Source organism: Pipra filicauda, unplaced genomic scaffold, assembly GCF_003945595.2.
Source record: "Pipra filicauda isolate LSUMZ 115617 unplaced genomic scaffold, ASM394559v2 scaffold412_size1447426_pilon, whole genome shotgun sequence".
NCBI classification, from domain to species: Eukaryota; Metazoa; Chordata; class Aves; order Passeriformes; family Pipridae; genus Pipra; species Pipra filicauda.
The window spans coordinates 167,282-239,370 of record NW_024104546.1 but is presented as its reverse complement, the minus strand read 5'-3'; the positions used below and the strand labels follow the sequence as shown (position 1 = coordinate 239,370).

Here is a 72,089-nt window from a genome sequence, read left to right as displayed (position 1 = left end):
GCTGTTTAAATATTGGTCTGTTGTCAACTCTCCTATATTGCTTCCATGAAGATTTTTAAGTGTCTTCATTTTCTTACAAAAAATAGATATTGTTTCCTTTAATGACAGAAATATATTGATTCAGTAGTAATTTGGATACTCACTAAATATTCTAGAATTTCTAGGTTGCTTTCAGATTCAGTATTTGTAATGACAGTCTCACACAGATGGCTTTATTTTAACAGAAGGATTTCAGCTTCTTACTCCAGTTAGTCATGGAGCTCTGACTATTTTAATACTTTTATTTCTGCTCTATCCTAGTTTTGTTTCTCACCTCACTAATATAATGTGACCTCTAAGACACTGAGAAAGTAAACAACATTGGTTTTACTAGGCACTCAGAAGAGCTACTGCGGTTCTCCTGGCTTTCGTGTCTCCCAACTAAAGACTTTCTGAAGGTGCTAACTGAGTAGACTGCAGATAAGATCCCAAATATAGGCTACCCCAATCATTTTCACATTCCACGTGTTCCTACCCAAAGATGAGGTGCTAGCTTGACTGGACTTACATAAACTTTGTGGCTATATTTGTCGCACAATGATGTTTCTGAGTGTACAAGCAAGATATTTTCCATGTTCTCCCCACTGAAAATACAGATGTTGAACTCTGTAAAGGAGTAATTCACTGGGCTTAGATAAGGTCTTGTGATCACTATACATTACACAGGTCTTGGGACCTAGGCAGCTAGTCATATTTTGCAACCTTGTTCCCAGCATAGAAAAATAACAATGACAACATCAAGGCAAGAGCTTGTCACATTCTTATACAGCTGAAACAGGCAGGAAGAAAAGTGAAGGAAGCAGAGTTATAATTGCTTTGAAGTGCATGCAGGATAAAGAAAGTTTAAAAACATTCTGAGGAATCATAATTCAGCTTTTAGGAAGGCCTTTGAATTAATTCCTTTTTAGCAGAAACCTCCTAAAATCTCAGCAAAGTCTGAACTTCCTGAGTATATGAAAAATAATAAAAAAAGGGACAAACAAACAAAACCCAAGAACCGTTTTCAAAAGCTCCCTAAATTGATTTCAAAAGCTGTTTTGTGAATAAAGACATACCTTATCAAAAAATAAAAACCTTGAAAGACAAAACACAAGTGTATGACTGACTATCATCTGAAGTCAGGGGAAAAAACTGGAGAGATAAAGAAGAAATTATCATTCTGTTTTGTTTTACTGCCTACCAGCCACTGCTAGAGCTCATTTCTTTTGGCTCCTACAAGTGTTTTTTAGACTTCTGTTTACCAGAGTTTTGAAAAAAAGAAAAAAGAGTTTTAGAAGAAAATAATTCGGAATTATTTGAAATCTACTAGATCAAGTGAACTAAAAATGCAAATACTCTTCCATAAAACTGGAAAATTTAATTAGTCGATTAATATTTTCATTAAAAGAATGTTGATGTTGTGTGTCTACCAATGACAGTCTCCATAAGGATGTCAAAGAAAAACATAAACAGTCCCTTGTTTATACTGACACAGATTTCTTGCTTTTCTTTTTATTTATTGAAGAGAAGATGGGAAAAGAACATTCAGGACATGGTTTAAATACTTGATTTCATTAAGCTAAGCAACCAGTAAAAGTAACATTAGTATAGTGCTGAATAAATGTATTAAATGTTCCTTATGTGCACATAAATGCACTACTTGTAAGCTGTGATAACTGTAATTTGACATATTATAGAATCACAGAATGGTTTGGGTTAGAATGGACATTAAAGGTCATCCAGTTCCAGCCCTTCTGCAATGGGCAGGGAATTCTTCCAGTAGAACAGTAAGTAGATTTCCTTGTAGAATGACATAGTGTCTTCACAGTTCTTGTCAAATATAAATGAACCTACTTGGGTTTGATTCACACATATTAAACTTCTCTGCATGATTTTCATTATTAATTGCCATGCATAGTCCTTCAGATTTTTATGTCTTCTTCCTACATCATACTTTTTCTGTCAGAAATCTATGTGTGTAATGTGTACATTTATTATAGCTAGAGGCAGAAAATATATCAGGCAGGAATGGAAAAATACTGAATTGTGTGATCTGTTAGTTGGTATGCCTATCCAGCCTTTCATGCTCTATACATCTTCATTCAGGTTTTTACAAAACCATGTAGTCATAAACTGCCCCTCGTATCTTGCTGGCAGGGGTCCTACTATCTCACTGTTGGAGGCCACATATCCTCATTTCTAATGGACCAAAGTGACCTACAACAGTATTCCCTCAGATAGCTGCCTGAAAAGTGGCACACCTGCTCTGCTGGAGAGCTGCCAGTAAACAGATGCAGTGCTATGCATGTCAGTGATGCTGAACAGGGTCATAGGAGAACATATAGTCTGTTCTCCCAAGTCAAACAGGTGTTGTATACAAGTTCAGCCACCATCATTAGCGGAAGCGAACTTGTGTTTTACTGGCATAAATGTCATGACTTTTATTATCATTGTTCAAGACAGGCCCTGTTCTTGATTTGTTATGATGGCTGAGAGTTTACCCAATGCTTGCTGGCAGTCAGCCCATCTCTGCAATTCTGAGAGAGATGTGGGTGTGCAAGAAATACAATATTAGTCCAGAAATAAGTAACTTAATAACAAGCCTGAAATCTACAAGATTGATTTTAAGCACAAGTCCCATTGAATCAGAGGTTGTTTAACTGAAATAAACCATCGTTTTACAACAAAAAAATGACATAAGAGGACAAAACTTAATTTTTGGGCTTTCCACTATAAGAAAGACATTAATGTGCTGAAGCATGCCCAAGGAAGGACAATGAAGCTGGGGAAGGGTCTGGAGCACAAGTCTGATGAGAAGCAGCTGAGGAAACTGAGGGTGTTTAGCCTGGAGAATAAGAGGTTCAGGGGAGACCTTATCTCTCTCTACAACTACCTGAAAGGGGGTTGTAGTCAGGTGGGGGTTGATCTCCCAGGTAGCAAGTAACAGGATGAGAGGAAATGGCCTCAAGTTGTGCCAGAGGAGGTTTAGCTTAGATATTAGGAAAAAATCCCCATTGACAGGGTGGTCAGGCATTAGAACAGGCTACACAGGGAAGTGTTTGAGTCACCACCACTTGAAGTCTTCAAAAGGCATGTGGATGTGTCACTTGGGGATACGGTTTAGTGGTGAACACAGTGGTGTTGGGTTAATGGTTGACTTGATAATCTTAGAGGTCTTTTCCAACCTTAACAATTCAATGATTCTAAAACCTCAGCTCTGAAGCCAAGCTTTCAGAATGTTTCTCACACAGCCCACTGGATACGCTCAGTAGGTACTGTCCTTTGTATAACACGTACATCCAGGACAGCCATGGGTGACTCAAGCTTATTTCTTTCCTGGCCTCCCAGACTCTGCATCTCAAGATTTCTGATATTGGGAAAGAAAAGAGATGAAATGTGCAATTCAGGTGGCTGACCATATGGATGATGTGACATATGCACATCAGAGCATTATATACAGCTGTTTGCACAGGCTCTGTAGCAGATGACTGCTGCACTCCAGGCACAGCACTGAATTGGTGATGGGCTGCATTGGATGACATGAAAAAAAGTGCCAGGAATAACTTTGCTCAATAAATATGTCTTCCATGGTGTGACTCAGTGAAACCCTCTCTGAAAATATCTACATATTCCTCATGGGCAAAGCCTCCTCCATCCATTCCCTTATCCCTCTGTTACTGACAGCTGATCTGTGTCTTGCCTGGAGATCTGAGGAAGACACAGTACATGGGTCTTTAGAGGTCATGCATGGTGCAGACAGGTGGAGCATGGCACCAGGTGCTAAAGGAATAATTACTCGGAAATGGGAATTTGGAAAGGAAAAAATGTGATTTGGAGTTGAATGGAAGTGGGGACCCCTAAAGATGCCTTTGAGATAAGAGTAGTAATGTAAAAAGGGTGCTTCAGTATTGATAGTCCTCCCCCGTAGAGCAGGACAGAGGTGGTCATTAATATCAGAGCAACTTGGGCTATGCAAATAGGACTGAAGAAGGTTTAATTTCAATGTCTTTTTATCTTTTTACAGTGGTACAAACCACAAACCACTTATTTCTCAGACAGAAATACTATGATAGTTGAGAATGGCAGCCTGACCTCAGAATACAAAAGATGCACTATGTTACCCTGATTAATCATGAAAAGAAAAAAGAAATTTGGATTCTGTCTTCCTAAAAAAAAAAAAATCATGTTTAACAAGTCTATAAAATACTCTCATTTACAATTCCTCACTCCTAAGAGCTTCTCTAACAACTTCAAGTGCTCAGAAGTTACCATCTTACCAATGTAAGAGTATGCATTAAAAACATTAAGAGATAACTATAGATTAATTTTGAACATATGATTTTAAAGTTTTGACCCGTGTGATAAGTGATTAGTAAGGCTTTTTAAATTTCCTTATCAAATATAAAAATGGATATGCAACTTAAAGTCATGACATTTCATTCAGTGTATCAGGTTGGAAACTCTCTGAATTAAGGAAATGTGATTTAATACTAATTAGAGCAAATAGAAAAATGAAGAGGAACACAAAGAGCTTCTCAATAGATGGAAGAAAAAATACTCTTTGAGAAGAATAATGTAACAGTCAGAAAGGAATTAATGAATAGGACAGGTACATGCATGCCTAGAAATAGCTGTTAATACCACAGAATTATGCACTACTCAGTCATTAACATCACATTGCACCTGGTAGTTTAACAGGCAGATTTTAGTTCGTGAAAAGAAATTAAGGGCTCAATTATGGATCTGAGCCATGCTGAGAAGGGAGAAAGATAAATATTCTTTCATGGTGTGCTGCAAATCCATATGCCTGTGGAAGGTACAAAATAGAGGTCTCTTGTTACACCTGCAACACATAAAGCACACTAATAGACCAGCCCCTTCATGGAAAAATATCTTCTCCAGAGAAACTCATTAAACCTCATTCTGAGTGCAAGGAAACAACCTTAGATATAAGGGAAGTTGGTTTTACCCTCTTCTGATGACTGTTCAGGGAAAATATTGCTCTACAAGAAGTAATGGTAGTTCCTGAGGAAGTTTCAGTTTAAATTATGTGCGATTAGGAGCTGAAGATTCAGGTGGGCATCCCTGGAGCCCTGTAGGAGGGAGATTTATGTCTGGTTTTAGTCTAATGGTGTCTAAGCTGGACATTTGGAGGAACTGTTTTATCTGAAATGACTGTTTTCAAAACAGGTAGCCTTGGTGATTTTCTGGGACCACATAATTCTGTTATCTTCAAGTGAATCTTCTTAGGCTGGTCACACTGAAAATGTGTCTCTGATTACAGTGACCAGACCACACTGTATGTTCTGTATCTGAGCTTTGCCCTGATTCATCTAGATAAGGTTTTCAGAGCTCCGCCCTGGAAGTTGCAAGCAATTCCTGTCACACCTTTAACTTCCTTCGTTCTTGCATTATAGGATGTATTTGTCTGATCCAATGATGATTCACGCTGCTCTTGTTCTTGGCATAGGCAAGACATTTCCTCTTATGGATCCTGTCCCTTCTCAGTAAATTTTTCATGAGTACTTTTTTACCTCTGTATCACTCATCCACATATCAACTTCTACTGCTAACAAACTTTTTTCTATTTACTTCTTATAAATCTTTGCATTCATACTATCATCTCAATTCAATAATTAGATTTTTTTCATTAAGTAATTACAGATATTATGTAAGCAATGAAGACCTACATAAGAAATTTAATGTTATCTTTGTAATTTTTTTCGTCCTACTATCTATTACTCACATTTACACCTTTGTGAAATTTGCCTTTTTGAAATACTGAGAAAACATATATTGATATTTTTGTAGGTAGTAAAAGCAATTGTATCATGATCTCATACAATCACATAATTATTATTATCACAATGACTTGGTTTTGTATCTTGGAAATGCATCTTTAATAAGTAAAATGCTTTTAAGATATCAAATCTTTCTATTTGTATGTTATTATCTGGTTTGTACTTTCTTTTCAAGCAAGTCAGAGATGTTTTAGTAGTGATGACATAGGACTTCAAAATACATTTTTCATTTAATGCGTTGGAAAGAGTCTATCCTGTTGCTATTTTCTTATGACTGATCTATATTAGTCACCTGTGCTGAAACACATCGGTCAGAAAATCAATCCCTAAATATTTTAAGATCTAGCTTCTGAAATGTCAGTAACTCAGAAAACAAGCGATGACATTTTTTTAGGTGTAGCACAGCCTCCCTGTTTCCAAAATAGGAAATGTTCATAATGTAGCAGTATTATGAGAGAACCTTTTGAATTATGGCTGATACCTAAACCTAATTGTTTCATTTCCTGATGTATAAATGATATGGCAATCCTCGGGCTAATCCAAAACAGTGACATCCATATTTATTCCAGAATTATAAATGTGATAACATTTCTTTGGTTAGAAATCAAATTTTGTGATATATAAACCCTTTTCCGTTATCAAGCCCCCTATAGTCTTAGTTCTAGCTTCACACTGATTTTCAGTCGTACTTCAAAATATAATTTCTGAATGAGTGCCTTTTCCATGGTAGAAAACCTGGCACACAAGCTTTATCCTGACAAATATTCAGGATCGCGCTAAATCTGAAATATCCACATTCATTTTGTTGCCAATAAAGATTTATATCTGGAACTCCTAAATGTATGTTGTGCTATGTGTCAAGAGAGAGATGTTATTCTTGTTTCTTCTGTTTTCTGGGAAAAGCTTATTTGTACATTTTGTTTCAGAGGAAGATTCAGGATGATGAATACAGATTGGAAATAAACTGGTTTCTTTTTATTTTTCAGAGAAAGACACAGAAGTCACAGCAGTGGCCACATTTTAGCTGAAGGTTTGCCTCAGCAGTTTCTATCGGCGAGCTTATATAGTCCTCTGGTTGTTCTGATGACTTATTGCCCATGTACACTGCCTCCAAAATGAAAAGCATGATGATTTTAGAAGTATTCAAGTTCTTCCATATGAGAAGGTGTGTCTGTACAAGATCTAAGACGGTGCTAGCTCAGGCTACCCTTCAGCAGTGTAGCCATTCCATATGGTGTTATATTCAGGCAAAATATAATGAAAATGCCTTTAGTTTTGGAGCTTGAACAGCATTGCACTGCAAGAGAAAACATACCCTACATGACCCCATATATCATTCACAGAATGCAGTCACCTAATGCAGCCTACTGCTTGCATTGGGCAAAAAACTACCTAAAAATCTGCACAGCATATTTGAGAGGTTAAGGTAGCTTTTCTCTTCTATGGGTCTTGCTTCAAGCTGTCTTCAGAGTGACAGGTGAAACTGTCAGAAATATAATTGAGATGGGTGGGAAACTGGAGAAAGTAGGGTGTTTTTCTCTCAAAGACTTCAAGATACAGTCTTAGACATCAGACTACCCTGCAGGGATCAAAATTTACAAGTTCTTACTGAGGAAAGAAAAATCTTTTTGAGAATCTGACTATCAAATATTCAATAGATATATAATTTAAAAGATCCAGTAAAGTTTTCAAATTCTAACAACAAATATCTAAATCTTGCAAAAAGACTTTGGTTACTGAGAAATTCAGTCCTAGCTAGTAATGCTTCTGATAATGGTCCTATTTTCTAGATTATTTTTAATAAATTATTGTAAATATGATGCAAAAGCTTTTGTAGGAATTCATAGTCTACAGAAGATGGAACCTGATTTTAAATCCAAGTATTAGAAAATGTCTAAAAGGGTTAGAGACAGTGACTTCAATGACTGCATGCCATTCATTGACAATGAACAGTGACCATTAATGCAATTAACTTCTTGAGAGGACATCTTATTTCTCAATGCTAAAAGAATAATTTATGTTGAACTCCCGTTCCCAAGCTTTTCTTCTTTGAGCTAAACTTGTTTTCTGGTTTTCTTCTCTAGGAAATGGAAAGAGAAGCTTCATCCCATTTATTTTTTCCTAAAATAATGTTCTATTAGATGCATTTTCCCCTACAGGATATGGATTTTTCTTCTTTTACTGTAACAGGTGCATAAAAGAAAGACTTTTGTCTTCAATGGTTAAAACAGCTGCATACAAAACATCTTTTTGGGCTTTGTGGAGGAAGATGAGGTGCCTACCAGAGACTTCTGCTGCATTGTGGGTTGCATCATTCACCTTTTAGTGTTTAAGTTATTTAGTGATTCTAGGTTTAAAAGGCAAAAATGATTCTCAAAAAACAGTACTGTACTAGAAAAAATTGTGTTTGATCTGCCTGCACATCTTTTTGTGAACATGAAATTATTTACCCTATGTCACCTTTGCCACTTGCTTAAAGGTAACTGAATCTCTGCCATGAAAGCATAAGGCAATTATTCATAGTTACAGCATCCCTAAGCTACTGAAGCATAAAAATAATTACAAACACACATGATTTGGTTGTTCCAGTCCTGGTCCACATGTCTTGAATGGGAAAATCAGTCACAGTATGAATAAATCTTCCACTGACATGAACAGCAAACCTATGACGGAGATGATGAAAGACTTTTGAAGACCTGTTTTGACTAGAGCAATTTTATTTTCTGAACTTCATTTGAGCCAAAATTAAGTCGACGTATATGCTCTATCTTCATTTGACAGATGCACTAATTCATTGTTTGGCAAGGGATCTTATTCCCTGTTTAAAGATGTTGTGCCCATGACAGAATTAAAGGAGCGTAATGTAGTGCATTGAGTAGCATGAAGCACAGAGGAGGCACAGGAAGCAGGCAGTTTTTGTTTCTGGTCTGACCAGCTTCTCCAAACAGGCATAACTCAGCAGGGATGCATACATATGAAGAAATTTTCAATATTTGCGGAGATCTCACTTTTGATGTTGATCTAAGAAAAAAATAGCTATTAATTCAAAATTTCCTTTTTACAGGGATCCGCAACCTTTTTGTCCTATGGCATCATCCATGTCTATTGGATTGGCATTTGCAGACATTATATGCAACTGGTGAAATGATTGATCATTCCTATTCTTTGGTATCTGCCACAGTCTGCCAAATCAGTCATACCTTAAAAAAATCCAAGATCAGATGACCATGTCCCAAGGCTGATATTACTATTTAATTCTAGCTATGACCTTGTGTCAAACCCAGAATACTGAAAAAGATGTTTTCCTATCTAATTAGATCTCTTATCTCTTATCTTAACATCTGTTTGGGAACAAGCTTTTGAACAAGCTACTGGAAGTTACTATTAAGTGTGGGTGAAGCTCAGATCCTTTCTGTTACCCACCTAGAAATGCACTCTAGCCCTCGTTAAGTGCATGGTAATTCAATTCCTTCGTGAATAGAGACAAGTTATTTCAGAGTTGCTGAGAAGTATTTGAACACTGGAATTTACCAGGGGAACCAATGTGATGAAAACTTTTAGCTTAGTTGATAGTAAGTTAACTCAGCTAACTATTTCTGGAACAATAAAAAAAAAAAAAATAGTCTTCTCTTCGGTTCAGCTACTTACTTCTGGGAAGTTACTCTTCATGTTTCTGCTCTGACTCTTGCTGTCTTGTAGGATCAGTACTATCTTGGTCTCTTCACCTTTGTTCTTACTGACACTTCATCAGGGTATACAATTCCAATTGTTCATGCACACAAAAAGGAAATTAGATTCAAACAGATATAAAGATAGTTTTTAGGGGTTATTATTTCTTTTCCCCCTCATAATCTGTTTACACTGGAACATCAAATAGATACTTTTTGTTTTTATCTGTCCACTTTCTCCATGGATGTGCCATTCAGCCAGCAGATGGAAGCCCCTGATTTCAATTCCCTAAACAAAACTTTACCCACAAAGCTAAAGTAAGATTAATTTTTTCCAGATACTCCCCTTTACTGGAAATTTTGTCAACAAAATAATCACTTTTTTCCTTTAGTCCAAGTTACTTTCTCTGCTTTAAACCTGCCTAACTTAACAGTAAGAAAATAAGTAAAGAACAGACCAATTCTTTCTAATTCCTTCCCAATTCCCATTACGTTTCTTCCATTTCTAGAGAAAAGAGACAAGAACAAAATGCTGTGCTACTTCTCCATAAACAATATGTTCTAACAAACCAATGCCTTTTTGCTTAATCCCAGAATATGCTAAGCATTTCCAAGAGTCACACTGTGTGCCTGAGAGTATCGTCCAAAGGCTTCTTGAACTCCATCAGGCTCGGTGCTGTGACCACTTCCCTGAGGAACCTGTTCCAAGGCCCAACCACCCTCGAGGCACAGCTTCAAGCCATTCCCTTGGGTCACCAGAGAGAAGAGATCAGTGCCTGCCCCTCTTCTTCTCCTCACAAACAAGTTGTAACTGCAGTGGGGTCTACCCTCAGTCTCCTCTTCCCAGGATGAACAGACCAAGTGACCTCAGACGCTCCTCATAAGGCTTCCCCTCAAGGCCCTTCACCATCTTTGTTTCCCTCCTTTGGTTACTCTCTAATAACTGAATATCTTTTTTATATTGTTGTGCAAAAAACTGCCACAATAGTTCAAGATGAGGCCATACCTTTGCAGAGCAGAGCAGGACAATCCTCACCCTCCACCAGCTGGTGATGCTTTGCCTGATACCCCCCAGGACACAGTTGGCCCTCCTGGCTGCCAGGGCACTGCTGACTCATATTCAACTTGACATTGACCAGGACCCCCAGGTCCCTTTCCATGGCACTATCTTCCAGCATCTCATTCCTCAGTCTGTACACACAGCCAGGGTTGCCCCAGTGCAGGTGCAGGATCCAGCACTCTCCCTTGTTGAACTTGATATGGTTGGTGATTGCCCATCTCTCTAACTTTTCAAGGTCTCTCTGCAGGGCTTTCCTGCCTTTAAGGGACTCAACAGCTCCTCTCAGTTTTGTGTCATCTACAAACTTGCTTAGTATCCCTTCCAGTCCTGTGTCCAAGTCATTTATGAAGATGTCGAAGAGCACTGGCCTAAGATGGAGCCCTGTGGAACCTCAGTATTGATGGGTTGCCAGTCTGATATTACCGCTTTCACCATTACCCTCCGTGCTCAACCCATGAGCCAATTGCTCACCCACCACATGATGTTTATCCAGCTGTGTGCTGGACATTTTGTCCAGCAGGATCCTGTGAGAGACAGTATCAAAAGCTTTACTGAAATCCCAAAAGATGACATCAACTGGCTTCCCTTGATCGTCTGGGTGGGTTACCTTGTCATAAAGGGAAATCAAGTTTGATAAGCAGGACTTTCCTCTCATGAAGCTGTGCTGGCTGTGACCCATGACTGCGTTGTCTTTCAGGTGTTTTTCAATATCTCCCAGAATAATCTTCTCCATAACTTTAATAGGCACTGAAATGAGACTAATAGGCCTTTAGTTTCGGGGGTCCTTCTTCTTGCCCTTCTTGCAAATCGGGACAACACTCACCAGCTTCCAGCCAGCTGAGACCTCTCTGTATTTTTTTTCCAATGTCTCATTCTTAGTGAGGATAATATCCATTCTAGGATGTTATTCCTTATCCATCCCTTTATAGAATATTTTTTGCATTATTTTACTGTTTCTTGAGTTTTCACATCTCCAAACATTAATAATCCATTATGGAAGAAACTAAAAATTCTCTCTGAAGTCTGTGTCCTTTTTTATGCTTTGTTAGACTTCACTATGCAAATCTTTTTTTTTATTCAAATATATTTCAGCTATGAAAGAAACTTAATAGCATTTCTGCTATGGAATATGTGGTTATTGCCATATCCCAGCTGGTATTCTAATCAAAGTCTTTATCTATGAGAATTTGCTACCGCAAATATACTTCAGTCAACATCTGTATGTAAAAACATTTGACATTCTTGTTTCATAGTCTTGACTCTTTGTACTGCAGTACATTCACTGTAAGGCTGCTGGCTTTTCTGTCCATCTTTGCTTCATCTCTCTTGTTATTATCACTTGCTTTCTACTTCAAGCTTTCATCCTAGGCACCACAGTGAATTGGGAAAAGCACCCTGCAAAACAGCTCCACCACTGTAGCCAGGAATAAATAGTGCTCAGAAGACCAGTTAAGCAGCCAAAGAAGTCTTGACCGTTGCTTTTTATGCTATTTACGAATTGTCCCTCATGTTCTGCTCCTGATCGGATATCTATTTGCTGGTTTTGTATGCTGAATGTCAGGCCTTGGTGTCAAGGACCACTTTTGATTATGTGCAGAAGAGGGTATGAGTGAGATGATGTGCTGCAAGTCAGCACCTTGATGGGAGTGTGGGTAGCAGAGCCTTAGCTCCTCTTGTTAGGAAAGCTGTTGATTTACACAGTCAGATCCCACACTGCTGGCTCTGGAAACAGTCCAGCCTCAAGTGTTTGTTTTGTTTAAAGACGAAATCTAAAGCTGAGCTCAGTGGAGCTAAAAAGTATTTTATTACCCCATTTATTGCCTTTAAAAGACCAGGGCAGAAGCATAAGTACCATTTCTGTGCTCTTTTCACAAGGAAAAAGAAAAGCTCATTTGTTCTGAAAAATGGAACTCTGATGTTTTGTCTTTGTTTCTGGCAAGCTTTCAGCCTACCAGAATAGGATGCTTTCCATCAGGAGCTGCCAGTTCACAGGCTCTGATAGGGGTTCTCTCTTAGGTTTATTGACTGGGAGAGCTATGTGCATTGTTTTCTGTAAAATATAAAAAAATGCTATATCCCTGGATGTGTGTAGGAAGATGAATCCCAATCTAAATTTCACAATTCTCTTGGTCTTAAGAGCTTGTGCAGCTGGTCTGTTAATGTACCCACTTAATAACATATATTACAGTAGTTAAAGTTTTTTTAGCAGAACTTATCGTCTATGAACAAATATAAGACTCATCTACATAGTGTAGATGATACACACATTATAACAGAAAACTTATTCACTGCTAGACTGTTACGTTAAACAATGAGAAGCTAGTAATTTTTTTCCAATAGCTGGTTTGTTGGCATTTTTTTCCAATGTAAGTTGGAGGTTTGGTAAGTTTGAAGGATCAAAGAAATCTAAGTGTGCGATAAAACATTGCCTTTTATCACCTGCTGTTTCAAGGCTCGTAAATATGACAATGAAATCAAGCAAAGTTAATACATTAAAAAAAAGAATTATGGATATAGAGAAGAGAAAAATTAAAAAAATATTATCTTTACTCATTTAATCTAAGTTTTAGATCAAATATTATCTTATTATGTTTATCAGTATTTCCTCCAGCATTTCCTTTCATGAATTCATGGAATTTATCAGAATCTCTCTCTTGATTTTTTTCTTTTCAGAAAAATGAAGAGACCGCATAGCTGAGAGGGATAAAAAACTATTGAAGGAACAACTTGCAAGCATTTAGCATTCGTTGTAAGATGCAGGTAAATGTATTCCACACTGCTGTTTTCATCCTCTGACAGGAGGAATTCTGTGACAGCAAAGACTGGTTCTGGAAGAAGCTTCATGGATGCTCTGTAATTTGCAAACCACCATAACTGACTGGAGTATGTGCTATGGCAGCAGTCATCTTTCAGCATTCATATGTGACTGTCAGGAAGACCTCTAGGATGTGATCTGAGGAAGGTAATGTTTTCATGTCATATTTGGAAGAAATTGTTGTCTTTAAGGCTTCCTCCCCACTGCACTTCTGGGAAAAAGATTGTGGTGGACTCAGCTTGGTTAAAGTAATTTCTTCCCTTGATTCAGACCAGGGGTTTGAACCAGGGTTTCCTGTGCTCCCAGGAACAGCCAAGAGACAAGGAATCACTTTTATTAATATCAATCCCTACTCCCCTAAAAATATATTAATGTTAAAATTGCATTGAACCTTCAAAATTCAAATGCTCTGTGTTCCTAATGCCAATATTTTTTTTAAATTCCACCCTCTTTTTAATTTTTATTTGCTCAGTTTTCCTACTCAGTTTCTTACTGTATTTAATACTGTTTTAAATATCCCCTGTCTTGCCACTACTGCTCTGCAGGATCCTGCTGTGCAAATTGGTGCTTTAAGTGGAGGCACTTCATATAAGCGACTAACAACCACTCCTGGGGAGATACTTAGAGGAACAATTGCACTAAACTGTGCCTCTTGCTTTGAAGAAAAATTAGATAGAAGAGAAAGAACTCAAGCTAACAGGAGATTATAATTCAAGTTTGATGTAAAGTATGAAACTATGTAAAGCCTTCAAGACCTGTAAAACTGCAAGAGGCTTTTCACAGTTAAAGGGAAAGATTAAATCGCTACTTGGGAACCAGGACTCAAAGTCAGTGAAGCCCCGCAGTGTTATTAAAATTTTGCAGCTTCTAAGATGTCTGCCTTGTCATCATTAAAGCTATTCTGTACCAAAGAATTATTATCCTGGTCTATTTTACTTGGAGTGGCCCTTAAAGTCAACTTATTTTTTATATTTTTATGCCTTTATCCCTCAGGATAGACAACAAAACTGTTATATAATTCATGATTATTCACAGTTGCCTCGGATATTTTTGACAAAACTATTTTTCCTTGGCAAAGATCAGTTTGACACACTTCAGATTGAAATTTTTTTCAGAATGATTTTGAATTTAATTTCCATTAAGACCAGATTCCTAGGAACAATTTATTTCTTATGGTCAAAATAAGGAAGTATTATGCAGGTCAGTAAATGGGATCATTACCTGAAATGATAACCAATTGATGATCAAATCCATAATCTGAAATAAATACTGAGTTAATTGTTACTTAGTGATAAGCCAGTGCCTGGATTTGTTTTTTTTGTGGTTTTGTCTTTTTTTTTTTCTCTGAATATTCTTAAATTTTCCTTGCTGTGGAATTAGATAGCATTCCATGCATATAGCTCAAAATAAGAGTACTCTGTTAATCAAATTCCATTCTCTCATTTTATCTAGTGATTTTTAAGTGGAAAATGCACACACTATCCCCACAGCAGAAGCACATGTATGGACAGGCTGCTGGAGGTGATAACTATTGCTGGGCTAAAGGAAGATCTCCTTTATTCTCAGATGCTCTTAAGTACTCCATCCCCTTTTTCCCTTCTAACTTGGCATTTTGGACCCTTAGTAGAAGGAAATGCAGACTTCAGAGCCTCAGATATTTCCTTAAGATAGGCAGAGTGGGGCCATTGTTTTCTTTAGTTTTTATAGATACAAGGATTGCTATTTCTTCTTAACTATTTGAATTCGCGTACATTAAAGTCCAAGTGTAATGCTATTGAACTGTCAAGTTATTATCCTTGAGGTTAATTCGCTTATCTAATTAAACCCATCCACTTAGGATGAAAATGAGTTTTATCTCCTCTGAAGTAAAATCTTGGTTCCATTGAAATCTGTGGAAGAAGCTTTTACAGACTTCAGCAGAGCAATGGTTTCACATATAATTAGAAAGTGCTATTTTAAAGCTATATATTAAGGGTTGGGGGGGGCGGAGGGTGGTGCAGAAATGTAGGAAATTTCTCTGAAAAGAATAACTATCCAGTAGCCAAATCAGCAAACTGGAAAAATATGGGGTTTTTTCCTTGACAATTTTATATTTTAATATTAATATTATAAATTATAAATACTATAATATAACATGAAAATAAATTTGTTTTTTACAGTAGATTTTTCAAAGCAATGGAACAAATATTTTTTCCCTGCAGCTTTGTGTGCCAACTAATCATCAATTGACAATCTGTTTGCAATGTTTTATGCCAATATGAATATTTAGTTCATATCATTTTTCTATTTCATTCCTAGCATAAAAAAATGGAAAAATACAGTAATAAAAAAACATATTAAGGGACAAAAGAGAGCTTCATACTAATTATGAGCAACTTCTTAGCAATATAGCAAAGAGTCTCTGATTTATGTGGCTGAAGGAAAGGAACAATTTCAATATTTCTCATAGTATTATGAGGATGATAAATGACCTGTTTTACTGTTGCAATTTTAGTAATTGCACAGAGCTGGAGTAAAATCTGTTCCTCTGAATCACTCTGGAGATAAAGGCATGAATAGCTGTAGCCATTTTGACATCACAGAAGAAATGCTGTTTTACCCTTTCTTTATAAACAGGAACCCAACCTTATTTTTGTTCAGACACTCATTTTCTATCTAAACTAACCCAAGATTCTACACAGCTTTCAAAATTAATATCTGTGTAGCACAGAGCAGGCAGACCATAATCCATAAGGAAAGTAGCTAGTTTACATATTTTTACTTTATTTTTCTGACAAAGAATAACAGTATTTCATTATATTTTGGAGGTTGCCTTTCAAAGGAGGGGAAGCAGGATTTATTTAAGGCATATTTTTTTTATGCTGAATTGCTGTTTATTTTAAGGATTTGTTATCATGAAGTTGAAAAATAGAATAAAAATATGCTCTCCATTCTTTATAATATAAATGAATTTGTTAGAAGAGAAATTTAGGGAAAAAGTCCAATGGCATTAAAAATAAAGTCATATTAAAATTTACAAGTTATTTTCTAGTTTTTGACTTGCATAAATGAAAATCAGATGAAAAAAAAGTTCAACTGGAGAAAAACAAAGCAAATAATCATGCCACCAATGATTCGTGATACTGACACTAAAAAAAATATTTTCAAGGAAGAAACTTAGACAATATTTCAAGTTTTGTTGCATATTATGTTAAGATTAAAATCTTTGATTTCAGAAGAATGATGAAATAAATCATGTTCTAAAGAAGACAATGCAAGTAAAAATAGTCACTAAAAATAATTCTTCTGAAGTTTCATCTCAAAAATTGATTTGAGAAAAGTGAATAAAACTCCAGTCAAACTTGAATATGACTCCCTTTTAAGTTCTAAAATATTTATCTTAGATTGTTTCAAAGTACTACCAATTAAAAAAAAAAAAGCTCTAAAATGAGAGTATCAGAACACAGGTGACTTTCTGAACATTGAGGACAAAGGCTGTCTTAGCATTATTGATTGCAGGATGGGATGTGCTCCAAGCCAGCTCCATCAGCTGGCTACTGTACTGGTAATGTGTGTGCAATGTATGCAGTTTTTAAATATTTATTGCATTTGGAGGATGCTGGGCAAGTTGCCGATAGTCCATAATCTGTGAAAATATGGACACGTGATTTTCCTTTGAGGTGGGTGTTTGTACAGTGTCATTTCTAATTACAGTTTTCCACCTCCTTAACATGTTCTGTAGCTTATAAACAGCCCATGTGAGCCAGTTAGAATCAGTTCATCTTTAAGAGAGGATTAAAAGAATCATAGGTATCCTTCCCTGGTGTAAAGGTTCATAGACAAATGCCAAGCTTGTTAAAAAGCAAAGGGGAATTATTATGCATTAATCATGTCTAATAATTTCTTTAAAACTCTTGTGAATGTCAGGAGCCCTTGGTATCCTGTTAATTCACAGACCTGTCTGCCATTATGTTGAACTCCTAGAGACCTGAATGACAGAGTAGAGTTGTCCAGAGGGCAGGAGCTCTGTTCCTCAACAGATAGAGGCGACTAACAAAGCTCTGGAGTCACTCTGCCGGCATTCACCAGGGCTGGGCCAAAGATCCAGGCCTATAAACCTCTGACTGCCTCTAAATTCACTGGAACTCCTGAAATGAGGGGTGACGGTGATAGGAGAGGAAGAGTCAAGACCAACATGGAATTTAAGCTGTGTGAGTGCAACTGGTACTGGCAAAGACTCTTTTTTTTTTTTTTTAGTGAAGTTCTGGGAAGCAATACCGACCCAAGAGATGGTACCCGGGTGCAGTACTGTGCTTGCTTGTGGTGTGGGAAACAGGCAGCCAAATCTGGAGTCTGTGATCTGTGCTGCAGGGACTCCTCACTGAGACAAGCTCCTCTTGTCTCTTCTGAAGTCTGCTAAGGAGATTGAAATTGTTTTTATGGGCCTGAGATTAAGCCCTAAACTTGAGGGAATGTGAAAGCACTGACTTGACAAGTTGTTGACATTTAAAACAAAAATTTTTTCATAATAAAAATATGTAGTAAGTCTCTTGGCATTGTTGCTGCAATAAGCTGGGATGACTGACTGTTCCAAACACTTTCAAAATCAAGTAACTCAAAGAAAGTTCAAGCTGTGTACTCTGTTTTCTATTTCTTTTCATCCTAAATTTCAGGTTTTTTTAAAACAGTGTTTCTGAATAATTCCATTAACCCAAATGCTATGAATGCTTACTGGATAAATTGTAGATGAAGGCAGAATGAAAAGCAGTGAATATTAGCAGGAGAAAGAATCAGTAAAGAAATAAAATGATGGAATTTCTCATTCAGATCAGATAGAAAAGGAAGAATGGGTGTCATTTTTTTTCTGTAGCCAGGAAACAAATGTAATTGAGCTAAATTGATCCTGCAGGAGGGTTTATTTTATTTTATTTTATTTTTTTAATCAAAACCGTCTTTTGTTGCAGGCAATGTGTGCCAGTTACTACAACTGCAAATACGGGGACTGCAATTCCTCCATTAGAACTGCCTGGTGAGCTCTATTCTCCTGGTTAGGTGGGGGGGAAGAAAAAAAGAAAGTAAGAATAGTAGATAGATAGATAGATAGATAATGTACCATAGGCATATCTACATATATTTTAATATATATGTAAAGGAATTCAGATAGCTGAGTTAACTGTAGAATGTTTCCTTTTGGCTTTGGATTTTTTTGATATTTGAGCTCTAAAAGCTCCTAAAAATTGAGCTTCCTTGTCAGCTATTTCATTTCAAGAAACTATAATTTCTCTTAAAAAATATGTAATATATTGTTTCTGAGGCAAAATCCCTGAAATAAATATGATTTTTTTTGTAGTTCAATTACAAACAGAGAGGATCAAGTCTCAGTCAAGTTAAGCGCAAATTCGTAAATTATAGCAGAGTATGACTAATATTTTTTCTGTAGATGGAAATAATTTTTGGATAATAATAATTATGAATAGATGTGTGTTTAATAGCTCTATTAAGGCACTATCAATCCACTCAATTCTTCTCCTATGTAGCGTGTAAGAACTGGTGGCAGATTGCAGTTCAGAAAAAAGAGACAGAGAGCAGTTGATAACTAAAGCCATGGCAGCAGCATTCTAGCACAAAGATGAAAACTGAAGATATGTCAGCTTTGGGTTCTTGGCCAATTCTGATTTCTTATTCACTGAGTTTGGAATTTGAAAGCAGCAGTTGCCAGCTATAAAACAACAGGATGTAAACATCTTCAACAGAGGCCTGAATGTGGGTCTAAACTCTCTGGAACATGAGTGGGAGGAGATAATATCTAAAAATGTCATAAATGACAGCCAACAAAAGTGGTTAGGGCTAGCAGTCTTCTAAGAGGCAGAAACAACTGTAAAAGGTCATAAGCCATTTTCATACAGAGTTTTCCCTCTCTTTTAGGTGTTGTGGCCCTGTTTTTCAACCCCCTACATTGCCAGTTAGTGGAAAAGGGCCTAACAATGATTGTCACTTTATCTAGCATGTAAAGACTTAAAAGCTGCACAGGGTTAAGTTACATGTTCATATAAGAATATACAATTAATACTACAATATCTGGTGAGACAGCTCAGGAACTGCACATTTTCTCTTTGCTATTTCTAGCTCTAAAGCCATTGAACATCAACTCTCTGTTCAGCTTAGTTGCCCATGTTTAAATAAATAAGAGATTTTCAAAAGCACCTGCTTTTCACTATAGGTTATATAAGCATTTTAGGCATTTGCTTTAAGGAGATTTGTGCATTAGGAATCTAAAATTTAAGCATATCCTGGATTCACAGAAATTTTACCTTCTCCAGAATAGGCAACAGCTGATCAGATTTTACAAGAGAAAGAGTTTTAGTCCTAAACTCCTGAAGTGCGAGTGGGAAAAAAGGCAGTTTTTCACTGTCTTGTATAGCTGGATGGAGCTGACATTTTTAGCACTTATTTCAAAGATTTCTCTAAATCTCTGCACTTCATGCCAGCTGCAGACATAACTGAGCAAAGCTGAACAGAGCTGGAAATTATTTCAGTGATGACAATTGCCTTACAATCAAGGCAGTTTTCTTTCAGTTACTTAAATGGCTGCTCCAATTTTACATTTCTGTGAGGATTAGAGCAAATCTTAGGTTTACAATGTGATTCTTACCTAGAACCATCCATTTTGGTTTTCTCTTCCATAGTAAGTACTAGCCCTTTTTCTTTTTGCCTTTGTGCTGTGTCTTTCTCCCAGTCTGTCAGAAGTCTGTAATCATTTTCTCAGATACTGACCTTGAATTACAGATGACCAGAACTGACTGTATCAGTGGGCTTTGTGTGAGTTCATTCCTGCACAAAGCCCACTCATAAGCCATAGGCAAAATGTTCCCCAACCCACTAATTCTGAAGCATTCAACACCCATGAATATAAGAAAGCAACATAAAATTGACTCAAGGGATAAGGAAAATACTTGTTTTCTCTTTCTTAAACTTTCAAAAGTTAAAGTTTTCAAAAAGAAGAGGTTTCAAAAATATCTTGGAATTGGATTTCAGAGGAAAGATGTTACTTTTACAGTCTTGAGTTGCACACACTGTATCACTCTGAAATGACTTGCACAGCATCTGCTGTCCTGGCAGAGGCTGTGAATCAGATGCTTTCAGTCAGGTATATGCTGATAGAAAAACCCACACCTGGAAGAAGACACTCGTGATTTCACAGGGACATTGAAAAAGGTGTTGAACCCTACATAGGTATTAACAAAGTATAATTATCAACTGGACCTGGACCAATGCTCTTTATTCCTAAAAATGCAGCTTGACAAATATTTATTTTAGCTAATTTCAGGATGTCAGTGGGAGTTTCTTATGGTCAACTAAGAAAATGAAATAATAAAAATTTCCATATTGAAAAGCAACGTACTTTTAGATAATGAAAGCAAATTACCACTTCTGCCTGAAGACTTAATCTAGCTGCATTCAGAGTGTAAAAAAATGATAGATATTAAAGACCTCTGGAAAAGGTTCTCTGTTTTGGGGACTGTGAAACAAGTTACAGGAAACTGAAACAAAAAGAATCTTCCTGACAAGAAAAAAAATCACAGCAATATCCAAACAGAATTTACATTCATGAATATGAGTAATTTGTAATTTCAAGAATTCTAAGATTTGAATCAACACGTCCTAGAGAGGTTCAGTTTCTATCTCTGATGTATCTTGGGCATGTCACAGTTTCACTGTTACAGACGTTCAATTTTCTGCATGTATAATTTGTACAGTCACTTTTATTTTATAGATATTTTATTGCAAATGTACAGTCAAATTTCACTTTTTGCAGAGAATCATTTATGGTCATAACTTCTGTTCTTCTTACAGTTTTAACTTCTTGCTTATATTCTTGTCTGAATAATGATGCATTTTGTAGGTCCCAATCTTAGCAAGACTGACCCCTTTTGACTACTCTCAGCCGCCTTGAAGTCCTAAAGATTAAGGAATAAGTAAAAATTGCTTCTATTTTCTGTGAAAGATGAGGCATAGTCTAATTTCCACCAGTAATATAACTTTACATTGTATTTTTGTCTTACATTTAGAATAAGAATTCTATTATGTGCTAGGGTTTCAACATTGCACTGAAATTTTTGTCAGATGGACCAAGCAGCTCCCTCCTACATATCAGCATGATATGCCAAATTGTGCTAAGATTCTGTTTTTAGCCCAATGCTTCAAATTAATTTTCCATTCTTTCATGTTACACCTCAAAATCTGGAGTTCACAGTTAAAATCTTTTCTTTTTGCTTGGAATTTCATTTCAGTTTTTAAATACACTTTGCCATCTACCAGTCCCCTCAAAGAACTTCTTATATTTACTTAATGACAACCCAGCCGTGGGCACAGTTGCACTGCAGTTCCGAGCAACACCCCAGGGGTTTGTGCCACTGAGTCACAACAGAGAATGTCCAGAACACATTGACTGAGGTGTTGTTCGCAACCCAAACAAGTAAGCAAAGTGTAGCATACTGTGCTGCAAACACGTGGTTTGTATTCATTCCACTGTTATTTCCTATTGGAAATTAACTTTAATAGTGAACTTGCCATAACTCCTCTGCTCAGTCTCCTTGTAATTGAGAGCAAGAAATTTTAGCCAGAAACTCTTCAGTCTGAGAAAAGTAAGAGCTTCTGACAGGATTCTTTTCACAAAGTTCATCTTGCTTTAGCACTTATTTCAAACTGTTCTCTGCAATAAGTCCACTTTTCATGTTAATTGCAGCTTGCAGCTCATTATTTTCAGGAGTGTTTAAAAGAGGCTTCTGTTATACAAAAGGGTCATTTTGAAGGAGGTGTCATCTTCTACACTCTCTGTCTCACTAGCCCCAATTATTTCGTTGTCATTCTAATTGGTTTCTACTCAGAGATAGAAAATTTGCTGCTGTTTGATCTTTTGCTTATTTGAGGTTATTCTAGTGTTTCAGATTCTCTAAAAATGCTTGAAAGCATCTAGAGATCAGTAGTGACATTCTGTTCCTGTTCTCTCTGTTGCTGCTCACAGCTGTGCAAAGCACAGGCAATCACCTCCCAGGTTTGGAGACCACTTGTGCCTTCTCCACCATGGCAATAGCTGTCATTTCTCTCCAACCCACTAAAGCTGCGCAGGACTGGATTTTGCCTCTCTCCAGCTGCCTAGATGAGGACATAAGGAGAAAAATCTGTTTACTTTGTTCGGTTGCTACCTAAACTCTGTGTGCAGGATTACAGATGCTGTGCACTTCTGTATTCCCAACCTTCCATGGGTGGCACAACAGGGAAAATGGATGGGCATTTAGTGTCAACAAAGGGAATGAGTTGAGCATGGAGTAGTTCTGTGGCAAACCATTAGCCTTTAGGAATAATATAGAGTCAGAGTAATTTTCCAGGAAAGGATTAAGAGCATGAGACAGGCTCTTTTAAGGCAATCTTCTTTCCTGAGGTATAAGGAAAGATGAGTTTCTTCTTTTTGCTCTTTTCCACTCCTTGTTGCATTTGATTTAAACTTTGGTGATTTTGACACTATTAAATGCATTCCCATCCAGCCACTCATTACCAGTGATAACATTGTACTACAACATTATAATGCTGAATTTTCTAACAGAGAAAACTGCTTAAAACAGTACATCAAATTTCAAAGTTGACTTAAGCAAAAAATGGCCTATGCTCATGGTGAGTTTTTCATGTCTTGAAAGTATGCATGGGCAGCAGAGACGTGAACAGTATAAAATAGAAATGAGAGGAACTATAGAGGTTGATAAAGAGGGAGCTGCAAGATAGTGCTTATTGACAAGGCATTACAGGACTAATTCTTGCAGCCCTCCCATGGACATAAGTGGATCTGGTTGGTAACAGCCAATAATAAATGCTCCTATTAAGGTGGAGTGGGAGGGGACCAGCTGCATGTCTTTTGTGGTGGCACAGTGGTGGTTGCAAAGTTTAGGCTTCAAATATAAATTGGTAAATCTATCTTTAAAATTAGCTATATTATTCTCCATTAAGAAAGAAAATGGGGTCGTGGGGGGAAGGTAAGAAGACAGTTTTTTTAAGAGGAAAATATTCTGGATAACTAATAACAGAATCAGAAGAATCCTGGATCAGGCAAAAGGATGGTGAAATCTGTGGTGGATCCTGTTCTCTTCGAGGGGAAGAAATATCGTGGAAGAAAGGAGGGTGTAGAAGTATCCAATGCTTTTTCTGATCAAAACCGTCCAATCATCCCTCCTTTCTGAATGAGGTAAAAAGGAACTAGAAGGTGAATATATAATCTTGGTCTTACTACCATAAAGACACTTGGGGACTTTAGGCCTTTTTACAGAAACAAGGAGAACAAATTTTGCAAACACAGTCAATCACCAAATGTTTAATGGATTCATAATGTCAAGTGATGCAGAATGAAATGGTAAATCAGACGAACTGGGACTATTTCCCACCCTTGCAGGTGTATGTGAAACACTCATTTTCTCTATTTAAATGCCTGACAGCTACCAAATGGCAGCATATGTTTCCAAACACATTTTCCAAATGATTTCTCAGTCATATATTGTAAAAGTATGTTTTAAACTAGAACAGAGAATTTAAAAAAAAAATTAAGAAATTCCTACTTTCAGAATTGCAAGAGAACTAAGTTGTCAGGAAAGGGCCATTTCATTTGGTACAGTGCTTCTTAATGCTGGATCTTTCAGAGGTCTACTCATGTTTTTGTCACAGATGGTGTGCTTTTTCCTTTGGGAAGTGATGTTATAATGGTGCCAAAGATTTTCTTTTGCCTGACCCAAGCAAAATATAATACCCTTAGAAATGACTAGTTACTCTTTAAAAAGCGTGAAACCTGCTGTTCCTAAAGAGCTAATCTGTGCTGCTTATTAGAACACAGAATACACATTACACATATATATGTAAAACTGTAATGTAAATTTATTGAAAAGGAAAAAAAAAGACATCCAATTCTTTAGCAATGAAATAAGAGATGAAAGCTTGAGAGATAACAGTTTACTTAAGAAGCAATGTATAGTCTTCTAAAATGGGGACTACAAAAAAAATATGTAATTAAGGATATGCTTTCACATGTATTGTAGAAGTCATACTGTCTTGACAAAAGATTATACAGCTTTGAAAGAGGGAGTGTAACTTCTGCTATCACTTACATGCAGGAAATAACTACTGAGATTCACCTTCAACCCAGGATCTTGCTGGATCCACTCCCATGCTCATCACTGAAACCTCCCACGCACCCCCACTACTAATCCCCCTCCACACTGGCAGTAACCCATGTCAGTCTCTGCTTCAGGCATTTTTTAATTGCTTTCCCTTTTCTCCCATTTACACCATCTTAGGTCTCTTTGTAAGGTGATTTAAAATGCGTACATATCCCATCATTAAAAAACAGTTCTCAAGGAACAATACTGGATTAATTTAACATAGTGTATCTTTGGCAATGCAATAATACATCTGATTCCATTTACCTGCACTCCTTGATTCCCTTTACAAAAATTATCCCAAAGTTTAGTTTAGATAGGCAAACTACCTGTGTGTCACGTTTTCTCTTTCTTATATAAAGGTATCTGCTCCTCTTTAGTCAGCTTTTTTATTCAAAATATGTGACTATCGTCTTAGAGCTTTTGATATCTAATGAAGGTTTATTTGTGTTATGTCTCTATGTAAGGAAAATAAGTAAATAAGTAAATAAATCCACCAATTAATCTTCCTCAGTTTAATGTGATAAAGGTTATTTGGTTCTTGTAAAAACAAATATCTTCACTTTCATAGTGAATGAAAGAAACATCAATTTCTCTGGGAAAAAAACACCCTATTTTGATTATTAAATTGCCAGGCTCATAGCCATACTGAGAGTCTTTAAATAGATACTCCTGATTCTGTGTCTTCATTTCCTTTGTCCCGAGCAGTTTTGATCAAATGTCTTAAAATCTGATTGACTTAGGCTTGGCTGAAAACCATTGATTTAATAGTCAACCCTCCGAAGCTCATTACGTACTGCTAGAATTGATCAAGATTTTAGAAAGCTCAGTGAGGTTATCTCAAACAATGTGACTGGGCACAAAAAACAGCTGTTTGCAACAAACCCAACATAAAAGATAAAGATTTGGCTGGCATCATGTTAAACTGCAACAATTCCAATAGGCATTTTCTTATTCACCAGTGCTGCTGGTGTGCAAAATTTAATGAAAATGCTGTACCTTTACTCATATCCCTAACAAGTTCTAGGTAGTCAAGAGCGTTATTAATATTTTTCAAGGGTCTAAAAGTTATTTGATTTAGAATAGGGTACTTACCAGAAAAATGTAATGGTAATGGCACAAAAATGTAGTATCAGCTGCCCTGAAATGGATATCAGGTTTATGTCAAGATGGTTTTTGACCGTACTGCTGAAACTGCAGAAGAAAGCAACTCTGCCTTTTGAATACCACTGCTTTTGAACATCTCTGCTGTGTCCTGCTTTGCTCCATCTAAAGAGACATGAATTCACTTCTGACACTTTCTACAGCTATTCTGTATTAACTTAATCATTATTTGAACTTTTTTTATGGGCAAAGATATGAACTGGAGCCTTCTACCCATTAAGAGAATGCTCTAGTCACCGCATCATGAGATATGCTGAGATTTGTGTCCTTGTCTGCAATTCTTCACAGTCGTTGAATATGTTTCTCATTTCATGCGATTCTTCTGTCTGAGCAGTTAAGTTCTTTCAGTCCCTGCTGCAGGCAATGAGGGGTCTTTCAGTAAACCAGAATGACACCAAGCAAAAGGTGCTAGACCTTTTCATTTCGAGATGGTTCATTTTTCTCAGGCAGATATGGAGTTTTAACCAGGACTCCTGATACCACTGTCCCTAAGTTTTGTCAGCTCCATTCTTGGTGAGACTGCCCCCTTCATTCCTGTCTTCTGTTTAACTATGAGTCACTTGACACTTTCTGTTCACAAAATGCTTGTTTGGAATTTAATTGCAGAAACAACTCTATTCTAGCAAAACAAAAGGATTTTTTTCTCTGCATGTTTTGTTTCACTTCTTGGCCAGTTGTGTGCTGGGGAGCATCAGGCGAAACATCACCAGCCAGTCAAGGAAGAGGATTTTCCTGCTCCACTCTGCACTGGAGTGGCCTTGAATAGTGTGGTAGTTTTGGCACCATAACATAAAAAAGACATTAAGCTGTTAGAGAGTATCCAAAGGAGGGCAACAAAGATGGGGAAGGGTCTGGAGGGGAAGCCTTACGAGGAGTGTCAGAGGTCACTTTGTTTGTTCATCCTGGAGAAGAGGAGACTGAGGGGAAACCTCATTGTGGCCTTCAACATCCTCACAAGTGGAAGCAGAGGGGCAGGTACTAATTCCTCCACTCTCGTGACCAGTGATATGATTCAAGGAAACAGTATGAAGCTGAGTCAGGAGAGGTTTAGGTTGGATAGCAGGAAAAGGTTTTTCAGCCGGAGGATGGTTGATCACTGGAACAGTCTTCCCAGGGAAGTGGTCACAGCATCAAGCCTGATTTCAAGAAGCATTTAGGCAACTCTCTCAGGCACATGCTGTGACTCTTGGGGTGTTCTGTGTGGGGCCAGGAATGGGACTTGATGACCCTTGTGTGTCCCTAGCTTAGGATATTCTGTGATTCTGTGACTCTGTGATTGGCTGCCTGATGGCTCCTAACCAACCAACCCCAAAACCAGCTAACATTGTTTCTGCAGTCTTTGCCGTAACCATTTCTCCCACCTCATTTTCTTAAAAGTATACCAGCTACTGTACTGAGTGATTAAGTAACTCGGTAATTTGAGCATCCAATTCAGCTCTGAATTTTATTTTTCTGGATTCAAATTATGCTTGAATTTTGCATATTTTCTATACAAAACTTCTCTTAGGTACAGTTTTTCATCTCCATCTATGCATATGTCTAAGCATACTTTCACATTATATTAGAACAGCCGTTTCTCTGAACCTAGCAGATGCTGTAATGTGGCTACAGGCTTCCTCCTCTTACCCAGCTCATTTGAGCTTGTTATCTCTTTCTTTAAATTACTACTCTATATCTCTCTCACACTTCACAAGCAGTTTCAGAAACTGCCTTTCCAAGCCATCTCTGTCACACCCATCATCTTCTAATCATGATTAGAAAGTGGAATCTTGCCTCTGGTCAGTCTGCGGTGTCAGGCTCCTTTGCCCATGTTTTACATTTGCAGACAGGTGTCATCAGACTTTTTATCACTTTCACAGCTGGGAGGATCAATCTATAAGCATCAACAGAGCCAGTTACCTTCAGATATGTGGTTGAAAAAATATCCAGTACTGTGCTGCCTACAAAAATACACAATGGTAAGAGGCTGCTATGCCTTCTGATATTATCTCATTGTTTCTTTGTGCTCCTCATATGTGCCTCTGCTTGCTGAGAAATGTCACCTCTTTAAAACAGGCACCATCCCCTTGCATTCTGCAACAACTGAAGTGCTGTTTGACAGTAACTCTGTGATTATACAAATAATAATACATGAGTCCGTATTTCTTAAAGACATTCCAAATCTCCCTCTGTCGTTATGTTGAACTGCAGCAGATTGCAGTGTGCTTCCCTACCACCAGGTATTGGTGGTTGTGCTGGCATATGAGTAAAATGCTATTTATTAGTCTCTGTCGCACTCAGGGATCTAACAATGGAATACTATCCAGGCAATTATTTTAATTGGAGATAATCTCTTGGGAAATGGATGGATGAATGAATCAATTCCAGTTAATTGGAATAATGACATTATTTATGCTGGCCACCTTTTTTTACTACCATCTGTAGGAAGATTTCCAACTGCAAGGCCAAATTCTTCCATGACACAGACCCACTGAGGCTACTGCAATCAAAGCAGGAATGAATGTGGTGCATTGTAAGTATGGAATAAATTCCCTCACTTACTTATTTTGGAGAAACCATGTGTGCATCTGACCTGGGAATACTACAAATTACTCTCTTTATTCCACTGCTGCTATCCTGTCATTAGTACTGTTGCAACAGGAGGTGTTCTTGGCACTTGTTCTAGCAGAAATGTATAACTTTTGTTTTGTTTACATACTTATGCAGCTCATTACTATGTGAAAAACAATCTACAGCTTAGCATTTGTTAATGGGATATGGAACAAGGAAACAGCAGATGGAGTATTGGGATACTGGATGCATAATGAGTTTGATCCTGAAAGTCCTTGCATGATTTTTCAACTCAAGATGGTTGCTAAATTCCACTGCAAAGCTGAGCAGAAACGATGCCTGTGTTCAAGCATGAAGACATGTTTTTTGACACTAAACAGACACAGGGGTCAGGTACTCTACACCTGATCACCTCTTAAAGGGAAGCAAAAGGCACAATTTCTCTTGTGATTAATTCTGTCATTTATTTTACTGTTCAGAGAGGAGCGCTGAAAATAGGATGGTGTTGTGGTTTGACCTCAGCTTAAACAAGCCCCACAGAGCCATTCATTCCCTTCCCCTGCATCAGGATGGGGAGAGAATTGGAACAGCAAAATGGAAGGAAACTCGTGGTTTGAGATAAAGACTGTTTAATTAAGGAAAAGCTGCTCATGCAAGCAAAGCAAAACAAGGAATGCATTCACCACTTTCCATGGAGAGGCAGGAGTTCAGCCATTCCAAGGAAAGCAGGGCTCCGTCACACCTAACGGTGACTTATGAAAACAAATGCCATCACTCTGAACATCACACTGGTTTATATACTGAGCATGATGCCATATGGTAAGGAATATTGCTTTGGTCAGTTGGAGTCAGCTGTCCCAGCTGTGTTCCCTTCCAACTTCTTGTGCTCCCCCAGCCTACTCATCAGTGGAGTGAAGCTGAAAAGTCCTTGATTTAGTGTAAGCACTGTTTAGAAACAACTGAAACTTCAGTGTGTTATAATTATTCTCATCTTAAATCCAAAACACAGCACTATACCAGATACTAGGAAGAAAATTATCCCAACAAAAACCAGGACAGATATTTCAATTCCCTGCAAGTGATTGAAGATAAATTTTGCTGCGATCTTGTCCTACCTATTTCTGTCCTCAGCTGAAGAGAAATATAGTTCTGAATGTTATCTTCTGCTCACCTGTACGTCTAATGCAGGCTGGTGCCCAGGAGGTTCACCAATCTGAGAACAAGTAAGCAGGGCTATAAACACTTGACAGTCTTAGTATCTTTATTACTGTATCCTAAATAGCTGCAACAGAGTTTTCTGCAAATACTGCATGAGATAAACATGATGGAGAAGAAATCTTCCATTTTTCAACAACAAGTGAAAGTACTGCTCCTGCAAACTGTGATTTTTTGGGATGGGTGAAAAAAGGTTGGTAAATGTTAGGACAGGCATCAAACCTGGAATTTCTCACAGGCTTTGGCTCCTTCATTTCAGGAGCCCATTGAATTCAAGCATGATGTCTTGTGTGACCACAAAGGGGAAAGAATTGCTTGCAAACAGTCAGTGCCTTGAGGTTCTCTAATATTTGCACTAGACTGAATTCAGTTCTCCTGCCTCCCTCAGAGACATTTCCGCAAGGAAACATCTGTGACCCACAGCATGAGTAGATCTGGATGGAGATAATGTTTTAAGATAAATGGGACCCAACATGCTGCTGTGCATGTGACTTTTGTTTTCAGGTTGACACTGATCCTCCATCCAGCAGGGCACAGTGACAGGGCACTGTCAGAGCCACCCGAGTCACTGCATGCAGGCCCTAACCCCTGTGCTAACAAACAAATAGCAGCTACCTCAGGGGGACCACACAACATCACCCCACGTATCTGCAGATGCTGTGGGCCAGGAAATACTTCCTGACACCTTCCAAAAGACAATGGCATGCCACAGGAAGAAAATAGGAGGAAGTGAAAACATTATCTGCCTACCAGATTCCTGGACCTTTGTCAATAAAATTCCCAGACAAAGATAACGATCCAGGCTACAAAAAAAGTAAATTCTGCCTCTGCTGAAATTCTTCCTAATTAGGAAAGAAAATCCTCTGGACCCTATATCTGATAATTAGTTTAACACATTGAGCTGGGTAAGTAGCTGAACACCTGTAGGTATTTAATGTCACTAAGATTTAAGTAGTATTAAGATTTAAGTAGTATTAAGTCCTACAAATGCTTATAATTTTGAAAGTATTTAAAATTACTGAAGTATTTAATTATAAAGGGTCAGTATATCTCATCTTTAGCTTTGCTTCACCAAACTATACAAACCAAAGTCATTCAGTGTCTCATAGTACATTTCCAAAATCACTTTAGCACTCTGTATCTTTTTTCAGTTTTACTTCATTTCAGTGTTGGTGACTAGAAAAGTCTGAACTATTGAAAATGAATTTTCACCAATATTTTCTATAGCAGTACTAATAATTTCCTGGTTTTGCTAAAAAATTACCTTAAAGAAGTAAAACTACAATTTTACCACTGACTTCAATGAGGTCAGGATTTCACTCCCACATTCATTAAAAACCCCCTTTTTTTCCCTACCTATGATATAAGAAGCACATCCTAAGGCTTTCTCCTAGGAACGTCTTATTCCAACAAGTGTAATGAGTCATGAACCCAGCCAGTAGGGGTTTAGGAAGGGCAGGTCCTGTCTGACCAACCTTTTATGATCAGGTGACCCACCTGGTGGATGAGGAGAAGGCTGTGGATGTGGTCTATCTGGACTTCAGCAAAGCCTTTGACACCATCTCCCACAGCATTCTCCTGGAAGAGCTGGCAGCCCATGGCTTGGACAGGGACACTCTGTGCTGGGTTAGGAACTGGCTGGAGGGCCGGGCCCAGAGAGTGGTGGTGAACAGTGCTGCATCCAGGTGGTGGCTGGTCACTACTGGTGTCCCCCAGGGATCAGTGTTGGGTCCAGTCCTGTTTAATATCTTTATTGATGATTTAGATGGGGGATTGAGTCCACCATCAGAAAATTTGCAGATGACACTAAACTGGGGGGAGTGTTGATCAGCTGGAAGACAGAGGGCTCTGCAGAGGGACCTGGACAGGCTGGAGAGTTGATCTGATTCCAACGGGATGAGGTCCAACAAGGCCAAGTGCCGGGTCCTGCACTTTGGCCACAACAACCCCCTGCAGGCTGGGCACAGAGTGGCTGGAGAGCAACCAGGCAGAAAGGGACCTGGGAGTTTGGATTGACAGGAAGGTGAACATGAGCCAGCAGTGTGCCCAGGTGGCCAAGAAGGCCAATGGCATCCTGGCCTGGATCAGGAACAGTGTGGCCAGCAGGACCAGAGAAGTGATTCTTCCCCTGTACTCAGCACTGGTGAGGCCACACCTGGAGTGCTGTGTCCAGTTTTGGGCCCCTCAGTTCAGGAAGGATATTGAGGTGCTGAAGCGGGTCCAGAGAAGAGCAATGAGGTGGTGAAGGCACTCGAGCACAAGTCCTGTGAGGAGAGGCTGAGGGAGCTGGGATTGTTCAGCCTGGAGAAGAGGAGGCTCAGGGGAGACCTCATCACTCTCTACAACTCCCTGAAAGGAGGTTGTAGCCAAGTGGGGGTTGGTCTCTTCTCCCAGGCAGCTATCAGTAAGATAAGAGGGCATGGTGTTAAGCTGTGCCAGGAGAGGTTTAGTTTAGATATTAGGAAGAAATACTTTGAATAGAAGGTTATCAGGTATTGGAATGGGCTGCCCAGGGAAGTGGTGGATTCTCTGTCTCTGGAGGTTTTTAAGATGAGACTGGATGTGGCACTTAGTGCCATGGTCTGGTAACCACAGCGGTAGTGGATCAAGGGTTGAACTTGATGATCTCAGAGGTCCCTTCCAACCCGGCTGATTCTATGATTCTATGGTTCAGATACAACAACTAAACAGAAAACTGAATACCTGCATCTTGAAATACATTTCCACTAGCTTTTCCTCCTGTCAGCTTATCAGTTTTGATGAAGCAAACATGTACCCTCAAATAAAAAAAATTATTATAGAAAAATTTGATCCAAATAAAACATACAAAAATTTTTAATCATAAATACATATTTCAAGCACTATTCTGGGATTGAGGAACTAAATCATGAGTAAAAGTGTTTATATAAGCCACTCACATTCTGATACTCCACAAAATATAATTTTTCTTCTGAATGCAGAGGAATGAATGAGTTAAAGTCATTTCATGCTAAAGAAGACACTATTTTTTTAGATTTTAGATCTAGAAATAATTCTAAAATATGAATAAAGACCAAACTCACAAAACAGAATCTCAACTATACAGACCTTTCAAGTTTCCTCAGGTATTACTGGAATATTGTGAAATTTGTGTGAAATGTTTGTACGTCTGTTTGTTTGTTTATTTCCCCTTTATGTAGTTTACACAGTTTTAAGTTTTATTTAGGAAATGAGCATTTGACTTCTAGCAAAATGAATTCCTAAAGAAGGGAGATGCTTTTGCTGTGCACTCCATCAGCTGCACAAGTAACCACAGACCCCATGGAAGGGCTGCAAGGTGCAACTCGGCCACTGTGCCCTGTCTCCATGGGAACATTTCAGCAGATGTGGTACCCACTGGCGACCGAACAAAGATTTTCCTATTCTTCTGCAGAAGAGGCAAAATGTAATCTGCAGTGAATACAGTATCTTTCCTTGACCCTGAATCTGTAAGCATTGACAGGCCAGAGACATCACATCTTCCTTTTCTTTTATTTTTTTTTCCCCGCGGAAAAAAAAAACGTAAATGGGGAAGAGGGGAAGAAATGAGATGTGTAGTATTTTAACAATAAAAAATCTATTTAGAGCAAGATGCAAAATTTGGAAGTCAAATTCAAAAACAGTTTTTTACAGAAATGAAGCACTCAAATCAGACACTCATAGTTCAGAGAAAGGTGTTTCAAATCGCAATGGTGTGCTTGCTGGATTTATATTATAAGATAAAGAAATAAGAATAGTGAAGATATCATTGTATGAAAGAACAATAACCTCCATTTCCATTTCAGCTACTTTGAGCTGAGTTTTATAGCCTAGAGAAGGTCTTTTTGCAATCTTAAAGTGACAGGAGTGGTTAGTGCTTTGGAACATAGTGTTCTGTTGGAGACAGCATAGAGTAGGGAAAAACAATCTATATGAGATCTGGAAAAATATAGAGAGAAAGAGACCAACCAAAAGAATCTTGTCTTCTGTTCCAAGTTAGAAAAAGAAGTAAAACTTAAAACATACTTACTTTAACCTTCGGTGAAACTCCTTCAGGGACTAGCAAGTTTAAATGAGATAAAACTGATTAATAGCCAGGATTTTCTGTGCATTCCTCTCAGTGCCCAGTTCTGGTCACATGGGATGGAGCATTAATTCTCCTTTTTCCCTGTATCTTCTAATCATACATGAAAAGCTTATGCAATCACAAGAGGAATTCAAAACTTACACTGATAAGTCAGATGGGGTAAATATCTCTACGTTGTTTTCAGTTTCTGAGTAGCCTTTGAATAGGGAATGGCGAAAAAAATCTTTTCAGCCGTCTCATCCTTTAGTATAGGAAGGATATCAACATCATCTGTATTCTGACAGAGATGCCAGTAGTATGCCTACTTTATGTTTTCACTACACAAAATAAACCTTGCTAAGTAGCAAGGACAAACCATTAGTGTGATTACTACTAATAGTCTGCAACCTCTGCATATAAAAAACCTTCTGTAATTAGATTTGTCAAGCATGACAGAACATGTTTTATTTATTTTTAGAAATAATTATCACACTGATATTGTCAGCTTTGTTTACCACAACATTGGTATTTTAACAATTTATGATGATTATGGTTTCTTCTAATTAGAATGGAGATTTTGTTTAGTTTTCTGCTCGAATAATTTAGAGCAAAAGCTGATGTAATTCCAGCTGATGTTAAACTTAAAATTGTAGTGCTGATATTCTTTCTGAAGAACTCCTGTTTTGTTCTTTTTTCTTAGGAGATCAGAATAATTTCAGACTCCCAGAACTAAATGATTATAATGGATATGTGATAACCAAAGCTGTGTGTTCTTGTGCTGCCTCCTGGGCAGGCAGGAGCCAGCTCAGAGTTACACTGGTGGTGGTGCTGGTGCTACAACTTGAACTGTCAAGTCCTGTTGAAGGCCTCTTAGCTGCAAATTAGTGCCACAGATGCTGTGACTTTGCATCAAACCTGTGTTCTATGTCATTTAGGATTTATGAGCATCTGCTTGCAGATGTGAAAGGAGCTGTGTACAAGAGCAGAGTCAGCTGTTCACACACCTACGCAAGAAAAGGAAACACTTTAAAATTCAAATTCAAAACATGTTTTCTTAGTATGCCCCACCTTAAAATCCTTTAGTGTTTTGGCTAAGGTGACAATGTGGTGAGAATGCTTACATTCATCTGTTAAGAAAAATTTGTGATAATATTCAGCTTTTTAATGTGAAAAGATGCAACTCTTTCATAAAATACTTCCAGGTGTGTTTAGTACTATCTCTGTTAGGAAGGCATTTCCTTCAAGAATTACTTTGTTGTGGTTCCTGACCTCATGGTGGCTTTGTTACTACCTTCATGACCCAGAAAATACATTGCATTAACTCCCTTGACCAAGCAAGATGGTCTGTAGTTTCTACCTTCTAGAGACTATGAAAGACAGAAATTAATTTTAAAAACTGCTGCTTAAAGCAATCTTGCAAGCAATGGCTGTGATATGTAATACTTCTTTCTAAGAGTAGGATAATAATTTTCATTAATATTGCATGAATTTTCCTTTTTGTGCCTACACAACAGTTATGAATAATTTGTTCCTTTGTAATCTCACCCCAAATTTGGTTTAATTCTTAAAAGTGTTATGTCTGTTGCTATCACTATATGAATAATTGTAGATCCTTATATTTTGTTGCAATCTAATTGAGAGAAAGTGAGAAAAAAAAAAAAAGGAGTCTCCTGCTCTCACTTTTGGAGAGAAAACTAAAATATTTTGGTTTATTTTTGAATTGGAAAATTGTCTTCAAGGCATTTAAAATACTGTAAAAAGGAGACATACTTGCAAAATATATATTCAGAGGAAGAAGGGAAAAAAAATTTGAAGTTCTTTAATATTCCATGGTTAGTATTGAAATTTGAAAATTCATTTCTTACTAGTATTCCAGATAGTTTATTACAGACAGAAGAAAACTTTTCTTTCCAAAACTGTGTGTATACCAAAAATTGAGACTTTCTCTTTTAATGAGCAGTAATATTTTGAAAAAAAACCAGACATAATTTTTTTGTTTATTTTTGGAAAACCAAAGTCTTTTTGCATTTACATTTTGATATTTTCTCTTTTTTTTTTCTACAATAGAATGGGAAAAAAAGCAAGACAAAGTGAGGAAAGAGAAAAAAGTTGAAAGCAAAGTGGAATTAAAAATCGAAATTATGGAAAATTTAAGTTCTTTTGAAACTTTTTTATGCTACTGAATTTTATTTTGCAAATTAAATTAGTTTGAAAAAACTGCTTGATGTCTTGTTTCCAAATAAGTTAATTTTGATAGAAATACCTTTTTATAGAAATCTTTTGAAATCTATATTGTTTGGTAATTTTTAATTCTTCTGGAGTTTATCATAACCTGATATAAGGAGAAAATAATTTAAGTAGAATTAAAAATCATTGAGCAACTTCTTTTACATATAAAAAGCTTATTCATATCCATTTATAACTCAACAGTTATTGAACCATTAAAGTAGAAATGTCCTTTCTATAGGCCATAGAATGTGTTCATTAGTTAGAATTTACATGAAACCAGTTAACTCATTACTGTTCACTGACAATATTTTTTTTAAATTGTTATTTTTTTATTTAGCCTAAAAGGTATGCATTTTCTTGAGAGTCAAATAGTCATTTAGAGAACAGGAGACATTTTACATACTATTCTTCTAAACAAAGACAATCATCAAAAGACAGTATGGTACTTAAATATTTAACTTCTGTTTCTTATTAAAAAAACCAAACAACAATAAAACCAAAATCTTTAAAATAATAAGTAAACTTAAGCATATGTAAAAAGCATCTGCTGTGTTACAGGGTGAACAGTAAGAAGTACAGACTTGAACTTCCCTAGGTCACAGTGATTTTTCAAAGTTCATATTTTAACTTTCCAACATACAGAAGAAAATAACTGCCTTCAGGCTCAGGTTGTTTCACAAAATTAACGTGCACTTTCCCAAGTTTACCTAAAACCTTACAGAGGCAAGAGTTGTGGAATATGAATTTTCTAAGATTTTTTAAAAATAAACCACAAAAAATTGTTACCTGTAGGTTTCTCTGTGAGCTTATTTCTTATCTTGTTTTGCCAACAGCTAGAACAAGTAGCATTTCTGTGATTATACACTGTAATTCCCAGTCTTCCTCTATGTGCTTCACCCCATCTCCATCCTTACTGAATTCTTTAGGAGTCTTTCATGAATGCAGGATAAGATTCTTATATTTGAGAGTCTATTCCCAAAGTATTCAAAACCAGAAACCAAAACCCTCTTCTTCACGCTATGAAATCCATTTTTATGTTACTTAGATAATCACTCACATGCCTGTAGCATTCCTACTCTATTTCAGATCAAGACAGAAAAATATTTAAAGGCATTTTTTTTTCTAAAGGATTTCATACTGAAGTGATTCTTCTTCTGGGGGAATGCTCTGATATTTTCCCAGGATATCTATGTGGTATTGATTAGAAAGCTAAAATTCTGTTCAATGCCCAATGTATTAAATACTTACTGGATTCCAATGTTTATCCCTATGTGACAGGTATAAACAGATAATAACTTATATTTATCTGAGATGAACAGACATCAAAGATATGAAGGTCCTTGGAGGGGCAGAGAAAGCTGTTTTCTGGACCCTCAATGTAGATGAAGCTATGAGTTTGTTGTCCTGTGAATAAGTTTAACCATCGACAACGAACGCTGCTATTGTTTTTTGATTTGCCTTGACTCTTTATGACACACTTTTTTCATATACAAGCTTTCTGCATATACAAGTTTAACTGACTGATTATAATGTCACCATTAATTTATAGGGGATTATCACAGAGCTCTGAGAAGGATGATTTGGAAAAGATATACGAGGCATTACTGGCTTGTGGGAAGCTAGAACTACATATGATACTTTGAAAAATGTTGAAGTAGGTTTAAAGCCTTTTTCTAAAAATGTATCAAACAGAAAATATTTAATTTATGCATTATGTTTCAAAGATGCTGTACTTGAGATGTGAGACAAATGCTAGTCTAGATTCAAGTAACCCTGCAGAACTCTATAGACTTCCAGAACACCTTGACTACATATCTTAGGCTTCTACAGGGTTTTCAAGGTTTATCTTCTACAATTATAACATCACAGAAAACCTCAGTGTTCAAATATTATTTTCTCCTTTTTTTTTTTTTAATTGGCAGACAAATATAATCATATTCCCTGGCTTTAAAAGTTTTTCAGTCTATAGTTCTTTTGAAGTACACTGAAATTTAATTTCCTCTTCCATTTCCTATTTTAGAATTTACTTTGAAATGAAGCTTTATACGTTTTATCTTTTCATTTGCATCCTGAGCTGAAGTAATTTTAGGCAGAACTGAGCACTATCCTAAAATAAACAAGTGTTCTTCTGTAGATCTTTTGTTCTCTGCATCTTTATTTCACTGAATCTGGAAACAACTATGTGTGAATGAGACACAGTCCAATGAACTTGTACTTTTCAGTAGTTAGAATTAAAAAGAAAGAAAAATTACTATTAAAGTCTTTAGTTCAGAACTGAGACTGAGACATACACTGCAATAAGCAAAGACTCTTTTCTCAATTTTTTGTAGAGTCTTTGCTCTGTTGATTAACTTTACGAATACGTTGGTTAAATCCCAGAATTATCTTATGGAAATTCTTTCTCGGCATTATTCATACCTGTTATCTGAGCAGTTATTTCTGTTTTTTCCTCTTCTGACCAATTAAGAATTTGCAGTTGATCTGATCCTGGATTGTCTAATTTAACCTTTATCAAATGGAGCCACCTTCAGGAAGGCCTGCAGATCTGAGAATATTTGTCATTCCACATCTCCTGTTGTGAAAAACATTCAGAAACTTGAGACAAAAAAACCAATGAGACATGGTTGCTAATCCATAACCATGTTTCATATATCATAACTCTGTGTTTATCTTCATGAGAGTAATTTTAAATTCAAATTCCAAGCACTTTCTTATTCCTTATGCAGGATTTACTTGTACAAGCATAAATATAAATTCTTAAAGAAAATTGGATGTAATACCAGATTTACCCAATAGAAAATAAAAAATGTAAATTTTAAAATGAGATGCAGGATTATTTTTACAGTAAGAGCTTTTATGCTTTTACAGGCAGAAATAGTAAAATGGCATTCCACCACTGGGTAAATAATAGAAAATATTATATTAATGAAGACACAACTATTAATTATTTAATAGATTAATTTCTTCATACAGTCCAGCTGTTCCTGCCTTTCATAGAAAGATCTCAATATTTAGATAGATGTTGCTTAAAAGAATAATTTTGATTAGCTCTTCCTTAACAGTTTACTGAGAATGTCCTGCTGTGCCATTGAGTATCATCACTGGATAGTGACTAAGGGCTATTTTTCAAGTGAAAACTCCCTGTTCACAGCTGATTTCCTTGGGACAAATTGCTACTTCATGAAAACCTTTCTTATTTGTCTTTCTAAGTAAGCATAACTAAAACTAAGAAAAAGATCGCTCCACCAAGAAGGAATGGAGAGACAGTGATGGGATAATACATGGTATCCTTCCTTAGTTACAGGAATTTCTTTATTTTTTCCCTTGAAGTTAAAGGAAAATAACTTTGTCTTCATTTTTACCCCAAAAAAGGTCTGTGACTGCCTTTCTGGAGCTTTAAATTTAGACAAGAAAACCATGTGTGTCCTGATACCTTTCATCCTGTATTTGATTCCTGTGTGCTGCAAATTGGCACAAGTGGGCATAATGTAAGGAAGAGCTGAAAGAGAGAACAAGAATGGGGAAAGTGGGGATCCAACCATAGATATGGTAAAACAATATCTCAGTCGTTGCAAATGTGGCAACAAAATAGGATGAGAGGAGGACTTGCAGCAACTCTCTAGTTAGAGGACAACAACATACTTTGATTTCTTGTCACTGCAGGGAAATGGAGGCAACAACTTGATCATCATGAAGAATACAGGAATATGGGAAAAAAATGTCCCAGTTCAGCAGAATGCAGACCAAGTACCAGAGAGGAAGTTATGAGTGATTTCCCAGAAAACAGGGCCAAAAATAATATCTGGACGATATTTTCTACTTTTCTTTGTATTTCTGTTGTTTTATAGGGAGGCTACAGTGGATGCACATAGAAAGAAAGCAAAAAGTTTCATATTTCTGAGTGCTGACAAACCAAATGTAGCTGAGAAACAAGAAGTACAACCAGAAAGAAGGATGAATCCAGTGAAATACTGAAACAAATTTAATCAGAAATAAACAACAAAATAGACAATGACCAATGCAGTATGAGGATTGCCTGTTGCTATATGAGTTGGGCACACATTGTCTGCAGAGTTATAGAGTATGACCCCCACGAGGACCTTTGGCAGTCATTTCCCGTGGAGATGGTCAAACTCAAAGGAAAGACCATTAATTTCAAGACTGTCTGCCTTCCACTTCAATTAAAAATAATTGAGAAGGGAGAAAAGAAGTTATCAAAATCTTTCTTAAACTGATCAAAGAACAACAGATAGGTCTAAAAGCAACAGTTCCTTGTAAAGACAAGAGGTATGAGGAAACACAGTGAAACTGAACAAATGGCAACAGAATCATCAGTAGCAGAAACAGAGAATTATAATCAAAACATTTCATGAGTACTTTGCTGTTAGACTGAAATGCTCACACAGTGCCTAAGATATCATATCTGAAGCAACGACAAATATAAATGCAGCTTTAATATCTAAGTAGTTCAGAAAGTTATTATCTGTCTCTACAAGCATTGATCAGAAATTTGATGTCATCAGCTTGTCACGCAGTATGAAAAGTATTCCAGAGGACTATGGAATAAGGACTGATAAAACTGTCTTCATTTTTTAAAAATCATAGTCACAGAATTGTTTGGGTTGGAAGGGACCTTAAAGATCATCTAGTTCAACCCTCCTGCCATGGGGGGCTGTACTGTGTTTCATGGATCTCTTGAAATGGTTATGAGCAGTATTACAGGTTTTAATGATTGATTCCATACGTGTTTCCATAATCTGAGAAAATAAGCAATACAAATGTTCCTCATCAGTTCTATCAAATACTACAAACCTTTCAGCAGAAGTCATGATGATAAGGTGAACACGAACGTAAGCTGATCCAGAAAGTAGAAGAAATAAATTCATGCCACTGTGTCCCAAGAAATGGACAGTGAATTAGTGTACCTTGTGCAAATGCTGTGCCTTGTTAAATGTTTAATTTTGTACTACAATGCTTTTTAACTTTATTCTTGAGATACACTATCAAATTACTTTATTCTGTTCCAGAATATGATTTTCTCCTGTTATTTGCACTTGAATGTTATTAGTACCTTAATTAGCTTCTTGATAAGTAAAGATGCTTTTCCTTCCTGATCAAAATTTCCTTTGTCTTCTACCAACAACAGAAAAAGGAAAATTCTAAATTTGAAAATTTATGATCTGATTACAGTTTAAAAAAATTATTAGTTTTTTTTCAGTTTAGATTATTTTGTATGATTTCTTCTATCTTCCAATGTGGAACTGATTATTTCTCACATCTGATATAAATGGCCAGAAGTAACTTCGTACAACACATTATTTCACAATAGAGATTCCCACTATAATTACTCTGATGTTTCTTTTTGAGCAGGTGTCTTGCCCATGGATAGCGACTCACTGAAAAAAAATGCACAGCCAGATGAAAACAAAGCAGTATGTGATGCATGAATGGCCATTGACTTGAACAGAACTCATTCAAGGAAGACTTTTCAGAGAAACTAGCACATATAAGGCCATAACTTATTTCACATGTTATGGTGCAAGCGAACACATCAGAGTTTACTGGAGTGTGAATTGTTAAATTAAAAGAATAAGTCCCCCTAACTCTTTTCTCCCACGTAGAGTAAATCTGCCCATGCATCACACTGACTAGCTATTTAAGCCTGGTTTATTAGCAGAATTCTGTCCTACTTGGCTACTTGGCTGATAGATTAAGCTCTTCTTCTGCAACATAGTCTCTGGATTTCTTTTCCATCCTACCAGACTCAGATCCCAAGGTTGGGTCCATATATTACAGACAAATAAATTACAGTAAATTAGCTCTGAAACTTCAAAGGTTCTTTAAAATATTACAATTCTTCCCTGTCACCCAAACAGACAACATTGCAGAGGGCTGAGTTCAAAAAGGTCACGAACAAAAGCAAACCAAGCCATTTAGTACTTATACTGTGCCCTAGTGTAAGTATATTTGCAGAAGTTTCCGCTGTCATGGTGAGTGGAAGTATTCCATGTAAAGGCATTTTGTACTTCTTAGCCTTCAGCTTTTTGCAGATGAGATCAAAATATGTTAAGAGGTCTGATCAATGAATTTCTTTCTGTCTCTAACTCTCCACATTCCTTCTTCAAACTCTAGGGCATTCAAGAGCAAGTGAACCTCAGTTGGCTTAAGGTAACTACTTTAGATCTGAATCACAAAAATGTACATAGTGTCTGGAGAAGGATCTCATGGCCTCCTGACTTTGGCTTAGATGTCTACATTCTGGCCAGCATGCAGTTCAGCACAAAAAAGTTTTGTGAATCTGGCCCATGTGTGTTTTTGATAGAGCTGTCATGCTTCAGCTGGAAGGCAACTGGAATTTTGAGATGACTGATAATGTGATAAAATTAATTTTGCAGTTCATCAGCTTATAAATTCATTAATTTCCTGTGAAAACAAACTCATACAATTTTCTGTGTATCACTTCCAGTTAAATAGGAAATGTAGATGTTATAGAAAATTGGCTATCTGAAAATTGTATAAACAATAAATGTAAGCCCTGCTTCTTTCAAAAGTAACTAATTAATTTGACTGGATAGCCTCAAATTATTAAAGAGCTAGTAAGGAGAAGCAGAGCTAGCTCAAGACAAGTAAAGTAGCATCCTCCTTCAGGGACGATGGAAACTGCTTGTCCAGCTGAGAATACACAGTACCTACCTCCTACTTCCACATTTTTTTGCTCTTGTTGCTGTTGAGGGACTCAAGGAAGGTAATGGTATACCAAAAACTAATTTTTACGATGCCTAATTTCAGTAGACTAAATCTTTTCCTTGCTCGTATTTGAAATTTTGAGCTAAATTCTGAGGGTTAATTAAAAAGTAAGTCTAAGTAACTGATTTGTTCCTTAGTTAAAATCATGAGAATTCCAGATACTTAATTTTTTAATTACAAAATCTTAGAAATAATATGGCTTGCAGTTCTCAGAGAACATTTATTTCAAATGAGGCTTCTGCCTTTTTTTCTTCAAGACATTGGTCATATACCCTCAGTTTTTTCATCTCAGTCCTTCATAAAATGTGACATTCTTTCCTGCATTCCTACATTTGTTGTTCTTTAGCCTTAGGCACACTATGTCCTTCATCTCACTCTCTGCATATATATTTACTCCACGACAACCAACTAAAGAATCAATTAACGTCTTTCATAAACCCCCAGAATTTCCGTACAAAAGCCCACCAAAAAAAAATGTCACTAGACAAAGTGAATAGATGTAATTTAACTGGTCTGACCTTTACTAGAAGTAAATGACCCTGACAGCTAGAGGAAGCCTGAAAAATAAGTAATGAAAAAATTGAATAGATTATATAAGAAAATAACAGGTGAACGCATCTCTGCTGAAGTCATCAACACTTCCAAACACTTTTTTTCCTTTTCTGAGCTGAAAATGTACAGAAAAACAGACTATTCAGCAGGTGAAAAAAAAAAAAGATTAAAACAGTCCTAAAAGTTCACCATTTTATAGTTCTGTGTGTTGTACTGTGGTAATAAGAAGGTCCATTCTAAATACTATTGCCAATACTTATCACCCATAACCCTCAGTACAAAAGAAATAATATTTCTTATCATAAACATCACATAGTCCTGGGGTGCAGGAGGATGCTGATAAAGATGCTGACTCAGACTTTACATTAACCTGAATATTTTTTTACAATTTGTTAAAAATTAGACGCGAAATAAGAGTTATGCAGAACACCAAACATTTATCTAGTTGTTTTCTTCCATACAAAAGGGAGTGGCTATCCATAAGTTTCTGATTGGAATAAAGGTAGATTTCATTACATTGCTAGGTTTCACTACTTTAGGTTTATTTCCCTTGCTGCTTCTGTTTGAGATATTTTGAGTGAAATGCTGATAAAAGGAAGCTAAGTCAACTTGCAAATCAAAGTATGACAATGCTTTGTGGTAAGAGGTTGGACAGGAAATCTCCAAAAAGAAAATTCATTAACAATACATAATCTTTGCAGGAGTGGGAGTTTTTCTGAAAAATAGGTAAAGTTAAACCTACAGGTAGCTGCTGAGTTAGGAGCAGATTCATATAATGATGACTAACGAATGAATGACTGGTTTCAAATAACTCATCACATTACACTAGCATTGTTGTCTGTCTCTTCTAGTCCATACAGTACAAATACACATTTTCACTTAGAAAACAGATCAAATCTTTTTATCTTTCTTTCTACGAAGTATTTCTCTGAGTAGTTATTAAGAATAGGTGAAAGGTATGAGAAAATCAAATTACAGACTTAGCAAAGTAGATATCTTATTACAAGGGTTAGAAGTGAGGTCCTTCAAAATAACCCTGGCAGAGATAAATTGCATACTTAAAAAGAAATTCACTTAAGTATTCTGTACATGGAGTCCATCAAAAGCAGATTTTCTCACTTATATTTTCTCCTTTTCCTTTCTTTAGAGAAGGATAGAAGATCCACTAAAACTGATAATTTTTTAATCACCAAAGACTATAATGCTGTTAATTTGAAAAGAGCAATTAGAAATAAGCATATTTTTCTAAAATTATCACTAGTGACTAATTTTAAAATTAATAAAAGAAGTTTTCAAGTTCACAGGATGGCATTTTTTGCAATAGAGTAACAAAAAATTAATTCTAAATTTAACAAAGTTTTATGTGGTTAACTGGGAAAAAAGTTTTTCTGGTTATTGTATAAAAACCAGATCAAACCCTTCACAACCAAGTAGAATCATATACCATGATGTGCAAAATTCCAGGCCAACATGCAGGGGGTGGAAAATGAAATACAACACAAACTGAAGAGAGGAGACTTGCAGATATTTGTCCATGAAAATGTGGAAGGACTCACATTGTCAGGGTAGTATCTCCCAGGCAACTGCTCCTTAGACAGAAATAACAACAAATACACACTGTGACTGCTATCTGTGGCATATTGGTAATATTACATTTCTTTATTCTTTTGCTTGGCTGGAATATGTATTTCTACTTAAAATATGAATGTGCTTTGTAATTGCTCAATATTTAACCATCTGCACAGAAAACACAAATAGACACAACCAACTGTATACAATTTATATCTTTTTATTATAATAACCTTAGAAAACTGCTATCCAGTCCAAAATGTAAATGGGAGAAAAGAGTAAAGTTCATATGTACATGGAACAATGCATCTAACATGCATATGTAAATATATACTTGTGTAAGCTTATATCTATAATAGTATATCTGAGATACAGATTTATATACACATGTATATTTTCACTTATGTATATGCTCATTTATGTTAATCATGTGTGTGCATATATGCATACATGTACACACAAACATGCCCACATATTTATTTATTTACCGCATGTACACAGAAAAGTTGAAGTTGGAAGGTTGGTCATCTCTTACAGCCCCCTTTCTCAAGCAGAGCCTCCCAGAGCCAGTTGATCAGGATCATGTCCTCATGATCATGAATACCTCCAAGGATGGAGATTCCACCACCTCTCTGAGCAGTCTGTGCCAGTACTTGGTTGGCCTCACAATGAAAAAGTCTTTCCTGATGTTCAGACAAAACAGTTTCAGTTTGTGCCCATTGGCTCTGGTCCTGTCTCTGGGTGCCACTGAAGAGAGCCTGGCTCTGTCCTCTCTGCACCTTCCCTTCAGATATCTCTATACATTGATGAGATCCCCCCTGAGCCTTCTCTTCTTCAGGCTGAACAGTCCGAGCTCTCTCAGCCTTTCCTCAAAGGAGAGGTGGTCCATCCCTTAATCCCCTTTGTGGTCCTTCATCAGACTCTCTCCGGTACGTCCATGTCTTCTCTTGTGCTGGAAGCCCAGAACTGGACACAGCACTGCACATGTATCTCACCAGAGATCATTAACAGGGAAGCATCAACTCCTTCAACCTGCTGACTGTGCTTTGCCTAATGCAGTCCAGGCTTCCATTTGCCTTATTAACTGCAAGGACACATTGCTGTAAATATATACAAACCTATATACATATGTTCTGATTTATCCTGTTCTTGATAGAACAGATTAAAAAAAGAATTTTAAAAAGTTTAAATCTTACATGGAATAATGTGTTGTATTTTTCTCTTTATGAAATATAAGATAGTTTAGTATGTGCCTATTTTTTTCAAAGTCTCATCTCTTGTATAGAGACACATACACTGGTTTTATTTCACTAGATTTTTACTCACTGACAGTATGAAGTTAAATAACATCTTTAATATTCAGTTTCCATCAAGCAGGCTAAAACATCCTTTGGGGAATGGAAATCTAAAGGGAATAGTATGTACCTACCAATTTTTCAATCTTGCTGGAGCTTGGAACTCAGCCCAGATTTATAGTGATTAATTCTCTGAATCCAAATGTGCCTAAGCTTCGCTTTAACTAAAATTAAGGATTCAGATTCTCAATGGCACTTAGGAGCTTTCATCCAGTTTAAATTAAACTTAAATAGAAGCTAGGAGATTAAGTGACTTTGTGAACCTGTGTGTAGGTACCTAACATAGAGACTAAGAAGGTGAAATCCCTGCCTATCTGTCCAAATGCCCCAGCATCAAAGGCGCTGCATCTATATCAGGAGATTTTGCAGACTAGAGTTCTATTACCCCTTATATTTTGAGATATGTCAACGCATCAGTTTATTAAAGTTTAAAAACCTGAGAGTTTTTCTGCCAAAGTTCCCCACTTAGACTACCCCTGTGCACACTGTCAGTGCAGTAGCCCTCAGCCTAGTGAGTGAAACATGAATGAAGGAACAAAAGACCTAAATTTCAAGCTCTCAGCAGCAGGAGGGCTTGTGAACCCTGATCTTCTGCTGCTCCCTGGGAAAGTTCACCAGGACTCTGAGTAGAGTGGTTAGTAAGAAAATAATAAACTTGATTCAAAAATGATACCAAAAGAGGTAGTTCTGGTTTTTTTAGATAATGTTTGAGTAGATGAACCTAGATTTTAAACTTTTATGCGCTTGGACTTTTCACCTCCACTGTTTCTAGAAGCCAAAATACTGTCCAACCCTACCTTGTATGAGACCTCTGCAGCCCTGTTGGGACACACATGCAGAAAGGAGCAAGAGTCCTGGGGACAAGGAGACACTAGGCAAGGGTTACCTAGCTGTACAAGCAAAGGGTGACAGTACATCCCATCTTGCAACCTTGGGTTACAATTTTTCTTTAAGGAAGAGAATCTAAGACTTTCTCACCACCAATCCCTTAGTAACTGCAACTAGACTTGACATCAGGCTTCTTCCCTTTCTTAAGAAGCATAATCTCACAATTTGTCATAATTCATAGCCTCTAAAGATCTGACAGAAATTGTCCTAATCCTAGTTTTTTTGAAAGTCTGATAAATTGATGCTATGACAACTATACCAGTGAAGTTATAGATTAACAAATCCCAGACTGAGGTGAATTTTTCTTTTACTTTTTGCATGGGTATTCTAACCAGAGGACTTTTATTCAAAAGTTAAGGTCTGATACTAAAATAACATACATAACTAAGGGGATTTAAACTGATTTATTTTCTTTACTGTATTTCATTGCATGTCAGGTAAACACCCAAATCTAAGTGGTGGATTTCTAGATACAATCTTCCCATCTACTCCTACCTACCTACTTAGTATATAGATCCTATACATCCCCTTCAATAAATGTTTAACTTTTCCCACTGACTACAGAAGAATTGAAAACCTGACAATTTTAATATCAGTTCTAAAGCCAGATGTTTCATTTTCAACTGTGGTAATAGTCAGCAGGTGAAAACCTGAACTGAAAAACTTTTACTGTATGTGTAAACTTTCTCATATAGGACAGGGGATGATGAACTTAGCCCAGCTCCTGAAAAATACATCTGTTCAAAAGTAACATAGCATTTTTTCAAAAGTAACATAGCATTTGTTTCCCCTTTCTTCATAACTCAATGAGAAAGGTCTATTCATTTTGCAAGTCTCACAGAAAGAACAAGTGTGGATTGGATTTGCCAGCTGTTCTTCATTCAAAAATCCCCAGAAGCTAATGTTTTCAGACAGGAACCACTCACAAATAGAAAGCTTCCCTTTTAACTATTTTTGTGGTTCAGGCTTGTGTTTAATTCAGTTGAGTGCAAGATTAATGCTCTTATTTTTTTCTTGTGACCTTTATGTTTTCAATAAATGAAGATCTGTCACGCATTCTTCTAGTCAAGCACAGCTTCTACCCATGGTGTAGAGGTGTGTAAGTTAATTAGCTTTCAAGGTTTAAAGTCAAGTGAACCTGAACCGCTGCTCTATTTCTATTCATCATTCTACAAAGCATTCACAATTCACTAGCTGTGTCTCATGCCAGGTGCTTCTTTCAAGTGGCCTCATGGTGTTTGCCATGTCTGAGTGCGCAAGGAAAGAAAGACACACAATCTGGGTGGTTGCAGCAGAGCTAGAGACTGCAATGGCCATGGTTGTCCGTGGCTGAACTAAACAAATTCACAAATTTTTGTCCTGCTTCTGGTTGAAAACTCTGTATTAAGGAGATTTCCCACAGGATGGATATGCTGATTTTTATCTATTTCAAGGTTCAGCTTCAATGAGGACTCGCAGCAGCAACTCAAGCTGAAGTGAGTAGGTAGTCAGAGAGAAAGTATCAGTATCAGTATAAAATCCCACTATGCTGCACACAGCACATTGCAACACACAAATGTGGAAGATAAATGAATTTCAGCATCACGGATTGTTACTCACATTTAGTTGAAGCCTTGTATTCCCTAGTGACCTTTTCTACAGTATGTATTTCACAGAACAGATAACATGCCAGATCTCTGGCTACCATCATTACTATCTTCTTGCAGCTATGGGCAGGCAGAAGAAAAGCCTTTTGAATAGTGTTACCTTTTTAAGATACAAGGTGGGAGGGAACATCAAAAGCTTGGTAGAACATCCCAGCCTAGTTTAGTGCTCCGTAGTATTTGGGTGTACTAATTCCTCCAGATAGAAATTGGAAACAAATGCGGAGACCTCTAACATAGCCTTTTTAATCAGTTATTGAATAAGGTGTAGGTGTTTCAACATCTGAAATGCCCTCAGTGAGTCACAGGATTAAATCTACTCACAGCCAGTAACCAAAGATGCAACCTTGAAGAGGCAGCAAACTGACAGAGATGCAGAGTAATATATTTCCTAGGATCCCTTGTGCCAGTGCTGGCAGCCTGGAAAGCAGGGTTTCTGCTGCTGTAGAGGGACAATATGTGTCTACCTTGAAACTCAGTCCATAAACACAGTTCAGTCTCCATTCCTCAGTTCTGTAACACCATTAATTCTTGACCATTCATTTAGCAGTGGCCCTTCCCTTCACATAGACAGCTCAGTCCCTTCTAGGCTTTTGCTCTTTAGAACAGCAAAATTCTTGGTCTGAATTGCTGAGAAGCTTAAACTGCTGGTGAGCATTTTTCTTCACCCCAACGGAGTCTGATAATTCTTTTATTCACTGCAGAACATTTCTTTCTTTTTTTTTCTTTGTCTTAAAGCATAGCAGCTTTGACAACTACATAACGTCCCCGTGTTTAAAAAGTGCTCATTATAGGCTTCCTTTGGGAATTTCCAAGTTTTATTCTTACTAGTCATTTACTGCCTTTAAACATGCAATATTTTTTGATGAAAAGGGAGTGTTTGAGATAATAGGGGGAAAATTATTCTCTCCATCTTACTTTGCAGCTCTTTCTGCCATCAGAAATGAAAAACAAGAATTCATATTACTAAACTTTACTAATATGATCAAGAGTTCCAGAACAGGACCTTCATTTTAAGTGAAGCTCAGGAGACTTAGAAAAACCAGCTTCTCATATGTCCAATGCTTCTTCCCCTAATCATTTTTTTGCTTTTTACTGGACTCTACAGTTTCTGAATATCTTTTTGGTACTCAGAGAGGAGAGGCCCAAACATGTCCTGCAGCCATCTGTTAGACTCTACTGCTACCAGGGCACACCATGGACTCCCATCCAGCAGGTCCCCACACCATTTTCTGCTAGTCAGCTCACAGCCTGCATCAAAACACAGGGTGGTCCCAGGTGCAGGACTTTGCCTCTGGTACTGTTGAACTTTAGGTGGTTCTTGCTGGCCACCCCTCCAGCTGCCTGAGGTTCCTCTGGACGGCACCCATGTCCTCCTCCAGCGTATCACTTGATCCCTCAAGAAGGAATGCTGGAAATTTCTTACCCTTTTGAAAAAGACCAGCTTTTTAATATCGAGGGTAGAAGGTATTGTCTATTTGTATAGACAGTTCTTGTCTTATGGGATGATTAACAGGTAACTTCATTAAATAAACCATTTCTTGCTTGTGATTTTTTCATGCATTCTTTTTGTAAAATTCAGAAGTAGGGACTGTTAAGAGCAGCCAAATCAACAGACCCCCATACCCAGGAGTATTCCTCCCCAGTTGGCATGCTGGATGTGAGGCAGATGCTTTTTCCCATTCCCAAGAACATCTGACAGTGATACTGAACACATATTTCAAGGATGTAAATATGCCTTAGAAAACTTTACATGAGGATTGACCAGTCTATGCCTTTCAGTGTGTGTAAAGAATAGAGATTTACAGAACTAGCTGGTGCATTCACGGAACAAGCTCAGCACTGTGCATGAAGTCCTGAGAACATCAGTTTCCCAGAAAAGGTTAATCAGTAGAGGGGCATTACTGAAATACCCATTACTGTTTCTACAGTGATGGATAGACACATCTAGTTAAAAGACCCTTGTGCACTACTTTCCATATGGCGCATATTGTCTTGCATTATCCACTTACATCTACTAGAACTGTCAAGCATTCATTTGTGCAGCATGCTTTTGTGCCAATTATTTAACTTTAAACTCTTACAAACCTACTGTTTAAAATGCTTTAGAACTTACAATATTTAAAACGTCCCATTGAAAATAAATGGATGATAGAATTGTAGAATCATAGAATGGCCTGGTTTGGAAGGAACCTTGGTCGGACCATCTGGTTCCGACCCCCTGCCATGGTGAAGGGCACCTTCCACTATAACAGTGTCACAGGCAGAATGGGAGCTTCAGACAAAGTATAGTAAAGAAGTTCTCCCACTGAGTCATGAGGTGCAGAAAAGATCCCCTTGCTTTCTAAACTCCTTCTCAGAGAGGAGTCTAGATGTGACTGGATCCAATCTTAGCCTCACTTTGTCAGTAGTTTGTGTCTAAAGGATTATATAGTTGTAATTGAACCTTTGTACAACTTTGTCCCACAGGATTAAGAATGGCAAACCAAATATATTTATATATATATATACTAAAAAAATTTTATGCTAATAATTAAACTATCTTAATAATTATTGTTTACTACACAGTATGGATAGCTATAGCTACTAAGATAGTGCACTGTAATTGAAGCAATTCTATTAAAACAATTATATTAAAACAATTATCTTGAAGCAATTATATTGAAACTATTATATTAAAGCTAGCGACAATAATTATTAAGTCGAGATTGATGTTACTCGCCCATACTAACAACCATGGGCAAATCTCTCACTCAGCCTTGAGGACTAACCTTGAGAGACATCCCCAGCCAAGGGAAGAACCTACACACACACTTCAAAAAGGTTTATGTCAGAAGACCCTCCCATTAAAACTATTATAGTATAAAGTGATTGACTGTCAATCATATGTCTCTGGACCTATGTTAGCTCAGTATTTTTGGTTATCAGTAAAATCACTTATTTATTCCTTTATCCATGTACTTTACCAAGTCTATGACATCTTCACCTCACTATTAGGAGGTTTAACTTTGGAATTGATGAGACAGGCTGGTTTCAGTAATATTCAACACCAAAAGAAGCATGACACCTCCATTCTCCATTCACCCTTGACAGCTTAGCAAATAGGGTATTGTTCAAGTTGTTTCATCTCCACTTCAGGTAGAGAGCATCCTGCTACAATCAAGTTGCTCAAAGTCCCACCCAGCCTGGCCTTGAACATTTCCAGGGAAGGGGCATCCATAACTTCTCTGGGAAACCTGTTCAGTGCCTCACCACCCTCACAGTAAAGAATTTCTTCTTAACATCGAATCTAAGTCTCTCCCCTTTTACTTTAAAACCATTCCCCCTGTAGTGTCCTGGTGTCCTATCATGATCTGATTGTGTTATCTTCATGCCTGAAGTAACCTCAGTGAAAGCAGAGACACCAGGATTTCAGTTGCTCTCCAAAGTAAAAAATAGTCTTCTACATGCAGGCATAATTGAAATGACATCATTCCAGTTTAGATGCTATTGAATGTCTTTAAGATAATAAACTCTTTTTAACAGAGTTTATTATCTAGATCATCTATGATATGTGCAATCTACGAATATTAAATGGAATTTTAAAACTTGAATACTAGGAAATTCATAAAGCATTTGGTTTGTAGTTTATAATCTTTTCAATAACACATTTTTTTATTTTAATTCTAATTGTTATTATTAATTCTAATTTCCTAAATAATAATTTTATTTATGATCCAGAGAAGTGAACAATTTTCTAGAACAACAATAGTAATAATTGTTAGTATTGCCACCAAAAAACCAGGAAATAAACTCTCCAACCAGCTTACTAAGTTGGAAAGCCAACATTACTTTATTCAGTGCATTGGATGCATAGGGATAGCTCCATGCATACCCAGCAACAGGTTAGGTTATATTTATTAAACTGATACATTTCTATTTACATATTCATGACATTTCCAGAATACATTCATATATGCTAATTGTGCCCGTGGACTTATTTGGACACAGTAGGGTCTTTTGAGAGTCTTTGGTGGTCATTTGGGAACATCTCATTTCCCAAATTTCCCTTTTATGGTTCTGATCTTCTAATGCATCTTCTCGAGAATATCTCAAATATGTGGTCAGATCATAATGTGCTTCTCTTATAATTCTTTCCTCTGACATACATTCTTTATTCTCAAAACTAAGACATCTACTAGTACATATTAGTCACTGATATAGGTAAATAAGGAAGCAATAGCTGGCACCAACTATTAGTCACAGATGTAGGGAGTTAACACAAAGCCACACTAATCTCTGGCATTTGTACTAAGCACTATATGGTACAAAACCAAGCATTAACCACAGATTTAGAGATCAAACACTACTGTGCTATAGCTAAAAGAATTTTCCAACATCTTCCCCAACTGCTGCATAGACTCCTTTTTAGCAAAATATTGCTTGTTCAGTAATAGTATTATTTGTATGTATTAGAAGCCAGGTTAGATTCATATAAATATTAAAATTGTCTCTATTTTCATTGGAGTACTGTGTCCCAAAAGAACAGCTCAGGTAAAATTGCAAACACTTAATAGAAATAACTGTAATACTGAAGGTTTTGGTTATTGTACTGAAGGCAGTAAAATGCTGTTGGCACAGCTGGGTGGCTGATGCATTTTTTTATAATAGTGGCAGGAGGAATGATGTGCCTTTGACACAAGAAAATTTTTATTAATTAGGCAATGAACTAAAAGGTATGGTGTCCTGTAGTACTCTTGACTTTGTTCAAAGGATGTTTTGACACTCTGGTGTGCATGTCTCAATAGAGTAAATATCAAGGATTTGTGCTTATACCAATTAAGTCGATATGACTCCGAAAGATTCTCATAAAATATTTGAAAAGTCCTTGCGACCTTTTTGATATTTTAAATACGTGAAAATATAAGTTAATTGAAGTTTAAACAGACAGCAAAGAAGACAAATTGTATTGCATGGTATGTAAACATGCACAAACTGCATTAATGCATGCATTAGACATCCTGTAATACCAATAGGAATTTTTGACAAAAGGTTCTGTAATATTTTCAGCAGATATGTTTGGGAATGCTTACATTTACACCTGCCAGTAATTTTATTTTGCTGTCTTAAAGAAGTAATAAGTGTAAACCAGAAAAAAACCCCAGTCAGTAAGGCTTTGCTTTTCAGGAGCAACAAAAATAAACATTTTTGTCACTGATTCAGTGAAATTAATCTTGCAGTTGGATTCATGAATGCTCTTCCCAGTAACTAAAGACATGTGGCACTCATGAACCTTAGTATAACTTAGAAAATGCATTTGTTTCATTGTTTTTTTTTCCATTCATACTGATTAATTATAAAAATTTTGGTAATGGGATTTACTTGGGTTATCCAAGCAAAACTCATAATTCTTTAACAAGACACTTAAAAAAAAATCGAACCAGAGAACTGGTTAATTAAAACCATTAACAACTCAACAGTATTCAGATAAATAGCAAAGGGATTTCCACACGTGAAAATAACTTTAATGTGGCATCTTAATGCGCCTCTTAACAGTAATGCAAACATTGTTGCTTCATTCTAGTTCTTCAGCGACCATGCAGCAGTGATCTAAATTCTCTGGCAGGGAGCAGCCTTCACTGAGTTATGTTTTAGGAATTATGCAAAGTACAATAAACTCTCTTATCTATAGTTGCACTTAATAAAATACAGTTTTATTTCAAGCTCCATTTTCTACAGAGCACTTGTCAGTCATGTTAGATTATGGTACTCTGGAAAATGTCAAACAGAGATTTGAATATGCCTGAGGCATGTCACATACTCAAATGCTTCCATTATGAGCCTTTCATAATAGCTGGATTTTTTTTCTTAGAACAAAATTTAACTATTACTTTAAGACTTCAAAATGCCCTTTTTAATCCTGAAATTATAGACAGTCAACTGTGCCATAGCTGCACATTCCTTCCCCCCATGATAATTAAAATGAATATATATTGTCTAATAATAATTACCTATTTCTATGAAAATACCATGCATTTCTTAATGTGAAATGGAGTGCAAACATCAGTTTGTATTGTCACTTCAGATTATCTGACATTCATTGACTCACTGTGGTATATGATATCTGCCATCTGTGAAGCTATTCATCATCATGGCTAGGCTTCGCGAACGAAGATTTGGGAAGGCTCTATCCACATTTGCTGCAGGCACGCTGGTGGCTTATGAGGCCAATACGTGACAGACAAATCCGATTGCAAAAGGCACAGCAGAAAGACTCCTTAGATGGTGTATTCTGCAATACACGGTTCTTTCTGCGTTGCCTTTTTTCCTCGAGGGTGATCCTGCGTGTGTTCTCAAAGGAGACAGCTGCGTTATAGATGGTGTGTCTCCAGGCCTCCCGATTTGAGGCCAGAGTAGACCAGTTATGGTGATCAATATGGCCAAGGCTGAGATGTTGTTTCAGGGAGTCCTTGTATCTTTTCTTCGGGGCTCCTCTCATGCGGCAGCCAGTGGCAAGTTCACCGTAAAGCAAGATCTTAGGGAGGCGGTGGTCCTTCATCCTGGAGACATGACCTGCCCAACGCAGCTGTGTTCTCATCAGCATGGCCTCGATACTTGTGATAGCTGCTTGCTCTAGAACAGATGTATTGGTCACATAGTCTGACCAGTGGATGTTTAGAATTGTACGGAGGCAGCGTTGATGGAAGCGTTCTAAGAGACGCAGGTGGTGGCGGTAGATGACCCATGATTCAGATCCATATAAGAGAGTAGACAACACTATGGCTTTGTAAACACTGATCTTGGTGCTTTTCTTCAAGTGTTTATTACGCCATACTCTTTTATGGAGTTTTCCAAAAGCACTATATGCCTTTGCTAATCTGTTGTCTATCTCTCCGTCAATCTTACCATCTGAGGAGATGAGGCTACCGAGGTAATTAAACTGTTGGACTGATTTGAGCTCTGATTGACCAATGGTGATGTGGGGATGATGGGGGACATCCTGAGGTGCAGGCTGATGGAGGACCTCTGTCTTCTTTAAGCTGACCTCCAGACCAAAGAGCTCAGCAGCATCTGCAAAGCAGGATGTTAAACGCTGCAGAGCTGCTTCTGTGTGGGCAACAAGGGCGGCATCATCAGCATAAAGCAGCTCCCGGACAAGATGGTTTAAGGTCTTAGTGTGGGCCTTCAGTCACCTTAGATTGAATAGACTTCCATCAGTACGGTATCGAATGTAGATACCGTCCTGATCATTGAGGTCTGCTGTGGCCCTTTGGAGCATCATGCTAAAGAAGACGGTGAATAGGGTAGGAGCGAGAACGCAGCCTTGTTTCACACCATTCTTAATTAAAAAGGGCTCAGAAAGTGCATTGCCATATCTGACTTGGCCATGCTGATCCTCATGGAGTGAGATAATCATTTTGAGGAATTTAGGGGGACAACCTAAACGTTCCAAAATCTGCCACAGACCTTTTCTGCTCACAGTGTCAATAATAGCTGTGAAGCTATTACACTTATTTAAAATACTGCCTGCTCTTCACTTTCATCCAGGAAATATATTCCTGGATTGTCAGTACATCTTGACAATTGTACAAATAAGTTAGATGAGTTTTGGGAACTTTTTGTTCAACCACTTTGCTTTTGCAGAATCTTTGAAACCTCTTGGGTATCCAGATTTTAAGAGCCAAACCTCTTGACTGGATTTAGAATAAGAAAGCTCAACTATTACCACAGCCTGATGGAATTTTCCTTTTCTCACAGGCTCAGGACTAGACTGCAGGTGTTCAGATCCCATTTATTAGAGCTAGGAGAGCTAAAAACATCTCTCAGAGCATCTGGTAAAAAGTACTTAGCAATGTGCACTTCCTGACAGTGTTGCCACTCCTGGGAGTTGTGTCACCAAGACTGGAATGTGCTCCTCCAGGGTCACTGGTGGCTTTTCCATACCCACTCTTTCAGATGGGATTGGTTGTTTTGCAAAGCAGCTCAGTAACTCAACCGACTGTGCCAGGAAGGTCTTTCTTACTGACTAAATACCAAAGTGAGAGACTGAATTTAAATATTATAATTTTATATACAAATTGAGCACACATACAACTACAAGTATGCGGTGATTCCTAAGGGCTTCAGTGTAGCTTCCTAAGTGGGAATTTTATCACTTAATTCCTGAGAGCTCTTCTTCCCTATTTAAACTTTCTTGTTTTCTTGAAATTGTGTGCACTGTCTCTTGGATCCTCAGGATTATTCTCAGATAAGTATTGGTAAAAGTTTGTCTGAGCCTAAAAAACAACTTTTTAATGACTGTCACTTTATAAAAAATAATTAGAATTAATAATTTTATTTATCCTTTGGTTGTACGGATATCTGAGCTGTAGAAGATCATTGCTTCTTTTCTTATTACTATACAAAAATAGCCTCTTGTCACAGTATTTCTATGCTATACATTCCTGTAGCTTTCTTTTTTTTTCCTTCTTCTTTCACAGAACTGAAAAGTATGAAAACTAGTCTTTATCTTCATATATCCCAGTATGAAAACTATTCTTCATTTTCTTCATGTTTTTCACCCAGAATAAGTTTATTTTAGTTGCATCTATTTTCTCGTTCTTTATTCATGAAGGAAAACATCTGTCTTAAAATGATGGTCACAGTTCTGATGCTTAAATCAACAGCTAAAGAAAACGACAGTCTTTTGGTAGGAAAGTTAAATTTGCAGAGTTGGCTTGAATAAAGGTAAGGAAAAGTTTGTTTAGGAATTGTTCAAGTTGTGAGATGATATAACTCTGACCACACCAAGGCTGGAAGGTTTTTTGTAACAATAAGATAAGGTAGGGAGAAAAAAAAGTTTAGAGAGGCAAATATACAGGAAGTCTCCAATCCAAAGCCTAATTATGAGCATGGAAAGACTAACTTTATCTTAAAATGTCACTACAGGAAAAGAAAATGAGAGCAAAATTTTACCCTTGAGGTCCTGTATTTCAAAAATCTTTACCAAAAATATATTTGTAAGGGAAGCTGCGCACACACATACGCACACACACACACATATGGAAAGAGTTGATGCCCTGGAAGAAATGGATGATATTATGTGGTATGAATGAAAGGTATTTGGAAAATAATTTGGATTTAAGATGATTGTCTCATTTTGTTAAAAGAACCTGCGCTCAGTGCACATACGCATAAAACATATATTGATATTTAATTTTCCCTCAGAAGAAAATCAAAAATTCAAAACACTTTTAACAATTGCTATCTTTTAAGTCTTTAATAACTCAGCAACACTGTTAAGGTCCTATTTTCATTTTGTTCTTTCTCAGATGATAACTGCATATTCACTTCTTAAAGCTTCCCCATGTTTAATATTAAACACCATCAGAGCATGCACTTTTATTCTTCCTTCTTCACTGCTTTAGCAGATAAAATTTTAAAGCCAGCCAGATTCAGGAAGAAGTGTAGTTTTCGCAGAAGTTTCCTGGTGTACTTGATTGATATTTGAACTCTTACACCTGAGGTTGATATCCTTGGACTCTGGAGATTCTGTAATGTAGACAACAGCAACCAGGGTAAGGACCATAACTTCTTATCATACAGTAAATAAACATTTTGAAAGTGCCCTTCTTATTATTTTTATTTTTTTTTTGTCATTTTTTCAAACAAGTAAGATTAATTATCTAGTTCCTATTTGCCTCATTGATTGCAGAAAAGGCCCAGATGACTTAAGGTAGAGATCTCTTTCTAGAGTTAAAGTTCCAACCCTCACAGTTTTATATTTATCTTGTCTTTATTTAAGCAGCAAGCTCTTAACTTGAATCCCACTTTCATCTACAAACTAGGTAGAGCAGTGTGGGAATTTTAGAAAACATTCAATTCCTATGATGAAAGGGTACTACAGAAGGGCAAAGATGTTATCATCCTTGACTACGTCTGCAGCTTCTTATAACATATTTGATATGTCATTATTTCTAATGTTGTTGCTCTTTTAGTCTCAGATGACATCTTTGATGTTAACATGATTTACTGTTGATGTTATTTGATATGCATATCTCTGTGCTACCTTTCAAAAACAACTGATTGATTTCATGGTGTTCTTTGATCAGTGTTCTTTTGTCAATAGTTAAACTATTAACTTTCACAAACCAATTCATTTTACAATAAATAGCTTTAAATTCCTTCTTCATACCTGTCTCTGTTGACCTATTAAGATGCTCCGTATTACCAGCAAAGTATGTTCTGAAAAGTCTGTCATGACTTTAGGCTAGAAGGGAGAGAAATCACAGCGAGGAGAAACAATCTTTCGCTATATTTTCAACTAGATATTTCAACTTGCTTTGAAACTGAATTTATGGCACATAAGAAAAGGGACTGAAGATCTTGAAATGCCTTCAGTGCACAAAGAATGCTCTGTAAGGACAGAGTACTCACTTCAGTATTTTACCCTGGTGTTAATTTCTCATAGCATATATTATTTTTTATGTAACTTTTAAAATATTCTCACAGTAACTGATATTTGAAAGTTAAAACAATGATGATTTTATCCAAATATATCAGTAGTTTTCAATATTTTTAATGTATAGGACCCTAGAAATTTCCGGGCAAGATGGGACTTTTTATAGAGACTCCATGTACACAGGATCCAATATTGCATATATTATTTTTTTTCCTTTTGATATTAGTTCATTTCACAAAATGTCAGGAATATAGAAAAACAAAACTGTAAATGATTAAGCTTATCATCATTACCCATTGTGGATATAGTTTTTTTAGACAACTATTTAATAATTAAATAGGGAGGTTTTTTACGTATTTACTCTGCTCTTGACAAGGATGTTACAGTTCTACTGTTTAATATATTGTTGTATTTTAGCACAGGTTATTAGAGTTTGCTGCAATATAACATTTCTATTCTTCACAATAATTGGATTTTTGAGGTGGCAGGAAACTCCTGAGGGAGTTCCTGCACGTTGTTTCATTCCCAAAGGTGTGGAAGCTGGTCAATGAGGTGGGTGCCTGTGGGGAGATATTTCCATGATGCCCTAGGAAGAACAGCAGAAGGCCAATCAAACGCTAACCCGCTCTCAAGCAAGTTTCAGAAATATACTGTGTCCATGTAGGACCTGTAATTCTATCATTTTATTATTATTATACTATAGTGGGAAATGATCAGTGAGTATTAGGTTTTGATATTTGAAAGCTGGAGGCTTCTGAAGAAAGAGGCTCCATCCTTCTTCCACCATGAAAACTGGGAAGTACTTTACCAGCCATGGAGACATGAAAAACCTTACTACTCACATAGTACTGTCTAATCTATAAGTTGTCACCAAAGTTGGCATCCAAACCTAACCTTGAAGACTCATTGCTCACATTTCACATGTGGAAGGAACAAGATAAAGCAATGGAATCTGGTAACGCTTCTGTTGCAGCATCTATTGCCCTTTCAGTTGAAATAGTTACAAATATTCTATGACTACACAGGTAAACGCTGAGATGTCTTGGCTATATTTGAGCAACTGTTGAGTTCCAAAATTACTAAGTATTATTCATCATCAAAAAAAACCCAAACCCCACCATCCAATACAGAACGATTGTCTCCAGGAAAAACAACTAAGCAAAGTGAAAATGCAATATTTTGGTACTTCTTATGTCCTAAAATAATGCAGTACCCAATATTTTGCCTTCAGTGAGGCAAGTCAAGAGCTAGATCAGCCAATGAGCAATCTTTCATTTAAACTGGCTTTGATTCTCCAGGTTGCTGACAACATGCTCACTTGCTCAGGTTTCCAAGAGCACTGAATGATGGTAGATATTTTTATGGTGAACACATTCATTGACACATTTTCAACGTGGAAAAAGGCAAATGCAGCTCTAATTATGAAACATTGCATCAATCTGTAAATATATTGGAACCTGGAGTCACAGCAGGGAGTAGCAAGGAGAAAAAATGGCTTCAGGACATTAACAGAACAGTATGGAAGTCATTTCACCCTCCTAATATTTTGAGAAAACATGTAAGAAAATGATATTGCACAGTTGAAAGCAGTGTAGTACTGAAGCCAATGGCTTAGGTCTTTAAAATTAGAATCGATAATTAATTTCCAAGCATAAAGGTCTGGTTCCATCCCATCTAGCTGTACAGTTTTAAAATACTGCCTAATTAAGTATCATAATTCCCTATAGATTATTCCTAAAAGTTGGAAAAGGGGAAACATTTCAGCTACCATATGAATATTATCAGATTGCTTCTATAAACATAGGATCATACAAATTTAGGATGTTAATTAAGCTTTCTAGTGAAAGAGTGCAATACTGGGTAGATTCAGGTTTATATTTCCACTACAAATCTCATACCTACATGTCACATAGGTACCTATGCTTCATATACAGCACACAGAAAGAGGTAATGTCTCAGATGGGCTGTTCAAAAATATCAGAGGTTTTGTGAAGAAATGCCAAACAAGGAAGGAGGGTAAAGCCACTCTACAGGAGGTGGCGATAGTGTCACCATCACACAAAGATGAGAGGCCACAACTGTGTTTCCAGCTTGAGAAGACTCAAGCCCATATCATCTGCTTCCTAGCAGAATGTCCCATCCACCAGGGTGCACAAAGGAAACTGGGGAAAGGGATCTTCACCCAGATTCTCATGACTTGGAGTCAAGAGAGAGCTAAGGCGGGAGAAGCTTGATGCCAGGAAAGCAAAAGCAAACCAGCGACTCCGTACCTTAGTGACTGCACTACAACTCCTTCAGAGGTTGCTTGCAGAAGTGGATAAGAAGGGAAGAGTGGGAAAGGGTTACTGCTTCCTCCAGAACTTTGTATAATTCTATTAATTAAACCAGAATCCAAAGAAGACCTGCAATGCAGAGTTATGCTAATAGCATAGGGACACAGGAACCTCCTCCTACTTTTGGTATGCAGTAACCATTTTTCAGTACTCTCAAGACACAGGGTGCTGAGTTCTGAGAAGCTGAAGACTGGCACAATTTGCTAGCACTGTGCTTTAATATTGATTTACGCTTCCTTCACTTCAGAAATAACGGGAATTTAAAAGTGATAAATGGTTGTAATACATCATGGTCTGACTTTTTCATTTTTGGAATTCTCTTTGTTCTGTAGAATATTGTGAGAAAAATTGCAATTATACAGGCTTTAAACCTTGCCTGCAGTGAACAGCCCTTTTGAATATTAATGAGAACACACATACACAAAATAAAATTTCAGGCAGAAGGTATGATTGGGTTAAAATGAAAGCAAACAATTCTTTTGCTACAAACAAACATGCCAACAGTCTTCCGTTGCTTATAATAAATAAATCAAATAAGCAAATGTAATAAATGACTGATATTAAAAATAGTTTTTTAGAAATAAGTAGAAACCCCAGATAAATAAGATTATGTTATGCAAAGTGTTATATTACTCCTACCAGCAAAATCAACCATGAGAGAGAGTTTACTGAAGAAAAAAACAGGTTCATATGGTAGGCAACATGACATTAAAGCAGGACAGCAATGGCACATTGCACGTAGTAGCAAGCTTGCTTGTGGTAGTGTCACAGGTTAGAGCAGCTGCATGAGCTACAGCAGCTCATTTAGTCTCTTGGTTTTTCCTACAGCTATAGGGAGAGCCTGGGATTGCAAGTTGCTATTTGGAGAAACTACTAAGAATATCAATTTTGTGGAACAGTTGCAGAGTCCTGGGGTTGTATTTCCTGTCTGAAGTGCTGAAATTATTTTTTTCATGAAATTTCATAAATTTTTATTTCAGTCTGATTTGGATGGTACAGGTAGCGCTGCTTTCTGGCCAGTGCCTGTATAGGCACTCAGGAATACAACAGTATTTTCTTTACTTTCCAGCAGTACAGACAACATAGGGTTTTGAAGAATGTGAAGGACAATGCAGGTTAAAAGGTTATTCCCATGCCATTTATTGAATAATATCCTGTAAAAGCTTTGATTTATCATAGAGATAGTGTGCAGTCCGATCCATTTATTTTATTTCTACCATTTTGTACCATTTATTTAATCCTTGACTACTGTAGATAAATACAAAAGGTAGTTCTGGGCATCTGTATTTTAATGTTGACATGATTACATGTGACTACAGTGAATGAAGTCAAGGGAAAAATGTTGTTGATATTAAACAAAAGAGAAATTCCTCTAGCAACATCTGGGATAAAGTGAAGATTGCATAACTTAGAGCTGTCTGTGGTCACATTGAATTTTCATTCTGTCTGCTAAACACACTTGATCACCCTGTAGTGAAGTTTGTGAATCCTGCTCTGTAGAGTTGCTATGGAAATAGTAAGACATTTGTCATCACACTGCATGAAGCCCAAGATCTAAATTCAAAAGAGACCCTCACACACCGTGATTACCATCTTCTGCAACTTATCCTAATGCAGACAATCCGAGACTTTTTATTACTTCATGTTGCTTTAATAATGCAGTTTCATGTGGTATATCCCTGAAGATGTCAGCAATGGCACTGAAACTCATCTTTCCAGAGTACACTCATTATATTTTGCAATATTAAGAGATACTTCACTGCCTTTGGGCCAGTGCATTGTGTTTTATAGGGAAAATCACCTTTTTATGTATTTTTTTTCTATTTCTGAACTATTTTTGTAAGTATGCAGTTTCTGAAAATAGTACTGTACTACAAAAATAAAAGAAAGGGGAAAGTATCATGGAGGGAAAGAAAAATATTTCATGTGATGAAAACACATGACATTTTGAATCAAGACTTTTAGCTTTGAAAAAAGACTCTTAAAATAAATCTGAGACAAGTATTTTCAGTGTAAAACCAGGTCTTTTATTGATGTTATTAAAATAATTTTTCAATTGTCCTTGGTTGATAAGCTAATTTGTTTCTTTCTAGGGAACAGCAAACAATGGGGTAGAAAGGAAGGATGGAGAGGGATAAAAGCATGCGAAGCATGCTATGCATAAGTCTTCATACTTTGATGTGTTCTGTAGCTTGGCAGTTTATGGCATGAGAGCAAAACTGAATCCCTCAGTGGACACTGGAGAGGTTTCTCCTTACCATAGAATCACGGGATGGTTTGAGTTGGAAAAAATTTTAAAGACCATCTAATTTCAATTTCCACCATGGACAGGGATGCTTTCCACTAAACCAGGTTTCTCAGAGCCTCATCCAACTTGGCCTTGAACACTTCCAGCAGTGGGACATTCACAGTTTCTCTGGGAAACCTGTTCCAGTGCCTCACCACCTCGTAGTAAAGAATTTCTTCATAATATCTAATTTAAACCTGCCATTTTTCATCTTAAAGCCATTCCCCCTTGTCCTATCACTACAAGCCCTTGTAAAAAATCCCTCTCCATCCTTTTTATAGGTCCCCTTTAGGTACTGAAAGGCCACAATGAGGTGTCCCCGGAGGCTTCTCTTGTCCAAGCTGAACAACCTCAACTCACTCAGCCAGTCTTCATAGCAGAAGTGCCTCCAAAAAAACTCTTTGAAAAAAAACTGCAGAGGTACTCCAGGGGTCACTGAAGTTAATAATGGGAACTGTATGAACAATCTGCTCCAGACCCACTCTTAAACTTTTGGGCCTCACTGCTTCTGTAAAAGCCAGATCTTATCCCACTTATGCATGGGAACTGACAACTATATGAAGGAGAAGCCTCACATTGTTATTTTTTCCCTCACATCGGTAAAGAGGAGGTGGAGAACCTTTGAGTTGACAAAAGGTGCAAAGAGGCATCAGATTTGCACACTGAGGAAGGACAAAAACCCTACATGCTGAGTGGTTTTCTTTGTTGGGTGGTTTTACTTTAACATAAAAGTGGGATAGTCAAGGCTGCAGGTGCTTCCGCAAAAAATGTTTGTACTAAAAGCACAAGAAAAACTAGCAGTAATTGTTGTCAGTGGCGTAACATTTCCATAGTTGATTCCGTTCTGTCTCCATCTCTCATAAGACATGCCAAAATTCACTTTTTTTTTTTTTTGGTGAAAAACCTTAAACCTGCTGAACTCTAGTTATATATTCAAAGTCTGGGGCTGGGAAACACGCAGTAATGAGTAACTTAGGGGTAAGGTAAGCTACCAAGAACATTTCCTAAAATAACCAGCTGCTTGATTTCTTCAGCAGCTATTCATAATCAAGGAGCCAGAATTGTGCAGGGTCTGATCAGCAATAGGTAGACATATTCCCATATGTTTCATGGGAAACAGTTTCTCACTGTCCTTAAATGTACAGTACTCTTAGGTAGTCTTCTAGCAGCTATAGAAGAGGACTAGGAGCAGGGATAGTGAATCACACTATTCGTTTTACATGGAAGATGGAAGAGACTGGAGTCAAGCTTGCTGAGGAGAGAGATCTGCTTAATCACACACTGTCACGGGGGCTCTGGAACACCTGAAACAGACCTTGGGGCCTTCATGCAGAACCAATCTCCTTTCCAGACACTTGGCACATTTATAAACATCAACTCTTAGACAGCTCTGTTTAGCTGCCTGAAACTAAACTCCCTACTTCAACATTAATGCCATTGCAAATATTTGACAGCATCTCTTCAGGCCTTCATCACCCCCTCTGACCAGGATTCCAGCCCTCCACGCGTCCAGCCCCAAGGATGTGTCTGTGTTGCTGCACTTGAACTGAGATTTTTGCCAGATCATCTGAAATAAACACTGATCTCATGAGCTGTATTGACCATTGACTGCACTGGTGCAACATTGTCAGTGCTGATGTCTTTTTCTGGTTGTCCACACACACATCTTTAATGCCATGTGAAATGCCTGAGGATGTGAAATCTGCCTGGATATATAACACAGGACTTTTTGGAAATCAACTGGAAGCCAGGTGAGCTACCTGATACAGAGCAAGTGACACAATGTGAATGCATACGTGCTGCTGAATCATTCTTCCAGGTGGCTTGATGGGGAGCCAAATCCTACAAGGCATGGCAAGAAAAAGTCAATGATATTACTATTCAAATATCTTTTGGTCTTTTTTCATGGCAACTGAAAAATCAGACTTTCATCAACAATCTCTGAAGGCATCTTCATTTTAGATGCATAGTTCGTTACCAAAGACTGGTACCTCTGAGTAGCGAAGAATTTTCATAAGGAACTACAAGATCTTGTATTTGAAATTTTTAGTCCACATTGATATTAACATGAACAGAATCTCTACAAATATATATTTCAGGGTTTCTAGTGTGGCTTATACAGAATGGTAAAATTAATGAGACCATCAATACATCCTGCACAATGGAAAATCTTTAATTGAAATGAAGATTAATATTCTGTGTTTGAGAAGGTCTTTGACTGATTCCTTTTGTATATGTTAAGGTCACCAGAAAACAGAAAAACCTGTGGTCAAAAACTCTGGGTCAAATCCCATTCAAAGTATTGTAAAAAAAAGCAATATGCACTTATTCCCTCTTCCTTCTGTTCACCTACTGTTTGCCTAGAGGTCTGATCTCAAATTATTTGGTTCTTTGCTTTTTTAATCTGTGTCTAGATTAGTCTATTATGATGGGGGGGTATTTATTTTGAGATAGCATGCATTGTTCAGATAAATTGAGTTGTTTTTCTATTTAACGTTTTAAGATTTTTTTTAATGTTCTCAGAGCCCTCTAGGCAAAATTGATGGAAAGTAAATTATTAGTGTACATTTAGTCAGGCATATCTAACCAACCCAATTTAAATACATTATGTCTTGTATAAACAAGTACTGTATATATTTAAATATTTACCATAACAATTTATAGAGTGTCTAGGATGCAGAATACCCACTCTATTTTAAAGAGTATCTGAAATGGTATATACAACTCAAGCAGCTATAGGCTCAAGATCTCTAGAAAAGAAAGAGTGAATAGGTGGAGAGCCAGTTTGTTTATGGTAAATTGGGTTGTGATGATGAGGCTTATTCTTCTTCAGGCATTTAATTTCTAATTTGAACCTTATCAACTGCTTTTTTCAAAATTTTTTTAATGACCAGGTGACTAGTTATAGAGCATGTAAGGCTTCTTTCTCACTTTTTAAAGTTTACTTGTGACTAACATTGAGTCAAACAAATTGGAAGAAAGTAACTGAGTGATAGGATTGTGAAAAGATGCCCATATTTTAAATTTTAGCAGAAATTTCTCATTTATGCATTCTAGAAAAGCATATCAGTTGCCAACATTTTGTCCTCAGAAATTGCAAGGAAACATGAATGCAGTTGTAAGACTGCTGATACTTTTTTTGAGGTTTTCTTCAGAAACTACATTTTTTTCAGAATAATATGTTTAAACATGTAACAGAAAGGATTTTGTGCCAATAAGATCTTGCAAGGAAGGAAACCAAAGTTAATAGAAGCTATAACAAGTCAATGCTGGAATTCCACAGAATCACAGAATATTCTGAGTTGAAAGGGACCCACAAGAATCATCAGAGTCCAGCTCCTGGCCATGTACAGAACCATCCCCAAGAATCACACCATGTGCCTGAAAGCATTGTGCAAACTCTTCTTGAACTGTCAGGCTTAGTGCTGTGACCACTTCCCTGGGGACCCTGTTCCAGTGCTCAACCATCCTCTGGGTGAGGAATCCTTTTCTAACATCCAACCTAAACTTCCCCTGACACAACTTCAAGCCATTTCCTCAGGTCCTATCGCTGATTGCCACAGAGATCAGTACACACCCTTCTGCTTCCTGTGACAAGGAATTTGTAACTGCAATGAAGTGTCCCCTCAGTCTCCTCTAGGCTGAACAGACCAAGTGACCTCAGCTGCATCTCACATGGGTTCCCCTCTAGACCCTTCACTGTCCTCGTGGCCCTCCTTTGGATGCTTTCTAATAGCTGAGGTCCCTTTCCTCAGCTCTGCTCTCCAGCCTCTCAGCCCCCAGTCTGTACCCACAACCAGGGTTGCCCCATCCCTGATGCAGAATCCAGCACTTGCCCTTGTTGAACTTCATATGATCGTTGATTACCCACCTCTCTGTTTTGTTGAGGTCTCTCTGCAGGGCCTATCTGCCTCTTCTAATTCTCTCTGTGAAATTCACTACTTCAAAAATATTTTTGAAAATGTTGGTCAAATTTTAATTTTCATACTTCAGCTTTAAAACTAAGAAAGAGTAAACAGAATTTTTTGTAGTTTGGGAGAATCCCTCTTGGATCCCTCTTTCCCTAATTCCATTTTGATCTCTTCTTTCTTACCTGTATTTTCTCCTGAATGAAGGATGGAAATGTTTAAAAAGAAAAGGAAATTTATAACAAACTTTGAAATAAGTAACTTTCAACTTTTTTCAGTTTGAAAAGTATAAAATTAAGTAGTATACCTATTTTATAAAGTTATTTCTTCAATTAAAATATGGTTTTCAGGGTTTTTTTTTTCTACATTTACTTCTCTTGAAATACCTAAGAGCTTACCATTACTTAAGTATTCCTAACACAAAATCTAACACAGAAATAGAATATTATTATTAAATATATTATATCTCTTCAACCAGAAGTTTTATATATGGTGTAAATCAAGATATGAAAAAGATTTTATGCTAAAGTATAAAATAGTAAAAAGTGATGTGAACCTTCAGATTCATGAGATATTGCTAATATGAAAGAAATGAAAGGCTGGCAAATCTTCTATGGCTATCCTTTACATTCCAAATGCCATTAAAAAGATAGAGCAAATGACATGATTAAATAAATCCAGCACACACAAGAAGGAAGACCTCTACCACTCAAGATATGATTATATTTTGCCTTGCATGACTTTGCTCAGTCAATAAGGAAAAAGCTTTTAATGCTGAAATGTGGCATCAGCTAATCAAAATATCAGCAAGCTCTCAGACCGAAATGTCATTTTCGTATGCAAATTGTAGGAGGGTATAATTATTAAGAGACATTTTTTAGGATACTAATGAAAATAATGTCCTTATATGTCTGTTCTTATTAACGGGACATGACATACATTTCTTCAACTGTCTTCATTGTTTAGTTGGGACTGTGTGGCAGCACTGGCAGGTTCTAACTCTAGTACTTTCTCTTCCCTGTATTTCATATCCACATACTTGATTTTAACATTTAAGTACTCTATTTTTATTGTTAGTAATTGTCAGTAACTAGTAGGCAAATTTAAGGAAATATTTTTGTAATCATTTGTTTTAAGACAGCATTAGCAAAACATACTCAAGTGTTTGAAATTCTAAATTCCTCATCTTCGTACAATTTTCTTATTAAAAAAGAATAAAACTTGAGAGTTTTGGATTGCCACTATTACACGTGGGCTCAATTTATGTATTACAAAATATAGAAGCAGTAGTACTTTACTATAGAAGAAAAGAAATTGACTTTGGATTTCATGTTGTCAGAAAAAAATACAAATCCTTGAGATTTTGGAGTGGTTGTGAAGGACTGCCCTCACCTAAAAACTCAATCTAAGAATTCTTTTTCTAGCATAATAAACCTTTTCCTATGGAAAAATAGATGTAGCTCTGAAATGATTCATGACATTTTTTTAGCTATTTATTTAATCTTTCTTTAGAAATGTCTGTCCTTCTATAGAAAGGTCTCAAATAATGTGGCTTAGACTCAGTAAGCTAAAATTAATTAATTTATTTATTTTTATTTTTATGGTGTTTTGTTGGTCTTTTAAAGAAAGAGCTGAGTAAAAATGGCTCTGAGATATAAAGATGACAGTGTTTATTCCTTTGCAAAATAAATAAGCAGCATTAGTAAGATTTAGCCCATATTAGGAACTAAATAATTTTAATGAATGGCAGTTTATGGAATTGTTAAGGGAATTCTAAACACTATCTATTTGTATTTTTTTGGTGGATGCTTTGTCGAATTCTAAATCTACATGTAAACATATTTTAAATTAATGCTTTAGTAATGATGAAAATCATGTTGTGATATTTATAGGAGAATGCTTGGCTGTGAAGAGGTTTATGAATTTTCCCTTGGCCAAGCAGAGTTAAAAAAATCCTGTATTCTGCCACATATGCAAGAGGTTTGAGACTTGAAAGGAGATACTTGGAAGGGGAAATAACAATTGTTTGTGAAGCCAGACCCCATAACAGGAAAGCTTTGGTCTGGCTCCATAAGTGGAGAAAGGCTTTGGAGATGTTTTTGAATCTCATAATGATAAAATTTCCTCATTAGCCTAGAAAGTTCCACTTAAACAAGCAAGAAAAGCTGTCAAAGATGAGCACATCTCTTGACTAACAGTAAAAAGACTTTAACAGTTCTCTCAGGAGGACTATTTGATCAGGTACCAAAAGCTTACCTAAATATTAGAGAACTGTGGAAGGCGGCTGGAGGTGACACCTGTAATTTTCTGTAAACTCGTGAGTGTTACAAACTACCCGGAAATTGCTGATCAAAAGCAGAATAAATAGTAGCTCTGTTTGTTCTCCGTATGTGATACCTGAGAGACACACATCACATAAGGCTTGACACTAAACATTTTAGAGTAGAAAAGTAATTTCTGCAACACTGAGTAAACTGTGTGCCTATGAAATAATAAAAACTGCTGCAGTTTCTCTCTTCTTATTTCTGGCTCTTGTATATTAACAAAACATGAGAAAGAATTAAACATTAGATTGACAAAACTGAGTTTCTAATTGCCTTGAGAGTTTGCTGATCAATATTTAACCAGGAGAATTATTATAATCTAAGTTGATTCTTTCAGGTTGCTTGGACAGAACATTTAATTCCTTAAAACAAGTTACTCTGACAAACCCTGCAAAATTAAACACCACACAAAAATGAGCAATGCTGCTGAGGGGCAAAAGGTAATTTCATCATTTCAAATTTAAAACTACATTTCATTCCCTTGGAAAAAGACAGGTCTATGAGTCCTTACTGAGTTAAACAAACAACAACAAAATTGCTGATATTGCAAAGGTGATATTGCTGACATTGGAAGGCTAAGGGACAGTTTAGATTAACCCCCAAAACTTTATTTTTTAGGCAAGGTCCCAAGAAAACATGATCCATGTAACTCTCATTTTAAAAATACACTCCTTGTCCTATTTTCTCTCAGAGAACAAACAATTAAACCTACCCTTAACCCAGCTACTAGGAGCCTACCTGCTGAAAATGTTTGAGCTAATCTGATAGGAGAAATAAGAAATTTGTGGGTAATATTGGGTTTTTGTTCCCTCTGCATTACTGAAAGGATGTTTCTGCCTTGGAAGATCAGAAAGCTGACAGCAAAGGAGAGACTGTGCATTAATTACCATATTTTTGTCAGGTCGTTTGCTCTTGTATTTTTCCTGCAGTTCTTGAGGTGCACAGATGAAACACGGATAGGATTATCTGATCATCCATTGCTTTTTGCAGTGTCAGCCCTAGAGGAATACAAAAACAAAAGGAAAAAAAAAACAACAACAACAAAAAAAAAACCCAATGATGTTTCACAGCCCTTGTACATATCAGTTTGCAGTAGCTCTACTTTTTTTCTGACCCTATTTTCTACCACTGACAAAAGATGTGAGAATGGAAGACACACTCCCTTTTTTACACACTATAAACATGCATAAAACTGGGGAAAAATTAGGTCTAACTATAATAATTCTTCTATCTATAAGAAATAATAACAATCCAGTATCTGGGCTGTGAAAAGATTACATGTAGGTTTTATGTATTTAGCTTGAGAATTATTAACATTTTTTAGAACCAGAAGGCAGTTGAATAAAATGTACTAACATTTGGATTCACGTCAAGCTGTTTTGGAAGTGGTTACATGTGCAATAGCCTCAGCTGAGATACAGTGTAGCAAATCAAAACTCAAAAACTATTAAAATAGGCTGAATGAACTCAATATTTTCTGCAGATACTGGTTGATAGTTTCTACTGAGGCAAAGGACACACCCTAAAGAAGACTCGGAGCTATGTTGCATCCCTCAATTTGTTATAGAGACTGAGGGTGCAGAGCCTCCAGCTGCATAGGAAACTCTATGTAGAAATGATGTGGGACCTTCTGCTGTGCCAGCTGACACTAATGTGATAGTTTGCTTTGCCCAGAAGATTTGTAGCTCATTTTCCCAGGGCACCAGATCTGAATTTCAAAAACTAATTTTAGGGGACCAGTTCCATGGCAGGGTGTCTCAGACAGCCTCGCACTGCAGGACAGCAGACTGAAAACAGCTCTGTCAGAACCTGGAGTTCCTTGGTGGAAAAGGGAGACTGTTGCCAAAGTGTAAAACTAATAAATACCAAATTGTGATTGTTCAAAGAACAGAAGCATCTCTAAACAGAATTGTGAACTAACATCAGTGGCTTCTCCCTCCTCCTGTACAACTGATATTTCCTCTCAAACTGTCTTGTGTTGTTGCAGTCAAAATTTTCTACATTAAAAAAAAAGAAAGAAGTGTCAGTAAATTATATGAAGGATATATTTTCTTATGTTATTTTTTCTTTTCCCTTTCTCTTACATTTTCAGACAACTATTCTGTAACTGTGTTCCCTTCTCCAAATACTTAAATACCTGCACTTAGAGTGGAATTTGTATGGTATTAGTTGAAAGAAAAAAATAATCCTTCAACCAGGTCTGCCTTGCTGGTTCTAATATAGCAGGATTTGCATCATCCACCAACAAAGATGGCTATAACCTCCAAACTCATGAATTGAGATAAATTTCTCCCTACTGTTTC

The 72,089-nt window shown here is 37.0% G+C and overlaps 1 long non-coding RNA gene across 1 annotated transcript; it reads left to right on the top strand.

Annotated features, from left to right (window-relative positions):
- The first annotated feature begins 13,395 nt into the window (after positions 1-13,395).
- Positions 13,396-63,379, top strand: LOC120324075. Its single transcript, XR_005565077.1, has 3 exons — positions 13,396-13,509; positions 18,306-18,370; positions 63,361-63,379. It is a non-coding gene; the product is annotated as an uncharacterized LOC120324075 (long non-coding RNA).
- The last annotated feature ends 8,710 nt before the right edge of the window (positions 63,380-72,089 follow it).